We start from the raw sequence: 72,089 nt of genomic DNA on the forward strand, positions 1-72,089 counted from the left end.
GAACTTCATATTTATAGGCGTTTTGAGAAGATGACCGTTGGGAGCATTTAATGCTTTGCGTATTCCGTACAGCATTGCATTTAATGTTTCACTCTTTTGTCAACTACCTCGAGCCTTGCGTTTGCTGTGACTACTGACGTTGCAGTTAATAGCTTCTAACGTTCCTTTTGTCAGTCAGCGTAGCTTGCCATCTAGTACTTGATTCTGATTTGTTCTTTGTAAATACTACGTTGAATATCATCAGAGTACAAACAGTTTGGTGCAGAGCATCTTCTGATCTTCTGATCTTGATATGCTTCTGAGCGTGATTCCATGACTTCAGTGCTTCTGCTTCTGAACTCAAGTTCTTCTGATGCTTCTAATAGACCATGTTCTGATTCTGCTTGACCATCTTCTGATGTCTTGCCAGACCATGTGCTGAAGTTGCATACTGAACCTTCTGAGTCAAAGCTTCTTAGCGCTGATTTGTGCATACTCTTTATATATTTCCTGAAAAGGAAATTGCATAGGATTAGAGTACCACATTATCTTGAGCAAAATTCATATACATTGTTATCATCAAAACTAAGATTATTGATCAGAACAATTCTTGTTCTAACAATCTCCCCCTTTTTGATGATGACAAAAACATATATAAATGATATTAATTTGCAATCAGAATAACAGACGGCAAAAGACAATTACACGGTTATAGCATAAGCATATAAACATAATGTGAATGTGTCTCCCCCTGAGATTAACAATCTCCCCCTGAAATTAATACTAGAAGAATTTTATAAATAAAAGACTTCCCTGAGTATTTCAGTAGAGACAATCACATATGCTTGAACTTCAGAACATTCACTGCTTCTGATTTCTGCTTCCATAGGACAGCTTCAGAACATTGAATTTCTATAGATCCTCAGAACATTCACAGCTTCTGATTCCTGCTTCCATCGGACAGCTTCAGAACTTGAATTTCTTTGATCCTCGGAACATTCACAGCTTCTGATTCTTGCTTCCATCGGACAGCTTCAGAACTTGAATTTCTTTGATCCTCGGAACATTCACAGCTTCTGATTCTTGCTTCCAGCGGACAGCTTCAGAACTTGAATTTCTTTGATCCTCGGAACATTCACAACTTCTGATTCTTGCTTCCAGCGGACAGCTTCAGAGCTTGAATTTCTTCTTAAATTAATCCATGCTAGATTGTATCAGAACATTGTTGAATGTACTTGAGCATCATCAGAGCATCTTCTACATTCTGAAATGTTACAGAACAAACTCCACAACAAAATTTGTAGCATGAATAAATCATAACTTATCACACACATATATATATATATATATATATATATATATATATATATATATATATATATATATATATATATATATATATATATATATATATATATATATATATATATATTTCAGAACATACACAATGCATCAGATTATATATGATAAGATATAGGATTATCAGAACATGTTAAGGACATAAAATAAGTTAATGCATATTCTATCAGAATATCATCACACTTCTTTCTTCCTGCTTCTGATTCTGAAGCTTCATAGCACTCAGCTTGCTTCAGTTTCCATGAGCATATTCTTTTTACAGAATTTGCGATTCCTCATGATTTTGCTTCTAATGTTGAGCTTTCAATCCTGCAAAACAACTTAGAAACATATGAAGCTTGCAGCTTCTGTTAGTAATGTGGGGGCTTTCTTCCCAGCAACTGCTAATATAAATCAAATCATTTATCACTATTTCTCCCCCTTTTTGTCATAACATCAAAAAGAATGTAAAAGATTCAGATGTAACCACAGGACAAATGGAAAGAGAACCAAATAGTCATTGATAAAATAAGCAGAAGTACAAGAGTTATGCAGAAAAAGCTTTTCATTGATTAAACCAACAGAATTACAAAAGATGTATGTTGAATACACAAGTGCAATAAGCAAAGAAAACTACAAGGACGCAAGGACTACAACCCTAGCCTAGTCATAAGCCTGTCCAGACTATAACCTCCACTGTAGGAGAGATGCATGAATTCAAGGAGGAAGTGAGAGACAGTTCACAGAAAGAGAGCTAATGTCGCAAACGGGGCTTTCTCTTAACATAGAAGTCAAGAACATGATCCTTAACTTCATCCAGTATCTCAAGAAAGTCTTCTTCCTTTGGATAAATGTTGATAACAGCATCACAGAAGAGATCTGACTTGAGACTTCTTGGAATCTTGAGAGATCTGTCTTGAAATCAAAGTCAGCGATCCCCGATATTTGGGGAAGGAAACGTTTTAGGGAAGGGAAACATTTGACAAGATATAAAACGAAAAAGAAAGTAAAGGAAATGATGAATGGATTTTAATGTTACGTGACAAGAGGAGAGAGAAACTATGACAAATGAAGTGATAGAACAGTTACCTAGGAAAGGCGCCTCCTCAACTGTACGCATGCTTGTCCAAATAGGGTAGACACGTGTTACCATCTGGAAAGCTAGATACAGCTGTATTTACTTTAAAAGATATTCTGAATCAACTTTAGACAATGAAACGTTAGTAATAAACGTGTCACTACTTCTAATTGATTTAAGATCAGAACTTCTTATAAAACATTAATCCAATCTCATTTCAGAAGATAGCCATACATAAGATTTTCTCATCTTCTCATTCTGGGCATAAATCCATACTGATATACTTTAGAATGAACTTAAACCTATCTTCAGCCAGGGGTTTTGTAAAGATATCAGCCCACTGATGGTCTGTATCCACAAAGTTTAAAGATAAAACACCCTTCTGAACATAGTCCCTTATGAAATGATGTTTAATCTCAATGTGTTTAGCTTTTGAATGTAAGATAGGATTCTTAGATAAACATATAGCAGAAGTATTATCACAGAAGACAGGAATGTTATTCTCAAATATTTGATAATCTTCTAACTGACTTTTCATCCAGAGCATTTGTGTGCTACAACCAGCAGCAGCAACATATTCTGCTTCTGTTGTTGAAAGAGCAATGGTTGCTTGCTTCTTGCTGTACCAGGAGATTAGGTGACTTCCAAGAAATTGACAACTTCCAGAAGTACTCTTCCTTTCAATTCTATCTCCAGCATAGTCAGCATCACAGAATCCTACTAAGTTGTATTCTTCAGATAATCTGTAGACTAAACCAACATTAGTAGTACCTTTCAAATACCTTAGAATTCTCTTAACAGTAGTTAAGTGAGATTCTCTAGGATCTGATTGGAATATAGCACACAAACAAACACTGAACAGAATGTCAGGTCTAGAAGCAGTTAAATATAGAAGAGATCCAATCATACCTCTGTACAACTTCTGATCTACCTTCTTACTTACCTCATCCTTACCTAGTATGCATGTTGGATGCATAGGAGTTTTGGCTTCTTTGCAGTCAGAAAGATTAAACTTCTTCAGAAGTTCTTTCACATACTTGGTTTGATGAACATACGTTCCTTCTGATGTTTGATTGATTTGAATCCCAAGGAAATACTTGAGTTCACCCATCATGCTCATCTCAAACTCAGCCTGCATAGACTCAGCAAACTCCTTTCCAAGTGTAGCATTAGATGTTCCAAAGATAATATCATCAACATATATTTGACAAATTAAAATATCCTTTTTAAATGTTTTACAGAAGAGAGTAGTGTCCACTTTTCCTCTAGTGAAACCATTTTCCAGAAGGAAAGAACTCAAACGTTCATACCAAGCTCTAGGAGCTTGTTTCAATCCGTATAATGATTTCTTTAATTTAAAAACATGATTTGGAGACATGGAGTCTTCAAAACCAAGAGGTTGATGGACATAAACTTCTTCATCTATGTAACCATTTAAGAAGGCACTCTTAACATCCATCTGATAAAGAGTGATGTTGTGTTGAGTGGCAAAAGAAATTAATAGACGAATAGATTCTAACCTGGCCACTGGTGCAAAGGTTTCTGTATAGTCAATCCCTTCTTGCTGACTATAACCCTGAGCCACCAGTCTGGCTTTGTTTCTTACCACTTCACCTTTCTCACTCAGCTTGTTTCTGAAAACCCATTTTGTTCCTATAATATTGAATCCTTTAGGTCTTGGAACAAGATCCCAAACATCATTCCTTGTAAACTGATTTAACTCTTCTTGCATGGCAATTATCCAGTCTGTATCTTCTAGAGCTTGATCAACAGAAGTTGGCTCGATCAGAGAAACCAGACCTAATTGACACTCAGCATTGTTCTTGAGGAATGCTCTTGTTCTGATAGGATCATCTTTCTTTCCAATAATGACATCTTCTGAGTGAGCAGATGTGAGTCTAGATGATCTTCTGATAGTTGGTTCTTCAGAAATTCTTAGATTTTCCAAGGATGCAGCAACTTGATCTTCTGATTCTTTGCTGCTTTGGTTTTCAGCTTCTGAAACATTTCTTCTTGGTTCTTCAACTTCTGAGATATCAATATCAATATCTGCAAAATTTTCAAACTGCTTTGGCTTTTCAAGACCAAGCTTATCATCAAACCTGATATTGATTGATTCTTCTACAACTAATGTTTCAGTATTGTATACTCTGTAGCCTTTAGAGCGTTCAGAATATCCAAGAAGGAAACACTTTTGTGCCTTAGAATCAAACTTACCAAGATGATCTTTAGTGTTCAGAATAAAACAAACACATCCAAAAGGATGAAAATATGAAATGTTGGGCTTTCTGTTCTTCCACAATTCATAAGGAGTCTTATTTAGAATAGGTCTTATAGAGATTCTATTCTGAATATAACATGCAGTGTTTATTGCTTCTGCCCAGAAGTGCTTAGCCATATTGGTTTCGTTGATCATGGTTCTGGCCATTTCTTGTAGAGTCCTATTCTTTCGTTCTACAACTCCATTTTGTTGTGGAGTTCTAGGACAAGAGAAATCATGGGCAATACCATTTTCTTTGAAGAACTCCTCAAAGAATTTGTTCTCAAATTCACCACCATGATCACTTCTGACCTTTATGATTTTACATTCCTTCTCAGTTTGGGTCTGAGTGCAGAACTCAAAGAACACTGAATGAGACTCATCCTTGTGTTTCAAGAACTTTACCCATGTCCAGCGGCTATAATCATCAACGATGACTAATCCATATTTCTTCCCTTTGACAGATGCTGTTTTGACTGGGCCAAACAGATCAATGTGCAAAAGTTCTAACGGCCTTGAGGAAGAGACAACATTCTTAGACTTGAATGCAGGTTTGGAGAACTTGCCCTTCTGACATGCTTCACAAAGAGCATCTGATTTGTATTTCAGATTAGGGAGTCCTCTGACAAGATTTAGTTTGTTAATCTGAGAAATCTTTCTCAAACTAGCATGACCTAATCTTCTGTGCCAGACCCATTGCTCTTCAGAAACAGACATAAGACAAGTCACCTTCTAATTCTTAAGATCCTGAAGATCTGTCTTATAAATGTTGTTCTTTCTCTTGCCTGTAAATAGGATTGAGCCATCCTTCTGACTTACAGCCTTGCAAGACTTTTGATTAAAGATTATGTCATAACCATTGTCACTTAATTGACTTATGGACAATAAGTTATGAGCTAATCCATCTACTAGAAGAACATTAGAAATAAAAGGAGAGTTACCAGACTTTATAGTTCCTGAGCCAATAATTTTGCCCTTCTGATCTCCTCCAAACTTCACTTCTCCAGCAGATTTAAGCACCAGGTCTTGGAACATAGACCTTCTTCCTGTCATGTGTCGCGAGCATCCAGAGTCCAGGTACCATGACATGTTGTGCTTTTCCTTCTTTGCAGCCAAGGATATCTGCAATAGGAATAATCTTTTCCTTAGGTACCCACATCTTCTTGGGTCCTTTCTTGTTAGTTTTCCTCAAGTTCTGATTGAACTTGGGTTTAGCATTATATGAAATAAGAGGAACAGAATGATAGTTTATGTTCTGAGTTCCATGATATTTCTTAGGTTTTGTCACATGCTTCTTGGTGTGTGTTATGTGAAAGCTTTGAGCATGTGATGTGTGCCTAATATCATGGGAGTGGCCAAAATTAAATTGGTTATATAGAGGCTTGTATGATATTTTCATATCATCCACAGATTCAAGCTTGTATGGGATTTCACCCTCATAACCAATGCCAGCTCTTTTGTTTCCTGACGCAACATATATCATAGAAGCAAGTTGACTTCTACCAATACTTCTAGATAAAAACTTTCTGAAACTTAAGTCATATTCTTTCAGAATATTGTTCAGACTTGGAGTAGATTTTTCAGAGACAGAAGGAGATCCAGTATTTTTGGATAAATTTAAAACTTTTTCCTTCAGTTCAGAATTCTCCACTTCAAGCTTCTTAGTTTCAAATTCAAATAGTTTTTTCAGCTTCTTGTATTTGATACTAATCTGAGACTTGAGTTCCAGAAGTTCTGTTAGACTGGAAACTAACTCTTCTCTAGATAGTTCAGAAAATACCTCTTCAGAATCTGATTCTGATGTAGATTCTGATCCGTCATCCATTGTGGCCATTAGTGCCAGATTTGCCTGCTCATCTTCAGAGTCTGATTCTGATTCTGAATCATCCCATGTTGCCATAAGACCTTTTTTCTTATGAAATTTCTTCTTGGGATTTTCCTTCTGAAGTTTTGGGCACTCACTTTTGAAGTGTCCTGGCTCATTGCATTCATAGCACACGAACTTTTTCTTGTCATTTCTTCTGCCTCCAGAAGATTCTCCTCTTTCAGGCTTCTTTGAGCTTTTGAAGCTCCTGAACCTCCTTTGCTTGCTTTTCCAGAGTTGATTGACTCTTCTGGAAATCATGGACAGTTCATCTTCTTCTTCTTCTTCTGATTCTGATTCTTCAGAATCTTCTTCTTCAGCCTGAAAAGCGTTAGTGCATTTTTTAAAATTAGATTTTATGCAATAGACTTTCCTTTCTTCTGAGGTTCATTTGCGTCAAGTTCAATCTCATGACTCCTCAGGGCACTGATCAGCTCTTCCAAAGAAACTTCATTCAGATTCTTCGCAATCTTGAATGCAGTCACCATTGGGCCCCATCTTCTGGGCAAGCTTCTGATGATCTTATTTACATGATCAGCCTTGGTGTAGCCTTTATCCAAAACTCTCAATCCAGCAGTTAGAGTTTGAAATCTTGAGAACATCTTCTCAATATCTTCATCATCCTCCATCTTGAAGGCTTCATATTTCTGGATTAGAGCAAGAGCTTTAGTCTCCTTGGCTTGAGCATTTCCCTCATGGGTCATTTTCAATGACTCATATATATCATGGGCAGTTTCCCTGTTAGATATCTTCTCATACTCAGCATGAGAGATAGCATTCAGCAAAACAGTCCTACATTTATGATGATTCTTGAAAAGCTTCTTCTGATCATCATCCATTTCTTGCCTTGTAAGCTTTACGCCACTGGCTTTCACTGGATGTTTGTAACCATCCATCAGAAGATCCCATAATTCACCATCTAGACCAAGAAAGTAACTTTCCAGTTTATCTTTCCAGTATTCAAAGTTTTCACCATCAAATACTGGTGGTCTAGTATAACCATTGTTACCATTATATTGCTCAGCAGAGCCAGATGTAGATGCAGATGTATTTGTTGGAATTTCACCAGCCATCTTTTACTGAAGCGTTTTTCTCTTCCTGAATCTTTTCTAAACACGGTTAAGTGCCTGCACCTTAGAACCGGCGCTCTGATGCCAATTGAAGGATAGAAAAACACTTAGAAAGGGGGGGTTTGAATAAGTGTAGTTTCAAAAACTCGTAAGATAAAAATAATATGCACAAGTATTTTTATCCTGGTTCGTTGTTAACTAAACTACTCCAGTCCATCCTATACAAGGTGATTTACCTCAACTGAGGATTTAATCCACTAATCACACGAGATTACAATGGTTTTCCACTTAGACAACTTCTAAGTCTTCTAGAGTCTTCTGATCACAACTTGATCACTCTAGGAACAACTGCTTAGAGACCTTCTAAGACTTCTCTAGAGTATACTGATCACAACCCGATCACTCTAGTCCTTTACAATTTAATGTAAACAAATTCTAAGAGTATTACAATTGCTTCTTAAAAGCGATAATCACAAACTGTGATATTTCTCTTACAAATTTAAGCTTAGACTCACTAAAGTATTACAACAATAATGTAGTGAGGTTGAAGATGAAGTTTGATAGCTTTTGAAGTGAACAGCAAGATAGTATCAGAGAAAGTTCAGAATTCGTTCAAAGTGCGTCCAAAATTCATAACCTTGCTTCTCATCAGAACTTCATATTTATAGGCGTTTTGAGAAGATGACCGTTGGGAGCATTTAATGCTTTGCGTATTCCGTACAGCATTGCATTTAATGTTTCACTCTTTTGTCAACTACCTCGAGCCTTGCGTTTGCTGTGACTACTGACGTTGCAGTTAATAGCTTCTAACGTTCCTTTTGTCAGCCAGCGTAGCTTGCCATCTAGTACTTGATTCTGATTTGTTCTTTGTAAATACTACGTTGAATATCATCAGAGTACAAACAGCTTGGTGCAGAGCATCTTCTGATCTTCTGATCTTGATATGCTTCTGAGCGTGATTCCATGACTTCAGTGCTTCTGCTTCTGAACTCAAGTTCTTCTGATGCTTCTAATAGACCATGTTCTGATTCTGCTTGACCATCTTCTGATGTCTTGCCAGACCATGTGCTGAAGTTGCATACTGAACCTTCTGAGTCAAAGCTTCTTAGCGCTGATTTGTGCATACTCTTTATATATTTCCTGAAAAGGAAATTGCATAGGATTAGAGTACCACATTATCTTGAGCAAAATTCATATACATTGTTATCATCAAAACTAAGATTATTGATCAGAACAATTCTTGTTCTAACAACCCCATATAAACTTGAACCGGTTGATGAGATGAAAATCACATACAAACCTCTGTATGATCAATTCAAGTTTGGACATTCTCATGATATAAAGCTCACATCTAACTCTAAGAGTTTTCATTTGACACACACCAAGAAGTATGCTGCAGACACTAAAAAATATCATGCTATTAAGAATAGGGAATATCATGATGTACTCTTGTTAATCTTCATGCTAACCCTCAGTTCAATCAGAAGTTGAGGAGAACTAACCCAAGAGGACCCAAGAAATTGTGGGTACCTAAGGAAGAGATTGTTCCTGTTGCAGATATCCTTGGCAGCCAAAAAGACAAAGGAAAACATGTCATGGTACGTGGACTCTGGGTGCTCGCGACACATGACAGGAAAAAGGTCTATGTTCCAAGACCTGGAGCTTAAATCTGCTGGAGAAGTCAAGTTTGGAGGGAACGAAAAAGGCAAAATCATTGGTTCTGGAACCATTTGTATTCGTAACTCTCCCTCTATAACTAATGTACTTTTAGTATATGGATTAGCTCATAACTTATTGTCCATAAGTCAATTAAGTGACAATGGTTCACTACAAAAAAGATGCTCTGCAGCGACGTGGATACCACGTCGCAACATGCAACATCACGTCACAACAAAAAAATAGCGACGTGGGCAAACACGTTGCAAGAGCACGAGTGGCAACTATGTAGCGACGTGGAGACCACGTCAAAAAATAGCAACGTGACTCCAACGTCGCAATAAATATACATGGGAAACAGCTCCCTGCACTACACACAGAGCAGGTGTGGCAGGTGTGGAAAAGTGTGATGTTGACCAAAGTAGCGACGTGGTTTCCACTTCGCTACATTAAATGCTTTTTTTTAAAAAAAATTTAATCACGCAGGATGTATTGGGTTTTATATAATTAATTAATTAATTTATATAATAAAATTTATATATAATAAAATTTATATAATAAAATTTATATATAATAAAATTTATATATAATAAAATTTATATAATAAAATCTATAAAATAAAATTTATATAATAAAATCTATAAAATATAATTTATATAATAAAATTTATATAATAAAATTTTATAAAATAAATTCATATAATAGACTTTATATAATAAATTCAATTAAATAAAACTAAAAATTTAAAACTAATATTTTAATGAATTAAAATGTAGAATAAGTTACATAAATATAAATTAAAAACAAATAAAATACAAAATGTTTTTAAGAGGCATCATCATCCGGAAAATAATTATCCGGATTAAAATCATCACCCACTCTGTCATCCTCTGGCTCTTGAGGAGGAACATAACTGTAATTTCCACCTCCTTGCATAAATCGTCTCATCTGCTCCTCTATCTCAGCTTGCTTCTTCAGAATGCCCTCTATCTGCCGCACATGCTGCTCCTCCATATCAGATTGCTTCTTTCGCATCATCTCCATTTGGGCCTCATTTCTGCGTCTCGCCAATTGCCTTATTAATTCAGCTTGTTCTTGTGTCAGATTTGGTTGACGCGATCCACCCTCTCCATCCTGAACTCTTTGAAACAGATTGCAGTCACCACGTCTATAGCTGGACGCCAAATTTCCACCCCCAAAAAAGCAACCATTAGGCCCTTTTTCTTTAATAACCTCACACCAAATATAGTGATCAACATCCGCGTTAAGCGGCTCCCCCTTTGCTGGCATGAATTGAGGATTATTTTCCAGAAAAATGGCAAGCAGTCTGTCATATTCTTCCTGCACACATATTCAATAAAAAAAATTTAAGTTAAATATTTACATGCATATTTAATTATACTAAATAAATAGGTACATACTATAAATTAAAATATATTTAAAAGTTGCCACGTGATTTTCACGCCTCAACTTATGATTTGCCACGTGATTTTCACGTGGCAATTTATCAATTGCCACATGAAATTCACGTCACAATTTTTTTATTAATTTAAAAAAATTAAACAACGTAAATTTCACTTACAAGATACATCCTCGTGCGCTCGTCAACAAAACCTCCCGATCTCCTTGTCCGGGTCCTCGAAATCAGCTCAGGCATCAATGGTCTTCTCCCCAACTCCTTAGCCTAAATAATATAATTAAAAATAATTAGTAAAATATAATATGAATAAAGATGTAACTTAAAAATTTTAAAATTTTTACCAATCGTCGGGCATGCTCCGCGGTGCTAATACTTCCAACTGTATTGACACAACCGCCATTTTCAGATGCCCTCATCTTCTTAAAAGTTTCTGATTTAGCCCGGAATTCTGGAGTCCTCCAATATATTACAAGCTCCTGAAAAACCTCCTCGCCTATCCAGCTAGGATGGATGCCGTGAAGCTCATAATTCTCCCTTACTCGCCGCAGCATATCAGACATTCTTTTAGAGCATCTAGTATTGAAAACTTTTTGAACCATTTTTTCACTCAACGGATCCCACACGCATTTCTCCTGCAATGTTGTATGACATTAAAATAAAATGTTAAGTAATTATAATGAGAATTTCATTTAAATAACCATAACTAAAAAAATAAATTAAATGCACAACTTAAATAAATAACAATACCTTAAACATTCTAAACCATTCATCTTTATTTTTGACATCCTCATAGCTCTTAAAAGCTGATTTATACATTTGCTGAATTATATAGTTAACAATCCTAGCGGCAGTCCGACTCGCCGCAAAACTGAAACAAAAAATGAAAATGTTAGATATAAATTTATATAAAAAATGAAAATGTATACATACTATAAAAGTTTTTAAATAGGAAACTTACTTGCTTCCTTCGGGCTGAATCCAAAATCTTCCGTCAACGACATGAATCTCATCGGGATCATCCCTTCCACGAAGATCAGTTCCATCTATCTCATTAACTGCCTCATCAACCTCACATGCTGGTACATGTGTGGGATGTGGGGTGTGCGAGCCTCCAGCCTGTGTGGGGCGTGGACTAGGAGATCGTCCAGCCTGTGTCGGACGTGGACGGGGAGATCGTCCAACCTGTGTGGGGCGTGGACTAGGAGATCGTCCAGCCTGTGTCGGACGTGTACTACTGGATCCTCCCGTCTGCTGGAAGGATGAAGTCATCTGGATGGGATATGAAAAACCGGATCCTCCAGTCTGCTGGAAGGATGAAAGCATGCCAGTATGGACGAATGGAAAGCTGGGCGAGGGCACACCAGTAGGTGTGAATGGAAAGCTAGGTCCTCCCGCCTGCTGGAAGGACGAGGGCGCACCAGTATGCTGGAAGGATGGCAGTACCGCTGAGTACTGGAAAGATGCAGGTACCCCAGACGGGAATGTGTGGGAGAAGAGTAATGGGGTAAAAGCCTGAGTACTGGCTAGAGACATAGGATCAACATGACTCTGAGGGCGGGGACACACGGCCGAGTGAGGCGCGTCACATACTACTATCCTCGGATGTTGGGACTTCTTACCACTATCTTTACTCTTAGGTGGCATTTTACCTATTTTATTATTCATCAACAAAGATAATAAATTCATTAAGATCAATATATATTCATTAACAAATAAATAGATACTCATCAACACATAAATAAATATTCATTAACACATAAATAGATATTCATTAACACATAAATAGATATTTAATAGATATTACATTCAATGTTTAGTTATTCTTCATCTTCGCTATCCACATCATTCTCTTCATCATTCTCTTCATCATTCTCTTCGTCATTCTCTTCATTATTGTCATCGGAAGCAAACTCTTCATCATTCTCTTCATTATTGTCATCGGATTCAAACTCTTCATCATTCTCTTCATCCACATTATTTTCAACCAACAATATAGATGCATCAACTTGATGTCCCTCAACAGTTGTATCAGACAAACTTGTAATGTCTCCAGCTGCAACCACTTCATTAATTTAATCAACATCATCAACTTGATAGGCAACATCTTTTACTTGATCGCCATTTTCAATATGACTTTGCGGTTTTGTTTTTATTACAACACACCATCCTCTTTTACGTGTTACAAATGAAGGATAAGGTACATAATAAACTTGCCTAACAATATTTGACATTATGAAAGGGTCATACTCTTTGTATTTCCGGTTCATTTGAATCTCAACAGTACCGTATGACTTGTCTATTTTTGTGCCTCTACTTGGATCATACCATTCACAATAAAACAAGACAACTTTATTTTCTGAATCCAAGTAATGGTATACCAACTCGTAGATATGTTTAATAACTCCATAAAAATCGTCTTCACCACCATCTATAACTCCTTTTACAAATACACCACTGTTTATGGTTTTTTTTCCCTTCGGTCCATGCCTCAGTGTGAAACTTATATCCATTCACGAAGTATGTGTGCCAATCATTTGCGCTTTGGATAGTGTGAAGGCAAGCTTCTACAACACTATGTTTTGATGAAGACAACTATCATAAGTATACATCAATAAAGGATGAGCAAAAAGATCAAATTAGTTATGGATCAAGATTGTAACTTTCATGGAGCTTAGCAAAAAGATTGATTGATCTTCATGTCATAATGGTACAAGCTAATTCATTTTACATTGATATTCCTCAGTGCTCAAAAATCATATAAACTTTCATAAATATGCATTTCCAAACTTATATATGCATGGCATAAGTTTCCATATACCAAAAACATGCATTTTCACCTTTTATGCTGAGGTAACCGGTTACCTTGGTTTCAGTAACCGGTTACTGAAACTTTTCCCACTGTTTTTTGTATGGGTAACCGATTACCCTTGTTTCAGTAATCGGTTACTGTGTTGAAAATTTCAAAAAATATGATCGTTGGAGTGGGTAACCGATTACCCTGCTTTTGGTAACCGATTACCTGCTGAAACATTGCCTTGTTTCACTTTGCTTTATGTTCAAACGTGAATATCTTTTCAAACCTTAAACATTGCATTGTTTGGTCATTTTATACTCTTTCTAAAGGGTGTAAATACCTATATAAATACCATAAACTTAAAATTTAAATCACACCTCTTTCATTACAATTTACCAACATTTTTGATCATATATTTTCATATATACAAGTGTTTCATACTTGAACTTTCATTGAAACTTTTTCTACACATTGTTAGAAAAGTTTCTCATTCATACATAAACACTTGAGCACTATTATATCATTGTAAATTGTCTTGCTTGAAAGAGAAGATCAATCTTATAGATTGATATATGTTCATCAACTTTCTACTCAAAATATATTTTGTTATTTTTTGACTTGCTATCCAAGATTGTTGGAAGTAAGGGTTGTTGATTAGTGAGAGGATTGTTCTCATAATCAAGTTGGTAAATCCAAGAGGATTGTTCTTGGTAGTTGTAACCTTGTTGTCCATATTTTTGGAAACAAGAGGTATCCTTAGGGAGGGTGTTCTCTTAAGGACTTATTGAAATCCAAGAGGATTGTTCTTGGTGGTTTTGTTAGAAGATTGTAGGAGGAGTCTTGGTATAGGCTTGTACAAAGATCTAACAATAGTAAAATCTCTTTCGTGTTTGAAAGGGGACTGGAGTACTCTCGGATTGTGAGGGGAACCAGTATATATATCGTTGTGTTCTTTACTTTTCCGTATTTTACCGCTTTCATCACTATTATCAAGAAAAGAAAAGAACTATTCAAAAACCTTCAAACACTTAACCAAAAATAAGTACAAGCATTCTCATAAAACCTCATAAATTTTCAAAGTCCTAATTCATCCCCCCTCTTAGGCGCACTCTTAAACTTACAATATGCATCAGAGCAAGTTATAGGTAACTTGTTCCTAAAGATCCAGATGGCTTCCGCAAATGCAAATCCGATTATCAAATATGGTGGTAGTTTCAACAAACCTCCATTGTTTTGTGAAGAATACTTTGACTTCTGGAAAATTCGGATGAAGGCTCACTTAGAAGCACAAGGAATAGAAATATGGGAAGCAGTCCAGAATGGTCCCTTTGTTCCTACAATTGTTGTCAACGGTGTTGAATCAACAAAGCCTAAAGATTCATGGAATGACGATGATAAGAAAAAGGTCATGTATGATAAAAAGGCAATCAATTTTCTTCAAGGTGCATTTAGCATAAAAGATTTTTTTCGCATTTCGGCATGCACAACGACAAAGGAAATATGGGATACGTTGGTGGAAACTTATGAAGGAACCATCAAAGATAAAAGATTAAGATCACAAGTGGACTTCAAGAATAAAAAGGCCTATGTTGCATGGGAAGACTTTGATACAAGTTCATCATCCAATTCGGATAGTGACGAAAGCGCAAATCTAGTATTCATAGCATCACATCATTCCGATGATGAAGACAATGAGGTTAGTAATGAATCTTATCTTTATGATATTGATGCACAAGGTGCAATAGATGAATTATTAAAAGAGTGCAAAAGTCTCTATAAAACTATTTCATCTCAAAAGAAAATAATATCATCTTTAGAAGAAAAGTTTAAAATAACTGAAGAAGAACATAAGGATGAAAAAGAGAAAATTATTAATGTTCAAAAGGAGGATGTGTCATGCAAGAATTGTGAATCACTTTCTTTCCAAATTGTTCAATTAAAGAGATTCCTTGAAAGGTATGAAAAAGGACAAATTGGGTTGGAAGGTGTCCTTAGGCAACAAAGATTCCCTAATGATAAAAGTGGTCTTGGATATGCAAAGTCTAAACCAAGTACTAGTAAAACTATCTTTGTGAAGGCAAGCGAACAATTCAACAAATTGGATAAAGCACAAAAGGTTCATCATCATCCTAAAAGGTTTCCTAAAAAGAAACCATATGTTCCTAGATATAGAAGTAATTTTGTTCCTACTTGTTTTTATTGTGGTATTGTTGGTCATACACCTAATGCTTGCTATGTTAGAAACTTTAGTGTGGCAAGTGGTCATTATGTGTGGGTTAAGAAAGGAACTAACTATGATGGACCCAAAGCACATTGGGTACCAAATCAAACTTAATTTGTTTTGTAGGTTTGCTTGAGGACCACTTAAAATCTATGTTGTTTTTTGACAAGTGGTGGTTCTAAGCATTTGATGGAAGACTTAAACTAACTTTCAAATCTAGTTATAAAGTCCAAGGGTGATTTCACATATGGAGAATACCTTAAAGGAAGAATTCTTGGCATTGTCAAAGTTGAAGCACTAATTTTCATATCAATTGAAGATGTACTTTATGTTGAAAGACTAAAGCAAAATCTTCTAAGCAAAAGTCAATTTTGTGACAAAAGCTTCAAAATAATATTCACCAAAGATGAATGTTTGATGAAGTCACTCATGAGGTAAAACTCATAGGTAAAGAATTAATTGTGTTCATATTTTATTTTCAATAATTTATCTTTTTCCCATCCTTTTTGATAATGACAAAGGGGGAGAAGATATTTGTGTGTATGTGTATGCTTGCTTGTCTCTAACATTTGCAGCCACAAAGAAGTAAAATTCTCTATAAATCAAGGGAGAGCTTTGATCAAGGGGGAGTTATCAAATTTAGGGGGAGCATTCACATAAGAACATTACACTTCATATTTCAAAGGTTGTCATCATCAAAAAGGGGGAGAATGTGAAGGCAAGCTTCTACAACACTATGTTTTGATGAAGACAACTATCATAAGTATACATCAATAAAGGATGAGCAAAAAGATCAAATTAGCTATGGATCAAGATTGTAACTTTCATGGAGCTTAGCAAAAAGATTGATTGATCTTCATGTCATAATGGTACAAGCTAATTCATTTTACATTGATATTCCTCAGTGCTCAAAAATCATATAAACTTTCATAAATATGCATTTCCAAACTTATATATGCATGACATAAGTTTCCATATACCAAAAACATGCATTTTCACCTTTTATGTTGAGGTAACCGGTTACCCTGGTTTCAGTAACCGGTTACTGAAACTTTTCCCACTGTTTTTTGTATGGGTAACCGATTACCCTTGTTTCAGTAATCGGTTACTGTGTTGAAAATTTCAAAAAATATGATCGTTGGAGTGGGTAACCGATTACCCTGCTTTTGGTAACCGATTACCTGCTGAAACATTGCCTTGTTTCACTTTGCTTTATGTTCAAACGTGAATATCTTTTCAAACCTTAAACATTGCATTGTTTGGTCATTTTATACTCTTTCTAAAGGGTGTAAATACCTATATAAATACCATAAACTTAAAATTTAAATCACACCTCTTTCATTACAATTTACCAACATTTTTGATCATATATTTTCATATATACAAGTGTTTCATACTTGAACTTTCATTGAAACTTTTTCTACACATTGTTAGAAAAGTTTCTCATTCATACATAAACACTTGAGCACTATTATATCATTGTAAATTGTCTTGCTTGAAAGAGAAGATCAATCTTATAGATTGATATATGTTCATCAACTTTCTACTCAAAATATATTTTGTTATTTTTTGACTTGCTATCCAAGATTGTTGGAAGTAAGGGTTGTTGATTAGTGAGAGGATTGTTCTCATAATCAAGTTGGTAAATCCAAGAGGATTGTTCTTGGTAGTTGTAACCTTGTTGTCCATATTTTTGGAAACAAGAGGTATCCTTAGGGAGGGTGTTCTCTTAAGGACTTATTGAAATCCAAGAGGATTGTTCTTGGTGGTTTTGTTAGAAGATTGTAGGAGGAGTCTTGGTATAGGCTTGTACAAAGATCTAACAATAGTAACATCTCTTTCGTGTTTGAAAGGGGACTGGAGTACTCTCGGATTGTGAGGGGAACCAGTATATATCGTTGTGTTCTTTACTTTTCCGTATTTTACCGCTTTCATCACTATTATCAAGAAAAGAAAAGAACTATTCAAAAACCTTCAAACACTTAACCAAAAATAAGTACAAGCATTCTCATAAAACCGCATAAATTTTCAAAGTCCTAATTCACCCCCCTCTTAGGCGCACTCTTAAACTTACAGATAGGGCCTTCTGCCAAGTTTCTCAAATGGAGTATTTCTGGAGTTGGTGGAAACACGTTAGACAATCTTTGCTTGAACCATAAGGGAAATTGAGCATGAATGACGCCGGATGTTGACTGTACAGCGGTACTATGAAAATAGGCATTGTTAAATTCCCTACAAAATATACACCATAAGTTTAATAAGTTTGGTATACAGACATTGTCAACAAAGGTAAAAAAATTTGGGTAAACTTACTCAAGGTATTGTTTAACTTCAACGCAGTTGATCAAGACATGGACATGTGCGGATTGCATTTCTTTCTGGGTCAATCAATGCACACTCTTCTTTCCAGAAGGTCGACTTGGAAGACCGAATACTGATAAGGTGAATTGACTCCTCTGGTTGACATTTACCGGATTCCGTATGGTTCTAGGAGTTAACATCAAGTGATTGAAATAATGACTGCAAAAATGTGATGTTTCTCGATGCAGGTAATGTGCACATATAGAGCATTCAACTCTTGCTTTATTCTTCACTGATCGCTTTGAATCACCCATGAACCTTTCAAACGGATACATCCACCTATATTGAACTGGTCCACCAAGAAAAGCTTCATATGCAAGATACACAGGTAAATGTTCCATGGAATGATTGTAATGTTTTGGTCCAACTTCATGATGTCTTCCACTTTTAAAGCTGACGCACAAATATCTCTAAAAAACTGACTAATTTCAGTTAGTGGATCAAGAACATGTTTGGGTAGCGAGCCAAATGCAATTGGTAACAATTGTTCCATAAAAATGTGACAATCGTGACTTTTCATTCCATGCAACTTCCCAGTGTTAGGGTCAGCACACCTTGATAAATTCGATGAATACCCATCGGGCATTCTCAAATCTTTTAGCCATCGACAAACAGCTTTACCTTCTTGGGAAGTCAGAGTGAAACAAGCCTTGGGTTTTAATAACTTTCCATTCGGTAGAGGCTTCAACTCCAACTCTCTTCTGTTACACCATTTTTCCATGTTGTCTGGCCTTCTCATTATCTTTTGTTTTGCCTTTCACATCCATCACTGTGTTAAATACATTATCAAAAAAATTCTTCTCAATATGCATAACATCTAGATTATGGCGCAACAAGTTATCTTTCCAATACGGGAGGTCCCAAAATATACTTCTTTTTATCCAATTGTGCGTGACTCCGTATCCTTCAATTCGGCATGCTTTGCCAGTATCTGTAAATTTCGGTAGTTCACTAACTTGTTCCCATATAACCCATGGTGGCAATCGAGGTAGAGGCAAATCTTTCACTCGTACATCTTTTTTAAAGTTTGTCATGTTTCTTCTATAGGAGTGATTTCGTGGTAGGAATCTGCGGTGACAGTCAAACCACGAGCTTTTCCCACCTTTATCCAATGTGAACCCTTTGTTGTTTCTCATGCAATGCGGACAACCCATTTTGCCATGCTTACCCCAACCAGACAACATGCCATATGCTGGAAAGTCGTTGATGGTCCACATCAAAGAAGCTCGCATTGTAAAGTTTTCTTTACGTGGTACATCATAAGTCCATTCTCCAATCCACAATCTCTTCAAATCATCAATTAAAGGTTGTAAATACACATCAATTCCTGCTTTTGGACTCGAAGGTACTGGAATGACGCACGTCAAAAACATGTATGGTTTTGTCATGCACATCTCAGGAGGGAGGTTGTAAGGGGTTACAATAACTGGCCAACAAGAATACATACTTCCCGACGCTTGAACATAAGGAGTAAAACCATCTGAGCATAATCCAAGCATGACATTTCTAGGTTCTGCGGTAAAATCAGGATGTATTCGATCAAAATGCTTCCATGCCTCGCCGTCAGATGGATGTCGCATGGTGCCTGGACTTGTTTTATTTGTGTGATGCCATGTCATTTAACTTGCACTGTGCATTAAAGCAAACATTCTTTTTAACCTTGGTATTATCGGAAGATAAAACATGGACTTTACTGCTACACGGTCTTGATTAGTGTTAACGGCTCTACTGGGAATTTTATATCTTGGACTCATACAAAACTTACATTCCTCCAACAACCCATCTTGAGTACCAAACTCATTGTCGTAAAACAACATACAACCATTAATGCAACAATCAATCTTTCTTACTCTTAAGCCCAACTTCGACACCAACTTCTTTGCTTCATAAAATGTTGTAGGCAAGTTGTCTTTCATTGCAGTTGAGTCGAACATCATTTTTATGACGAATTCCAAACACTGATCAGGAACATTCCAATTTGACTTGGCGACCAACAATCTCACACACATTGATAACTTTGAGTCAGATGATCCATCAAACAACGACGTATTCATCTCATTCAACAACTGATAAAATTTCTGCGCTTCCTCATTCGGAAACTCTTCCCCACCAAAATCTTCAGGTTCATCATAGGTCACGTTCACACCAAAAGCATCCTCAACCATGTCACCAATCAGATTAAAGTTTTCCTCATATTCCATAGGCGGCCGACTAATTGAAGCATGAGAGTTGCTAGTCTCTGGTACGTTACTAGGCAGTTCTTCACCGTTAAACGTCAAAACCCAATAATTTGCAATGAAACCCCTTCTATGAAAATGAGATGTTATTTCTTGTGGGTCACTAATTATTGATCTACATTCACATTTAAGACAGGAACACATAACTCCTCCTTCGCTTCGACATAATTCCTGAGCAAACGCCCAACTGATAAATCCTTCAACTCCAACTATAAAATTGGGTTTAAGTCCCATTCTTCCTGGAAATGTTCTATCGTACATCCAACTACGATAATACCGATAATATTTCATACTGCATATTTATACAATCATTGTCATTTTGAGTTAATAATATTAATCAACTTAATATTATTCTTAGACGTATACTAGTTAATATTTACTATTCTTAAAAATATTATTTAATAACAATACTACTAATTTTTTTAACTACACATGTTATATTGAACATATGTTAACCATAAAGTTACTATTTTATTAACTACACATTTTAAACTACACATATTGAAAATATTATTTAATAAAAATACTACTATTAAATATTTACTATTATTAAAAATATGTAATATATATTTATATGTACCATATAAATATATATTACATATTAAAAAGTACTACTCATATAACACCATAGTTCATAAAGATAATAAATATAATTTTTTATTAAATATATAATATATTCTATTTACAAAAAGTAAATTTATAATATTTTATATTTAATTTTTAAATATTAATAATATTTTGTAAACATAACTTCTACATTCATTAAGATTAATATGTATATTATTTTTAATAATAATTTCTATTTTTAAAAACAATAATATATATTACATATAAAACATATTCTATTAGAATTTTTTTAATAAAACTATTTTTATCAAATATATACAAAAATGATGTATTTTTAATTATAGTTTGTTTATATTTCTATTTTTCAAAAAAAATAACTTATTTTATATAAACATAAAAAATTCATAACTTATATGTATAAAAATATTCTCTTTTTAATATTTTATTTTCATAATTCATAATATAAAAATATTATCTTTTTATTATAAACATAAAAAATTTAATTTCTATATATGCAAAAATTATTTTTAAAATATATAAATATAATATATATTCTGTTTTTTTTAAATATAGTATAATATTACTCATTATAATAAATAATATATTTAATAAAAATTAAAAATTAAAACTTTATAATATATATAACTATTATATTAGTTTTGAATATATTAAGTTTGTTTAAGTTATAATAATCTATTTTTTAAAGTGAGAACTTTATAATATATATCCATATTATATTCTTAAAAATGAAAACTTTATAATATATATAACTATTATATTAATATTTATAATAATCTATTTTATATATTGTAAAATATTAAATAAAAAATTCGTTAAATCTATTTCAACAAACATAGATTTCAACAAACATATCAAATAAATCTATTTCAACATACAAAAATAATCTATTTCAACAAACATACAAAAATATCAACAAACATACAAAAATAATCTATTTCAACAAACATACCTAATAAATCTATTAAAAAATATACCTAATAAATCTAATAAAAAACTTATCTCTTTAAAATCTATACAAAAATAACCTAATAAATCTATTTAAAATATACTACAATAGAAAAAAATAACTTACCTCTTCTTCAATCTACTCCTCCTTCTTCAATCTACTACCTTCTTCAATCTACTAAATCTATACAAAAAAAATCAAAAATTAAAAACAAAATATAGAATGAAATTATAAGAAAATAAACAAAATATCAAATGTAACTTTAACTACCTTTGATATAAAAAAAATATTTGCGATTGAATTGATCTTGGGAGAGAAGGGTTGGATTTTAGGAGGGGATTTTGGTAGAGTTGCTTCTGCTGGGTTTCGTTTTACAGAGAAAAGGAAAATGAGTTCGTGAATGGTGGTGGAGGGAAGTGAATTGGGTAGATAAATACACAATGTAGCGACGTGCCAATCACATCGCTATTTGCCACGTGAGATACACGTCGCAACATGGCAACGATAACATTTATTAATGCCTCTGCCTGCAAGCCACTATGTCACTTCAGTGGAACGTTGTAAAAGTTGCGACGTGTTTCTAACGTCACAACCAAATTTTACAAAAATTTGAATATTCCCCCATTTGAACGTTATGGCTTTTAATGAATTAATTTATAGATTTAATGTAGCGACGTGTACCCCACGTCGCAACCTTTTTTCACATTACCCCAGGCCTGACTTCTGATTACTTTATAGCTATAAAGTGATTTAATATTAAAATACACCTTGCGAAGTTAATGTCACGTCGCAACAAGCAATTTGGAGCCACGTGATTTCCACGTCGCTAATATATGTCGCTGGGGAGGAGTTTTCTTGTAGTGGTTATAACATTGTCTTCAATCAAAAGTCCTGCAAAGTTATTAGTCTAAAGGATGGCTCTATCCTATTTATAGGCAAGAGAAAGAACAGAATTTACAAGATTGATCTTCAAGATCTTAAAAATCAGAAGGTTACTTGCCTTATGTCTGTTAGTGAAGAGTAGTGGGTCTGGCACAGAAGATTAGGTCATGCTAGTTTGAGAAAGATTTCTCAGATCAACAAACTTAATCTGGTCAGAGGACTCCCTAATCTGAAATATAAATCAGATGCTCTTTGCGAAGCATGTCAGAAAGGGAAGTTTTCAAAACCTGCATTCAAGTCTAAGAATGTTGTCTCTTCCTCTAGGCCGCTAGAACTTCTGCACATTGATCTGTTTGGCCCAGTCAAAACAGCATCTATTAGAGGGAAGAAATATGGATTAGTCATCGTAGACGACTATAGCAGATGGACGTGGGTAAAGTTCTTGAAACACAAGGATGAGTCTCATACTGTGTTCTTTGACTTCTGCACTCAGATTCAATCTGAGAAGGAATGCAAAATCATAAAGGTCAGAGGTGATCATGGTGGCGAATTTGAGAACGGATTCTATGAGATTTATTTCAAAGAAAATGGTATTGCCCATGATTTCTCTTGCCCTAGAACTCCACAACAAAATGGAGTTGTAGAGCGAAAGAATAGGACTCTACAAGAAGTGGCCAGAACCATGATCAATGAAACAAATATGGCTAAGCATTTCTGGGCAGAAGCAATTAATACTGCATGTTATATTTAGAATAGAATCTCTATAAGACCTATTCTAAATAAGACTCCTTATGAATTGTGGAAGAACAGAAAGCCCAACATTTCTTATTTCCATCCATTTGGATGTGTATGCTATATTCTGAACACTAAAGATCATCTGCATAAGTTTGATTCTAAAGCTCAGAAGTGTTTTCTACTTGGATATTCTGAATGCTCAAAAGGCTACAGAGTATACAATACTGAAACTCTTGTAGTGGAAGAATCAATCAATATCAGGTTTGATGATAAGCTTGGTCTTGAAAAGCCAAAGCAGTTTGAGAATATTTAAGTGTTCGATACGCGACACTAATTTAATATCCAAAATATTAACTCAATTTTTTTCAATTATATTGTAAACTTTTGAAATCGGTAGAAAATGTTATATTATTTTAAATTATTTTATTTTAAGTTCTAGAATAAAAAAATACTTTTGTTAGCTCATGCTTGATTTCCTCATTCATATAACAATATTTTCTATTGTTTTGGTAATGAGTTGTTTAATGTGCTTAGTCAAGGGCTTACTTCATTTAATTTATTGGTTTCACTTAATTTGACTTTGTGTTTGATTCCTATAATTATGTTATAAATGGTACATTCATAAAACTTATTTTGCACGTGTTTGGTCATACTACATTCATTGAATTCTACTATGCTGATTTCATTCCTTAAATTCTCACTCTCCCATATGAATATTCTCCACTTTATCATTGAATTGAGCTATAGTTACATAAAATGGATGTAACTTTTGAAGTGCAAAGGGGAAGAGCATTCTCAATTGAAATAGGTTTCTTCGACACTGTTTTGTTAATGAAAGAAAAAGTTCAAAAGTATCAAGGAATTCCAATCTCCAGACAAACTCTAATTTTCAATGGCCAGATTCTTCAAGACAACGACGACATTTGGAAGTGCGCAATTTTTCAAAACTCGCGCATTCAACTTATGATTATCGCCGCAGATACATGTCATCAGAAACTACCAAGAGATCAAGATACCAAATTTCAGTTCAATGTCAAAACTCCTTCGTCCAAATCTCAAATTCCTATCGAAATTGACAAAAACGATATTGTTTTAAAGCTTAAAGAAACAATTAGCGACATTGATCAAAATACTGTCCCATTGAGCAAAGTCGTGTTGCATTCAATCGGAACCGAATTGCATGATAATCAGTTCTTACGCGATTGTGATGTTTCAAAGAAGAACAAAATTGAGGTGAGTTTTAAGCTAATGGTTTTGCCTAAAAGTGGAACAGAGAAAGTAGTTGTTGAAATGAATGCTTCCAGTAATGTTGGAGAATTATGAAAAGAGCTTCATAAATTGAATCAAAGGCTTCAATTTCATCTTCCACCAGAAGGTTACTTTTTTATTTATAAACAGAATGTTATGGATGATGATAAGTCTTTTCGAAGGCACAATGTTTGTCAAGGCGATACTGTTGAAATCTGCAATGGTAGTGTCACTGGTGGATCATGAAAAATGTTTTGACCTTAACTTTCTTGATCTTATTTTAGCTTAATTAGTGTATTTTAATAATTTATTAATTGATTAATAAATTTTGTTTTCTTTATTGATGTTGTAATGGATATTTGTTAGTGGGAATGATTACATTGTTCTGAAAAATAAATTATACATACATTCATGAACTTTATAACTATTTTTTTATGCTTGTTTTTCTTCTAATTATAATAATGTTTTAGCAAAATAGGGCTAAATATTGAATTAAAAAATTGACGGTCCAATAACAATTGAGGATAACATGACTCATTATATAATTCAACAAATGCAAATGTAAAGGACATGTGAGTTGAAGAAAGAAAATAAAATTTTATAACATGGCACATTAAATAAAGGACATGTGAGTTGGAGAAAAAAAATTTAACAAATGCAAATGTAAAATTTTAAATATAAATGTAAAATATGAAATAATTTACTTAACTGTAAATTGAACAGTAATCATATAAATTTAAGTGTATTTAATAATTTTACGGGAGAAAAAATTTAAAAATAAAAATTTTGTCTCACAAATTAAGATAATGATTGATTAAATTAAAATATATATTATGTTGATAATGACCCGTGAAATAAATAAAAAAGTTATCTAGTGAAAAATAAGTATCAATTTTGTGAAATATTAATTTATTATATTTGAGAAAAGGTCGTGGATTTAAAAACCAAATCAAGTGAAATTGAAAACACAACAATGCAACTTAAAGATCAATTTGACTACACATAATTGCAATCCCTGCATCTACCGGACCGTGAGCTGAAGAAAAATTAGTGAAAACTTGATGATGTTGCTTCAACTAAGTTAATATCCAAAGAACTTGTTCTTTTAATATGAAACAGTTGGGGTATGAATGAATGTCAACATCAGGATATGAATTATTTTTCACAGCAGGGAGCAAAAGCTGATGATGATGATTTTTTCGTAGCAAGAAACAACTACAATAGCTAGGCATTATAATATTACACAATTACAACAAAAGTTTGGTTTTCCTGTACAACAATAGCTAGACTGTATAGTATTAAACAACTACAACAAAAGTTAGGCTACACTGTCTGTACCGGTTAGTAGTTGAGACAGTTAGGCTCTATGTTCAATATGATACAGTTCATGAAATATTCATAATGACAGACATTTATATATAGTGCATCCAAACATATAGTAGAATTAAGTTATGCTTATGCTTGACAAGCATATAATAGAGTTAAGTTATTATGGTTAGAGTTAAAGTGTTTACCTAGTTACAAATAGTGTTGGCAGCAAATGGTTAAAAGCCATGTCGATGCCATATATTAAAAAAAAATTAATTCAAACTTCCAGCATGCATGAATAGCCTTATCAACACATATCTTTTGATATGCAAAAATAAATAACAATAATCTATTAGAGATTTATTTTCTAAACTACACTTGGTGCAGCAAAATAATTTTATTTAATATTATATCCTGTTTTCTCCTTAACAACCCAGAGGTCAACCACTCTAATATGCATCTTCCTGTTTACGGTGATTTCCGGTAAACAACCGCTAGTCCTCCAAACTATAAATATACTTTGGTTACTTGCAGGATCGACTAGATTGATCCTAGGACATAGTCAAATAGTTGTCTCTCGAGATAATTTGGTTCATGTTTGCTGGTCTTTTGCTTCGAAACTTGGTTATAGTATGAACATGTAAATAACTTGCGAAATAAACTAACAAAGAATGTACACAACTGAAACATAAACTGGTTATAAATGTAAGTAAAAACTTTGACGAAAAGATAAAGGAATGTAACTTTCAGAAACGTAAAGTACAGAAATGTAAAGTGCAATAATGTAAAGACTTATCGAAAAGAAAACTAGAATTGAAGGAAAAATTGGGCGAAAAGTAAAAGAAACTTAAAGACACTTTGATTCTGTAAATAGAGATACAAACATATTAAAAGTGTGGTGTCATACGTACATTTCTCAGCGAACTCTTTCTCTTAACACTTGATACTTGAGTAATTTGTGAGTGATTTGTACAAAATGAACACCCTGGATCCTGATACTAAGACCCTTATTTATACTAATTCGACCCTAACGGTCCTACGCTAACGAAATGCCACGTTGCTCATATGCATGCGTTTCGAACCCCTGGGGCGCCATCTGTGCTTGTTCGGTTATACAGAATATTTCGAAATTCAAATCCTCCCGCCTGAATCCTCTTTCGATACGTGGCAACGTGATCTTTAACGAGAATGCAACGAAATACTCTAAGCTTCAGTACTCTTGTATTTCGAAAAACGCTTAAGTATCAAAGACAATCTATCTCGATTCAGCTTCAATTTCAATCATCTTTATCATAAATAACATCCTCGGAAATGGCTTTTAAAAAACCATTTATTCTCATGAATGGCCAGCGAAAACCATTTTATTCTTCGAACTCTAATTCTTCAAGAAACATATCCTTCAATCGAAATCTCCAGCTAACACTTCCTCACTTGGAGCCCTTTGACCAAGTTTTGAATGAGAATGAGATCCTTTGACATTGTTGTTTTTCTTAACTGAATAATGTGACAAAACAACATCAAACATGATAACACAACTTTGCAAAACAAAAACAAAATAATATAAAATAATTTAAAAATAGGACAATAACATTTATTCAGAAGCTAGGGTTTGGTATTACCTTTAGGAACAAAAGCTAATATATTAAGAATAATATTTCAACATGAAAATCCATGAAAATACTCCATTGGGTAAAAAAAATACCATAAAACAAATAGGATAAAACAGGGATATACAGAAATCTATTTGTGAAAGATTCATAAAGAAAAATGGTAAAAAACGAAAAGCACATCAACAACAAATGTGTTTCGGAAAAAAGAAAATAACCAATGAATCAAAACAGTTCAAACTAACTTGAATAACAACCACAACTACAAATGTGTTTCGAAAAAAAACAACCAATGAATCAAAATGGAAATTTTTTCTAATGATGAAACATAATAATGCTTGTGTATTTGTTAAATAGCACAAAGATTGACAAAAATGTTTGTTTAAACACTTCTTACAATCCTTCCATAGTGATGTGGTGAGTGGTAAACAAAGAAACATCCATAGAGGAAGAGTGATGTAGAAGACCATACCTGTTTCTGTAGCTAGAGCTGAGAGCAGTGGAAGAGGAGAGAGGGAGAGAGAGCTTCGGTTGAAGTGTGAGCAGTGGAAGAAAAGAGAGGGAGAGAGCTTAGGTTGGAGTATGTTGGTATGGGAGAGAAAGAGAAGAATGGTAGAAACAAAGGGTGTTATGGAGGGAAAGTAGACTAAATCAAGTTGGACCAATGTGAATGCAACACTTGTTGAAAAAGGTGAAAATTTTGTGTTGTATTTAGTTGATTACGAAAATGCCATTTTTCATTTGTAAATACAACTTGTGCAAGGGACAAATCGGTCAGTTTGATCAATGAATTAGTAAATGTTAGATAGTATAAGCCTAAGATGATATAAAAGAAAAATGTTAAAAGGTTATGTTAAAAATTGTATATTTAATTTTGTTTTGGGTCGGCCAAAAGTCCAAATGGCTAAGACCTACTTCAGTTTAAATTCACTTCACTTGACCTAAGATATAAAAATCACTTCATCAACTGCATCTAAATCTGATTTGCGAAAGAAACAAATTCCTTAAAAATTTAAAAAAGTTTTATCAATACACAATTATACTTTTAGATTTTTAAATGTGACCTCAAAGCAAAATCCAATATATAAATATGAAATTAATTGATATATTAAAAAAGTTAAATACCTTTTTCATTGTCAATCAATCACGATTAAATTATTCAAAATCTTTAACTTTTATAATATTTTCTTTGGTCTTATTTATAAAAAAATATTTTAGATACATTGAATAATTAATATATTTGAATAATATATATATATATATATATATATATATATATATATATATATATATATATATATATATATATATATATATATATATATATATATATATATCAAGTTCATTGTATATTCAACGAATTTAATATATATTTTTAAATAAGACTAGAAAGAGGAGTTACTAGCTTCAAAGTCATTTCTAAAATTAATTATAATATATCAACAATGAGATTAATTGATATGCACAGTCCAATCAATCACGATTAAATTATTCAAAATCTTTAACTTTTATAATATTTTCTTTGGTCTTATTTATAAAAAAATATTTTATATACATTGAATAATTAATATATTTGAATAATATATATATCAAGTTCATTGTATATTCAATGAATTTAATATAGATTTTTAAATAAAATTAGAAAGAGGAGTTACTAGCTTCAAAGTCATTTCTAAAATTAATTATAATATATCAACAATGAAATTAATTGATATGCAAAGTCAGAGAAAAAAATTTACACGGTCAATATATAAAAATCATTTATATGTGATACTTTTGAAGCCGTTAAAATAAAAGTCAAACTCTTATAAAAATTTAACGATTATTATTAAAATAATTTTACATTGTCGATATATAAATTAAATTCATCAAAAATATATAGAATTTAGTTAAATTTTTATATGTGTTTGTTTTTTCTTCAATTACATTTAAAATATTATATATGAGTAGTTGTGATGTATCAATGATGTAAAACTTTTTATTACAAATAATCTCAAATATGTATTTCTGTTGACCAAATATAACAATTAAACAATAAAAATATCTAACAATAAATTTAAAAAAAATTTAATACAGTAGGAGAGTATTAAGTAATGCAAGTGTGTTAATTAGATTAGCACATCCATGGATGAGAAAATAAAATAAAATAAAAATAATGATCATATATGTTGCATTTTCACTTTAATTCGTTCTTGTCCCGTATAAAACGAACCAGACACAAAACTCGATAACATTAATTTACGTGACTCAATCATTCTCTAGTGTTTTCTCTTTCTCTTTCTCTTCTTCGCCCAACAGATTACCGACCCAGAACCCTCCAATCATGGTCGAAACCAGACGCGGCTCTTCTTCCTCCAAGCGCCCGCTTTCTTCTCCTTCTCCTTCCAACGCCAAACGATCCAAGGTATCAATCAATCTCTTCTTTACTCTTATCCCAATTCTCTTGATTATCGATTACATATAGGTTTTTGAAATTCGGTTACGAAATTCGATCGATTCTTTTGTGATTGTAGGTTTCGGAGGATGCTTCATCTAATCCTTTGCCCTCGATTCCCGTCAAAGAATCTGCAACTGGTAACGAATCTGGTGAACCTGAGATACAACGCTCTGATCTACCTGAAACGGCGTCGTTGAAGATTCTTGATGATGATAACAAGAAACCTCCTTCTGTGCCAATTGAAACTGATCCCGTGGTGTCCCCTCAGTGTCCAGGTCTTAAAGACTTAATCTTTTTCAATTTTTTTTTGTTGCCTTTATCTATGCATGCATAGGTTGTTTTTGAATTTGAGATTTATGGATTTTTGTTGTTGTTGTAATCTCAGGTGAAACGGGGGAGAAAGCAAAGGCGGTGCAGCCGCTGGTTTCTTGTCGGAAGAAACGTACGGTGGCGAAACCGATTCCTAAGGCTGCTCCGTGGGGGAAGCTTATATCTCAATCTTCTCAGGTTTAGTTCCGCTTTTAGTTGAGTGTTAGTGTGGTTTTTGTTTGTTTTAGAGTTTAAGGTTTCACATTTGCGGAAGAGAGAATCCGGAGTCCAATTTGATCCTTGGATTTTGATAACAGATGGGTTTGATGGATGTATATGTTTTACCTGGTCAACAAGTTACAATCATTCATACGTGCTACTTTAAAAGTTGTTATGATTGAAGTTGAACAGTTTTTAACATACGGGAGTGATTGATTGCGGTGTAAAACCTTGTGCACTGATAGTGAATACAAATTATATCCTATATGCATCTGCATGTTGCGTTGTTAGAGTGTGTATGTAGGGTAATTACAACATGATGTTAGCCTTTAATACACTTCACTACATTGTCTGATATAGCTGATATACAGGGATATGTAATGTAGCTAAGTATTGGTCTTCTTTTATTATGGAGTTAAGTTTTGTAACTTGGACAAATTTGAATTTCTTATTGTGTATTTCCAACAAGAGAAGATATTGCTTTATGCTATATCACATAAAGTAGTAATTACTATCATATTATAGGGTGTATCGTCAACTATGTTGAAGGTCAAAGGAGATTTGTTGTTGCTTGGTGAAATCAATTTTTTTTTTGTAAATAAATTGATAGTAGACATGAATAGTATTCAGTTCACATATCCAGATATCCTTCTTAGAGTTTCTTATTTGTCAAGTTAGCTTTAGATGGGGAAAACAGCGAGCTGAATTATACTTCTGTCTTCTTATTAGCTTTAGATGGAATTAATCTTTTTGTTATTCTTGCTTGTCCAGAATCCTCACTTGTCCATTAGTGATCCAATCTTCACAGTTGGTCAAGGTCGTCAGAGTAATTTGACGCTTAAAGATCCTACAATTGGTAATGTTTTGTGCAAATTGAGCCACATAGAGGTACAAATTCCACTTTTATTCATCTTTGAAACTTAAAACAATAACGAACCATCTGCTTTACAGTTTTATAATGAATCAAGATACACAAGTCATTTCCTAAACAACAAATAAATATTTTAGATGTGTGGTGGAATTATGATTGAAAATACCAAACATTCGTTTGGTATGGTAGGTGATAAACTGTAGAATTTTTTTGTTAAGCTTCTCCATTTTTTAGCATAACTGACCACAGTTGTCATTTGAATTATGTGCAGCAGCAACATGGAGGTTCATCAGTTGCCCTACTGGAAATCACAGGGGGCAAAGGTGTTGTTCAAGTCAATGGTAAGACTTACCGAAGGAATGCCCGGCTGATTTTAAATGGAGGTGATGAGGTGATATTTGGTTCTTCGGGAAAACAGGCTTATGTATCCTTTACATAAGAGTTTATCATTTCTCTTGTTTAGTTCTTTCTTCCTGCTTTGTCTGCATGCATCTGTCGTCTGTTTTAAAAAGAAACCGCTTATTCTTGTGTTTGATGTATTGACATTATGCATTGTTGTATCTTTTCATTCTTAAATTTCTTTTATTGATATTTTACGGGTTCTTTAACATGGAATTCAGATCTTTCAACAGCTAAAAAGTAATAATGTTTCTACTGCTGGTATACCTCCTGTGAGTATTTTAGAAGCCCATAATGCTTCAATGAATGGGATGCAAGTTGAAGCTAGATCTGGAGACCCTTCGGATGTTGCAGGAGCATCAATATTGGCCTCTCTATCTAATATTCACAAAGATTTATCTCTCGTTTCTCCTCCAGCTAAAACATGCAAGAAACAGAATTCTGATATCTCATCACTACCTTCTGGCCATGGGGATAATGTTCCGGACAATGAAAAGAAAGATACCACCAAAAATAATGAATCGACTGGAGTTATTTCTTCTGGCAAAGCTGTTCCTGCATCCTCTACCACTGTTAATGAAAATCCTAGCCTTGACACCATGGATGTCGATGCCAATGCGGATACAAGTGTTGGGAAGATGTCTGCTACTAATTACGAATTGAGACCGTTATTGTGCATGCTTGCCGGCGGCTCAGGAACTGAATTTGATTTAAGTGGCATTCACAGGATATTAGAAGATCGAAAGGAATTAGGAGAACTCCTTAAAGGTGCTGATACAACAACAATATTGGCATCTACCAGGAGACAAGCATTTAAGGACAGTCTTGAACAGAGAATTCTCAATGCTGAGGATATTGATGTCTCTTTTGAGGCATTCCCGTATTATTTAAGGTGCAAAAACTTGCTTCTTGTCATTGACTTATCTTTTATTCGATTTCCTAATACTGCCCCCGGTCCTATTTATCATAAACAATTAGGTTATTCTTTTAATCCTAAAAATGACAAAAATAATGCACTTTTTTCAAGTGGGTACTTAAAAAAGAAGTTGCTTGTATGCACCTATTTTATTGTGAGCTATATTTTACTAGAAATCCATCTTTCCTATGCAAGTAGGTTTCATTTAATGAGGATTATGGGAATTTTTGAAAAAAGAAGTTAGGATTAACTCCTTGGGATTTGCTTCCTTGGTCTTTTTTTCCCATATAAGTAGAGCCGTAGCAAATAACTATATGCTACCTTAATTTATAGTACCTCTAGCACAGTCAAAGTTAGATGCACTCTACTTAGTTACAATACAACTACCTTTGTATTCCCTGTTGCTCTATTGCTTAGTTTAATGGCATGTAGTTAGTAATTATTAGTTATTGCTTTGGAATAGATAACAAATAACTTATGGCTACTTGTCTGTGATGTACTGCATATTACAGTGATACAACAAAGAATGTGTTGATTGCTTCTACATATATTCATTTGAAGTGCAATGGCTTTGGAAAATATGCTTCAGATCTCCCGTCGGTGTCCCCACGGATATTGTTATCTGGTCCTTCAGGTAATTCCATTGTTCTCGTTTATGCTTCTATTTCTCCCTTCTATAACGTAGAAGTGATAGAGCTCCATATGATTCTTGTGTAGGTTCGGAAATATATCAGGAGACTTTGTCCAAGGCACTTGCTAAGCATTTTGGTGCCAGGCTACTGATTGTGGATTCACTTTCGCTGCCTGGAGTATGTTTCTAAGATAAACTTCATTTAATAAAAGTTTTGTAAGATTGTATCTTTCTAGTTAAAATTTTTTGACTCTTCACTTGATTATCTTTTTGGTGTCACATGCTTTCTGATGTTGACATGGTTTCTTGCAAAATCATTATTATTATACACTCATAATTGTTGTTAACGTGGGTAATTTGTTTTCAGGGAGCACCATCGAAGGAAGCTGAGTCTGCAAAAGAAAGCTCAAAGCCTGAAAAGCCTTCTGTTTTGTCTAAGAGAAGTAGCCAGGCTCCTACATTACATCATAGGAAACCCACTTCTAGTGTTGATGCGGAAATTATAGGTGGATCTACATTAAGTTCACAGGCTATGCTGAAGCAAGAGGTTTCTACTGCATCATCAAAAGGCATTGCTCTTAAAAAAGGTATGTTGTTGTGTCCCAATAGTTTGACAGCTATGTGTGTATTTACTTTCTATCGTCTTGTTCTAATATTGATGCCGAATGACATTTTGAAGGCTTTAATTATATGATATATAACTTGCAGGTGATCGGGTAAAATTTGTCGGTAACTTTCCACCCACTGTCTCGTCACTGCAAAATTTTTCTTCAAGGTAATTTGTGGTATTGAAGAATTATACTACAATATTTATATGGTTTATAATTAGTAAAGGCTGATATGATCTTATGGGGTTTTTCTAGTCTTGATAAAAAGGTTATGCGTGAAAGTTTTTCAATTATGGCTTAAAGTATTGTGAATCTTCTATAAAAATAATGAATTTTAGTGGCTGAATCTTTCTTTATCATCTTTTAGAGGCTTTTTTTTGGTGTTAATCCTTCGGTTCCCAGGGAAAGGGGCTCTGGTAATCCGGAGTTTGGCCGGGACGTAAGGAAAGTTTGAAGCTAAATTGTTCCACACAGGAGGTTGGGTTTGTTTGGTCCGTCCAGGCGTTTCTCTTTTCACTTTTAATTAAGAAAACTGCCACACTATTTGTACCAGAACAGACGTTTCTCTTTTCACTTTTAATTAAAAAACTACCACACTATTTGTACAAGAAAAAGAGTTAGCACGAAGCAAAAGAATATGGTGGTAATTTTTTAAATATAAATAGTGATTAGTGAAAAGAAAATAAAAACTGGATACTATTTTTTCATAACAAACAAAGCCCATAACCCATTCTCTGATTTGCTTTGGATTAGAATTCCGTTTGTGGCTTATTTGGTGCATTGCTCATCCCTGTTTCAGTTTGTTATGCAGAGAGACAGACTAGACAACTTTGATGTTATTTATTTCTTTTTCATTGCAACATTTTTGAACTTTATTATTTGGTGGATATTTTATCAGCCCAGCTCTTGTTCTTTTCCTTTGTTTTTTCTTATGAAACATTTTCTACCATATCCTTTAGTTTAACCTTCTGTCCTTCTGCGATAACTTACGATTTCATATATTTTCAATAGTGGTAGAGGACCAAGTTATGGTTTCCGGGGCAAGGTTGTACTTGCTTTTGAAGACAACGAGTCTTCAAAAATTGGGGTCAGATTTGATAAATCAATTCCAGATGGCAATGACCTTGGAGGTCATATCGAAGATGATCATGGCTTCTTTTGTTCTGGTATTCTCTTTTTTCATTGAACTTTTGTATCCTTAGTTGCATATTAGCATATTGTGTGCTATAATTTTGGCTTGTTTAATTCGTTGATGGCTTATACTGCAGCAAGCCACTTACAAAGGATAGAGAGTTCAGGAGGGGACGACGACAAAGTTGCAATTAATGAAATCTTTGAGGTTGTTCCAGTTCTAAACATGTCCAATTTTGTCTCTACTCGTGAAGCAATATATTTAACACTCTTATCTGCTGTTGTGTACACAGGTTGCCGCTAATCAGTGTAAAACTGGTGCACTTGTTTTGTTCATTAAAGATATTGAGAAGGCAATGGTTGGGAACAATGATGTTTTGAAAAGTAAATTTGAAACCCTACCACAAAATATTGTGGTAATTGGCTCAAATACTCAGCTGGACAGTCGTAAAGAGAAGGTACCATTTATTACTGCATTAAAATGCATGCATTTGGTAGTTGTGATCATGATTATATGAAAGATTGTATTTGTGTATCTGATAACTGTCTCTTTATGCTTCCAGACCCATCCTGGGGGACTTCTGTTTACAAAGTTTGGGAGCAATCAGACAGCTCTACTTGATCTTGCTTTTCCGGTATTATAATCGTGTAGCCATTTCCACTTCTCTTCATGCCTTCATGTCTGTGTTATTTTTCACTTTTTTTTAATGTTTTTAAGACAAACTTCTGAATATTTGTAAATCTAAATTTCATTATTATATTTACATTGTAGCTTGATTGTTCTGGTTCCTTCAGGAACTAACTATTTATCTACTTCAATTTGGACTTTTTCTTTAGGATAACTTTAGTAAACTACATGATAGGAGCAAAGAAAGCTCCAAAGTAACGAAGCAACTCAACCGCCTTTTCCCAAACAAAGTGACAATACAGTTGCCTCAGGTATAAATTATAATGTTAGATTAATTTAACTCTGGTTTAATGTTTTTAATTATAATTCATATAAATGTGTTATACTTTCAAACTTGTCAGGATGAGGCTTTACTTTCGGATTGGAAGCAGCAGTTAGATCGTGATATTGAAACTATGAAAGCACATTCCAATGTTGTCATGCTTCGTTCGGTGAGTCTCTTTTGTTCCTTCTTCACTTCTATTTTTTTACGGTATTTATTCCTTTTTCACTTGTACTATTCAATGCTCCCTGTTGCTAAACTTATTTTTTATGTGTTTTCATTATCTGTGTTTGTTCTTGAATGATATAAGCTTGTGCTAGTGCGTGCCTTTGGATTATGTAGCATCTCATGCATTTGCTTTGTGAAAATTTCTCCATTGGGACTATCAACCCTTAATGTCTTTTTACACGTTTATTGGAGCTTTTTTTGTTGTCCCATCCTAGCCATCCATATTCGTTGTTTGCTTGGTGTGCACTGATATTCATTTTCGGAACAGTTTGTACTCTGTAGAGCTTCGCATGTCGTGTCTCCAGTTCTTGTTTATTCTATATTAAAATTTATTTTTGCTTTGCTATTTGCCAATCTCTTATGAGAAATTTCTAATGGTTCAGGTTCTCAAAAGAATTGGATGGGATTGTTCTGACCTTGACACTATTTGCATCAAAGATCAAACCCTGACTACTGAAAGTTAGTTTCTTTTAGCAATTATGTCAATGCATAAAATATTGAGATTTGTTGCAATAGTATTGACAATATGTTAACTATTTTTACTAGATGTGGAGAAGATCATTGGCTGGGCTATAAGTTATCATTTTATGAATTCATTTGAAACTTCTACCAAAGAAGTAAAGCGTGTGATATCTGCAGAAAGGTTTTTCTCATCATTTGTGGATATTTTCATAACATTAATCTTAATAGATTGAGCAAAAAATAAATCAACTTTCTAACTTTCCATTTTTATTTTTAACATTGTCTTACATTTCATTTGTGCAGCATTAAGTATGGGCTGGACATTCTTCAGGGTGTCCAAAATGAGAACAAGAGCGTAAAGAAGTCACTGAAGGTAATTCATGCCATTTTCCACCTTAATTTGTGGAGTGTGCATTTTGCGATACTTCCATTTGATTTCTTTACAGTAATGATTTGAATCATAGAATAATACATGTATTTGTTGAATTGTTACTCTAGGACGTGGTTACTGAGAATGAATTTGAGAAAAAGTTGCTTGGTGATGTTATTCCGCCAACTGAACTTGGAGTCACATTTGAAGATATTGGAGCTTTAGAAAATGTGAAGGACACTTTGAAGGAATTGGTCATGCTTCCTCTTAAAAGGCCTGAACTGTTTTGTAAAGGACAGCTAACTAAGGTGGAAATATTTCTTGATACTCTTAATGACTTGTGAAAACAATATTTAGTAGATGATGTAATCATGCAATGTAGCACTAGCACTTATTGTTTAATTTATTTGAATATAGCCTTGCAAGGGAATATTGCTTTTCGGCCCCCCTGGCACGGGAAAAACAATGCTCGCAAAGGCTGTAGCAACTGAAGCTGGAGCGAATTTCATAAACATTTCAATGTCCAGTATTACTTCCAAGGTATCAGCGTTGCAAATTGAAATTTCTTTATGCTGTCAGTTTCCATGTATATTTTAGCCTCATGATAAATATCTTTCGGTTGCAGTGGTTTGGTGAAGGAGAAAAATATGTCAAAGCAGTCTTCTCCCTAGCCAGCAAAATTGCTCCAAGTGTTATATTTGTTGATGAGGTTGGTATAACATGTCATATTTATATCTTTTTTAAGTTTCTTTTTCTTTGCTTTTAAGTATTTTTATTATAATTCCTTTATATTTTGAACATGAATATTCACTTCAGTCCTTCAGTCTACTTTCCACCATTTGAAGGTTGTTTTATTGTTATGTAACTAGTGATTATTGACATGACACATGACTTGTCAGCATGATATGAAAATACGTAATTTTAAGGAGGCTCAGTGTTTTAGATGATCTTCACTTGACTTGAGTTACCCTTACCTGTCTACTTTCTTCATTGTGCCTTTCAAAAGGGTAGTTCCTCATACAAATCTACAATATATCTTGTTGGAGAAATTGATTGTAACTTTGTGATCTTCAATCACAACTTTGATTGTTGCTGGTGTTAAATAACAAATGTGCATTGCCAAGGCTTATGATTTTGGAATTTGTTTTCTCAAACACTAACCAATTCAGCTGTTTTCTGCATATTTACATTTTACTCTACATTCCAAATTCATTAGTGGTCTTGGGCCTTCCAAATAGAGCACTGATGGACCATTTTATAAACATAACTTTTTTCACCTTATCGTGTCTTACCAATTCCCTTAACTATGAAAACAAAATAGATTGTGTTTTACTTGAGGGTCCAGAGTTTTCAAGCCATTTCATTTAGAGAAGAAATTAAAGATGCTACTTTCGGTGTTGGTTTGGTTTGAGAGGTTATGCATGCCAATCAAATGAGGGGAAGCAAAGTAGTGGGTATAAGATAACATGAAAGATGTGCAGAAGGCATTTGTGACATGCAGTGTGATGGGTGCAATATAAATTTTTTTTGAATTTTTGGTTTAGCATTTGCTTCAAAGGCATTTCTTTAAATTAAATGAATTTTCAATTTTGATGCCTAGAAGTCTAGAACAAGATTCATTGGCTGAAATGAAGGTGTGAATGTATCTAAATATTGTTGTTTTTCTGATAGCTACTGGCTAGTGGCTTCTATAGATTTTCTTATCAGTTTTATGTGTTTGATTTATTTGGTGGAATCTGTGGCAGGTTGATAGTATGTTAGGCAGACGTGAAAACCCTGGTGAGCATGAGGCTATGCGTAAAATGAAGAATGAGTTTATGGTAAATTGGGATGGTCTGCGTACAAAAGAAAAAGAGCGTATACTTGTTCTTGCTGCTACAAATAGGCCTTTTGATCTTGATGAGGCTGTTATTAGGAGGCTTCCACGGAGGTAAACATATTATATTTGATGGAAACTTTTTTTATTTCATGTTTTACAAGTGAGGCCTATTCTAATTCAGCCTTTTATAAAAAAAAAAAAAAATTGTAGATTGATGGTTGATTTGCCTGAAGCTCCAAATAGAGGAAAAATTCTGAGTGTCATTTTAGCGAAAGAAGATTTGGCACCCGATGTTGATTTGGAAGCAATAGCAAATATGACTGACGGATACTCTGGAAGTGACCTAAAGGTGGTTGTTTTATATATCTTTAAAGACTTTAATTTGGTTGGTTGCTAGAGGAGTGAATATGATTCAACGTAAAATATTTTCACTGTGATTGCAGAATCTGTGTGTCACGGCAGCTCACTGCCCAATAAGGGAGATCTTGGAAAAGGAAAAGAAGGTCGGTTACATGTGTGTGTGTGTATGTGTGCGTGCGCGTACGTGTATTAGTGTGTATTGATAGAATGTCTCATATAAAATTTGTTCAGTTCAGTGCTAAATAGGTTTTTGTTCGTGGTAATATGCCTACATAACAGTTCAAGGCTTGGTCTAAGCTTTTCCTCACATTGAAATGAAATGTCTTTCAGGAAAAAAGCTTAGCATTGTCAGAGAACAAACCTGAACCTGAATTGTGTAGCAGTGCCGACATTCGTCCCTTAAAGATGGAGGATTTTAGATATGCACATGAGCAGGTATATTAATTTCATTTTTCCACCTTTTTTTTTTGCTTTTGAATGTGTTGTGTTATGAGTAGAAGATACAACTTTTGGCTTTGGAGGAAAGTAAATGTAAATCCCTTTGTGAGTGTTTTTTGAGCCCTAAGGTTTTCTGATAGGAGCCTCATGCACTGTTTTACATTTTTCATCCCCATTTTGGTAGACATAATGGTATTAATGGAAGATGGTTGCGAGCCAAAACTTGACATAGAAATATGACAGAGGGTGTTGCAGCCTATGGCTGAAGATGCTTGGGATAATACAATATTTCTACTAAAGAAGATTTGGCGACGATATTGTCTCAACTTTGTCTGAGTTTCAATTTGGGGTTGGTGTTTTGGCCAAAATAATGCATTGTTCTTTGTCTTCTGTGTACAAAACTTAAAACTAAACCTAGTAAGAATGTAAACCAGAAAGTGTCTCATACACTTTCCTCCTTTTGTTTAAAACACGATAAGGTTGCATGCGAGGAAGTCTTTGTGGATTGGCTCTACGTGTGGGATACAAAATCGTACTCTTGTTTGGGGATTTGCCTCATATGTCTCGGAATTAGCTAATTGAACTTTAAACATTATGATACGTGTGTTACATAGGCAAGATATATAAGCTAATGGAAGTTTTATGTCATGAGTATTGATATGATGTTTCATTATGCAGGTGTGTGCAAGTGTGTCATCGGAGTCAACGAATATGAATGAGCTACAACAATGGAATGATCTTTATGGAGAAGGTGGATCTCGAAAAACGAGATCTTTAAGTTACTTCATGTAAAGGTTTCTGTAGAGCATTTCTTGCTTAGGCTATTATTTTTATATGACCTCAGAATGTGTAACAGGGCCAGCCAGCAGTTGATATGGAAATTCCATATTTGGCTCTTTCTGTATTGTATTATAAGATTTTCCATTTTTCTTTCTCCAACCCTCACCTTCCATATTTTTCCATACTTAGAAGAGTTTGATAATTTCACTGGGAATAAAAGCTTATTTTAGGCCCCCAGATGATCCAATATTTCATCCCTGATTCTGAATGTAAATACCTAGTTCTTTTTTACAATAAAAATAAAATTATTTCTGTTTCTGCTTATTTCATGAATTGTATGACATTTTATTTGTGATTTGTACAGTCTCTTTCTCTCTTTGCTCACAAAACATATGTTTGCTTGTCTGTATCTGCTTGAATTTTTGTTTGGAATGTAGATCTTAGTGATGATTCCGACTCAACTCTCGAGAGAATTACATGAGAGAATTAGAGTTTTCATAAGGAAGAGTTGAGAAAGATGGTTGATTCAGTCATTAGATTTTTGGTCATAAATATGGGCGTGAGTCATTACAAACTGCAGAGTAATTTAGAAATTAGAAATTGCCTTAGTTCATAAAACAAAATGAAAATACAATGTTGTAAATAACCATGTAAATACTAGAACAATTTATTCCCCTTGAAATACGTCCTTGTTCTCGTGATAAACAAAAGCACGGTCCTCTAAGAAAATCTTACTCTTGACATAAACATTTTCTAAAACATCAACATTAGCAGCAAATTACGAGTATCATAGGAGGAAAAGCGTTCTACCTGATCATAATTTTACTAATAAGAACAGTCTCTATCAACCCTCTTTCTCTTGGTGTAATGGTTTTACGATTAAATTTAAGAATAATGCTAAACGTTATGAGAGGTTTATGGTACCAATTTAGATGAATAATTTATTCCTTATATTTTTTCCATGTGCCAAAGACTTCTATTTGGTTGTTGTGCATCATCTCTCTTTCAATAACATAGTGTGAAATCCCAATTTCGAGCTTTGAATGTCTTACGGCTTGCAAACAACTCTTGTCTTTGGCAGGTTTCCACGAGGATTTTCTTGAGCATAATGGCTTATGATAGCAATGTTGTTTCCTTGTCCATCATATAAGCTTTCATTTCATCCGAACATCATTCAAATCTTTTAACTTCCTTTGCAAGTTCATCGTCATTTTGTGATGACATGTTATTTTCAAGCTTCAAATTCAAGTTTTCAATTTTATCTGCTCCATCAGCTCGTATATCACTTTTCATGTTCTGTTATCTATATATGGTGAAGAAAGCTATGAACACCAGCACCAGTTAATTAGAATTGTGAGTTTTGTTACTGTAATTACAACAGAGGTGCAAGCTTGGAAATTTGTGTTGATGAATAAGATAAGACAACTAAAAACGTTGATGAATATGCATGAGAATGGTTTAAAAATTACAGAAAATGGGTACATTTAAGTTTGGTTCAAAGTTATGTTATCGCTTCGGAGTTTACCGTAGTTAGAGATGTTCAAAGCTTGTGCAGTGATTGTTTGGAGATAGTTCTGATTCTAGAAATAAAATTGGATCATGATTGGGAAGGTGTAAGTTTATAAACATGGATTGTAGCTAATCAGTTGAGATAGTTGAGTTTGAAGATGATGATGAAGGCAAGGAAGCAAATAGAGAGAATGAGTAACTGTTGTTGTTTCTCTTCGAGTGAAGAATAAATTTGTTTAGGATGACTTACTACTCCCTTCGTTCCTTTTTAAGTGTCATTTTAACAAAAAAAAATTTCAACCAAGATACTGGATTGTTAGGGTTACTTTTTCTATCATACCCTTATTTATTTTTCTCTTTCCAAAGAAATTCATTTATACACTCTCTTTTTCCAATAACTAATTAAAAAGGCAAATTCTTTGATACCCATGAATTTAAATTGGGTATCGGACTATCGGTACCTTTAGTGTAAATTGTCATAAAATTTTAATTAATTTTAAATTAATTTAAAATAAATAAGTGATGTGGCATGAAATTATATAATTTGATTGGTTGAAGGTACCGTTACCCAACTAAACTCAAGGGTACCGGAGTGTTCACCAATTAAAAAATGTGAGGTGGAGTTATTGAGAAAATAAGGGTATGATTGACAAATTATAACATTAAATTATAAAACGACACTTAAATAGGAACAAAAAATTCTTCTAAAACGACACTTAAAAACTTTTCTTATAAATGCCAGTAAAAGCCCTCTTATAAATGTACTGAAACTTTTCTTATTCCACGGGTATAAAAGTCTTTTGTCAAAATAACACAATAATATTGATTTGGCATTTATTGCTGCTGATGTGGCAGTCTCTTATTTTTTGTTGGTTTTTTATTTTTCCTAATTGGTTTATTTATTTCTTTAAATTTACACGTTAAAATATGTAATACCTATGGTTATACCCTACATCATTGAATGGATAAGTTTTATTACTTTGAAAACATCAATTCCTCCACTTCCCAAAAAATCAATTCTTTGCGCCCTTTCATTTTTCTATACGTTTCTAAGTTTTGATTCTCACTTTCTCTTTTACACATTTATCGAAAATGTATAGCCATGGAACATGAAAAGCCACTACTCAATAACAATAAACACACCTTCCCATATCTCTTTGATCCATTTTACGAAGTGCATCGTTACAAAAGAGAGAAATACCTCTTCATTTCAATACCACAAAGCATCTGCCTCTCCAACCTTCAATTTTTACTAACAACAAATTTGCAGAAGAAAATAAATGCAGCATCCATCACCAATGGGTACAACAAAACCATGGAGAAAAACAAAAACAGAAGCAGCGAGAACACAAAAAATAGAAGGGAAAAAGCAGTGCTGCCGGAAATCAGATCTGACACGTCCACTCGTGCGAACATCGCTCCGCCTTCGCAAACCCGTTGGCAACTACAACGCGACAACCACCGTAGACGCACAAAGCTTCATCCGACATTCTTGCTTTGTTAATAAACTGTGAGTTCATTGACTTAAAAATGGAGTCACTTTCTACTGGTAATACTATGATGGTAGCCAGGGACTCATCAAACTAGGTTTGTTTCTAACTATATAATTAATTTTATATTTTATTTCAAACTATAAGCTACTGGACTTAATTTTCTATTTAGTTTTTCATTTTGAATCATTCTAATCCTAATTACTATTCTGTGTTAGGTTTTGCTGCAATTAGATATGTTTCACAATGGACTTTCTAGGATGTTCGAGTGCAACACTGTAAAGTGTTATGTTTGGGTTACTCTCAAACTATGTGTGTGTGCTGATGATGTATTGTTTGTTAGATTGTGAAAGTTTTGGATTTATAGGTTCTGAAACTTACTTTTTGTTTGTATGTTTGTTGTTTTTGATTTTGTGTTTTTTTCTCTTTTCAGCATCCTTGAAATCTAAATTTGGTTGGATAAACCAACTCTTGGCATTGCTCTCATGAATTTGAGGTATAAAGATGAATGTGCAGTTGAATCAAGGGGTAAAGGTAGGGAGTTCTGAAACTTATTTATTTGTATTATATATAGCCAGTGTCACCAAGTAGCATTTTAGCGCAACAAAATTATATTCAAATTGCCAAAATTCAGCAATATGAATTTTATGGCAAAGATTTGTCAAATATAGGTTATATAGTGTTTGATCAAGTTGTATAGTGTTTTTGAAAATAATTTCATTTATTTATATTGCTATTTTATGCAGTCAACGATCCTGATTTTGATACCGAGAGTTAGCCAAGTTGATGTTGCAAGATCTTCTCCGAGTTGTTTGAATCTTGAAGAATGGGCTCATATGCCTCATGCTGCCGATATGTATGTTCTTGGGTAAGTTTTTGATTTTGTAAACTAAATGTGATAATGGTCATAATATGAAATGATTTACATTATACTTCCCTCATGTTTCAAGAAATTGTACCTTTCAATGCTAGAAATGTTTTAGGAACAGAATAAAATGGTTCGGCTAGAAAATGGCTAGCTCTTTTTCGGAAGACGCTAAATAGTTTCCCAGAACAATTGGTGAATGCTACACTAATTTAGTGATCCCTGATCCTATTGTTGAGTTAGATCCTTGCTTAAACTGTTGTTGCAAAGAATCTCTCAAACATGTTGCATTATGTGTCTCTCCAGTCAAAGGTATACTAAGAACATTAACATTCTTGTGACCTTGATAGAATTTAGGTAATGATCCTTGATATAGTTTTGTATCTGTGTACCAAGCACTTATATGAATTCCACCACGATAATTGATTCGGATCTTTTTGTTTGGATTTCTTGCAGTGATTGATAAGTTGAATGTGGTTGATAAGCTATTGTTGCTTGAGAGATTGAACAGCGTGATATGCAGTTCGTTGACAGAGTATTTTGGATAGAAGGTGAGGAAGAGGATTCTGATTACGATGGCGATGGCGATCCTGATGATTAGAATCAATAGGAGGCTGCATAGCCAACAGAAGAATCAGCATCAACAACTTCTTCTTTTCTTTGGTGATTTTAGATAATGGTTCATAGGAATACTAGGTTGTTGTGCAGGAAGGGGTTGACATTTTCATTGAATCAATATTATTTTCAGCCTGGCTGCATTATGTTTGTCTATTATTTATTTGTTTCAAAACATCCTCTCAAAGCTTTATTAAAACTACGGTGTAATTGTTTTCAATCAAAATTTGATCGTTCCGCCCATGATATTGATATATAAATATAAATAATTTTAGCGTTTGATAATTCATTACAATATATTACACATTTTTTTAAACATGAAATATTTGTTAGTCGGACTTAATATCACATATTTAACTCACAGTTTTTTTTAAAAATTTCAATATAAAGAAAAGTTTTATCATACATGCATCACATAATTCAAAATTTAAAACGAGAAACTTTTTAATGATTTTAACATTAAAAACAAAAAATTGAAAACAATTTATTGTCAATCAATACATCTGATTTGATTATAGGTCAACTTTTATTATCAATCAATACTTTTGAAAATAATTAAATTCATTAATTATAGTCAATTTTTATTTATAGGTTTTCAATTTTTATTTATATGTTTGAAAACTATTTATTTAAAATCTGTAATTAAAAGTTTTACACTATTTTTTTAAATTTTATTGTTGATCCAATTTGAAGTAAGTGATAATAAATAAAATAAATTATTTTTGATTGATGTAATTGAAATTTTATTTATATCATTTTACAAATTTGCTTATAAAATCAAATTAATAATAACCAAATTGTCATTTTGATTAGTAATTTTTAAATTTCTTAATAATCTAACTAAATAAAATATATTTAAAAAAAAATTCTCTGATTCAATTTTTTAAATCTAATCAATTATTATAAATTTAATTTTCTTATTAAACCAATAATATTTTTTTATGTACTTATAATATGTTTTATTTTGAAATCTTTATTAATAAATAAAACAAATAATTTTAATTTTCATATTATATGTTTTTTATTTAAATATATTTATAAATAGGAAATTCAATCTTTTTAACTTTTCATTCAAAAGGTAAACTTTTTTAAATCTAAAATTCAATTAAATGATAGTTATAATATTGAATGAAATTATTATTATTGAAAAGTTTTATCTTACATGCATCACATAATTCAAAATTTAAAACGAGAAACTTTTTAATGATTTTAACATTAAAAACAAAAAATTGAAAACAATTTATTGTCAATCAATACTTCTGATTTGATTATAGGTCAACTTTTATTATCAATCAATACTTTTGAAAATAATTAAATTAATTCATTATAGTCAATTTTTATTTATAGGTTTGAAAACTATTTATTTAGAATCTGTCATTAAAAGTTTTACACTATTTTTTAAAATTATATGGTTGATAAAATTTAAAGTAAGTGATAATAAATAAAATAAATTATTTGTGATTGATGTAATTGAAATTTTATTTATATCATTTTAAAAATTTGCTTATAAAATCAAATTAATAATAACCAAATTGTCATTTTGATTTAATACCAATGTTTTTTTAATTTATTTATAATCTAACTAAATCAAATATATTTTAAAAAAATTCTATGATTCAATTTATTAAATCTAATCAATTATTATAAATTTTAATTTTCTTATTAAACCAATTATATTTTTTATGTACTTATAATATGTTTTATTTTGAAATGTTTATTAATAAATAAAACAAATAATTTTAATTTTTATATTATATGTTTTTTAATTAAATATATTTATAAATAGGAAACTCAATCTTTTAAGCTTTTCATGCAAAAGGTAATTTTTTTTTAAATCTTAAAATCAATTAAATGATAATTATAATATTGAATGAAATTATTATTATTGAAAAGTTTTATCATACATGCATCACATAATTCAAAATTTAAAAAGAGAAACTTTTTAATGATTTTAACATTAAAAACAAAAAATTGAAAACAATTTATTGTCAATCAATACTTCTGATTTGATTATAGGTCAACTTTTATTATCAATCAATACTTTTGAAAATAATTAAATTAATTCATTATAGTCAATTTTTATTTATAGGTTTGAAAACTATTTATTTAGAATCTGTCATTAAAAGTTTTACACTATTTTTTAAAATTATATGGTTGATAAAATTTAAAGTAAGTGATAATAAATAAAATAAATTATTTGTGATTGATGTAATTGAAATTTTATTTATATCATTTTACAAATTATTGTCATTTTGATTTAATACCAATGTTTTTTAAATTTCTTAATAATCTAACTAAATAAAATATATTTAAAAAAATATTATATGATTCAATTTATTAAATCTAATCAATTATTATAAATTTTAATTTTCTTATTAAACCAATTATATTTTTTTATGTTCTTATAATATGTTTTATTTTGAAATGTTTGTTAATAAATAAAACAAATAATTTTAATTTTCATATTATATGTTTTTTATTCAAATATATTTATAAATAGGAAACTCAATTATTTTAGTTTTAGCTTTTCATTCAAAAGTTAAAATTATTTAAATCTTAAATTCAATTAAATGATAATTATAATATTGAATTAAATTATTATTATTGAAATGAAAACTAAATAATTTCTCATAATTATTAATTTAAAATATATTTATAATAAAATTAAAAGTTCGGTATATTAGTAGATTTATACCTAAATTTTTGAATTTTATAAGAAATTAATAAATATGTATTAAATTGTATAAATAAATAAATGTCAAATTGTTATAAAATATTTTAATTGATTTTAGTTATTCTTATATTTGATTTTTTATTTACTAACTTATATGTACACTAATTAATAAATATTAAATTATTTTAATTTTATTTACCTACTTATAATTATTCGATATTCTTAAAACAAAAAGATTTTTGTTTTTTCTCTTTCCTATATAAAATTTAATACTCTATTTAATATTATTTATAGTACATAAGTTTTAAATTTCTATTTTTTATAATTTTACATAATTCAAGATCTAATTACTCTATTAAAATATTTATATTTTTATTATTTGTTTCATTTTAAATATTTTAAGTATACATTAAACGTAGAAACTTTTAATATTTTACGGAGATGTCATATATTTTAGATTTGAAAAAAAATGAGCTAATATCTGAAATAAGGTTAATAAATTGTATTCTCTAACTATGTTTAATTTCTTAAGCATTTGACGGGAGTTGTCATACATTTTACATTTGTAAAAATGAGCTAATATCTTAAATAGGTTTAATAAATTTTTAAAATTAAAACTTTTGGATTCAACCGGGGTTTCTTAACTCATCTGAATTGACGGGTAGATGTGAACGTATGTATGAGATACCAGTTATTGACGAATCATTTTAATGTCTATCTTTTAACTATTTCTTTTGTTACTGTTTTATAAATTTGAAGTTATAAAAATAATTGACGGGTAGATGTGAATGTATCTCTCAGATAACAGTTATTGACTAATCATTTTAATGTCTATCTTTTAACTATTTCTTTTGTTATTGTTTTATAAAATTGAAGTTATAAAAATAATTGTATGATTTATTATAAATATGAATCAATGCTTAAAAATTGATACATATTATTAGTATATAATTGAAATTAAGTGAATATTTATGAAATGCAAAATAAGTTATATTATCTTTCATATTCCAAACACATGAATTAAATTTTGATAAATGATTATAAGTTATAAACATATTAATGTTATCTAACTTAAAATATGATGTCATATTTAATATTTAAGTCATTGATACGTGTAATATGAATCCATATATTTATTGTTTTTACTTAAAAGAGCTAAAAAAATTGATGTATTATTAGCTATTTCATTGTTTGTTATTATATTTTTGGGATGCATTTTGATTAAATATATATGGTTGATTTATATAAAAGAACTTTACAAGTGATATTTGGATACATGTAATGTGAAACCTCGACCAGACCCGTGCGATAGCACGGGTTTCCTACTAGTTTTACTAATAAGAACAGTCTCTATCAACCCTCTTTCTCTTGGTGTAATGGTTTTACGATTAAATTTAAGAATAATGCTAAACGTTATGAGAGGTTTATGGTACCAATTTAGATGAATAATTTATTCCTTATATTTTTTCCATGTGCCAAAGACTTCTATTTGGTTGTTGTGCATCATCTCTCTTTCAATAACATAGTGTGAAATCCCAATTTCGAGCTTTGAATGTTCTTACGGCTTGCAAACAACTCTTGTCTTTGGCAGGTTTCCACGAGGATTTTCTTGAGCATAATGGCTTATGATAGCAATGTTGTTTCCTTGTCCATCATATAAGCTTTCATTTCATCCGAACATCATTCAAATCTTTTAACTTCCTTTGCAAGTTCATCGTCATTTTGTGATGACATGTTATTTTCAAGCTTCAAATTCAAGTTTTCAATTTTATCTGCTCCATCAGCTCGTATATCACTTTTCATGTTCTGTTATCTATATATGGTGAAGAAAGCTATGAACACCAGCACCAGTTAATTAGAATTGTGAGTTTTGTTACTGTAATTACAACAGAGGTGCAAGCTTGGAAATTTGTGTTGATGAATAAGATAAGACAACTAAAAACGTTGATGAATATGCATGAGAATGGTTTAAAAATTACAGAAAATGGGTACATTTAAGTTTGGTTCAAAGTTATGTTATCGCTTCGGAGTTTACCGTAGTTAGAGATGTTCAAAGCTTGTGCAGTGATTGTTTGGAGATAGTTCTGATTCTAGAAATAAAATTGGATCATGATTGGGAAGGTGTAAGTTTATAAACATGGATTGTAGCTAATCAGTTGAGATAGTTGAGTTTGAAGATGATGATGAAGGCAAGGAAGCAAATAGAGAGAATGAGTAACTGTTGTTGTTTCTCTTCGAGTGAAGAATAAATTTGTTTAGGATGACTTACTACTCCCTTCGTTCCTTTTTAAGTGTCATTTTAACAAAAAAAAATTTCAACCAAGATACTGGATTGTTAGGGTTACTTTTTCTATCATACCCTTATTTATTTTTCTCTTTCCAAAGAAATTCATTTATACACTCTCTTTTTCCAATAACTAATTAAAAAGGCAAATTCTTTGATACCCATGAATTTAAATTGGGTATCGGACTATCGGTACCTTTAGTGTAAATTGTCATAAAATTTTAATTAATTTTAAATTAATTTAAAATAAATAAGTGATGTGGCATGAAATTATATAATTTGATTGGTTGAAGGTACCGTTACCCAACTAAACTCAAGGGTACCGGAGTGTTCACCAATTAAAAAATGTGAGGTGGAGTTATTGAGAAAATAAGGGTATGATTGACAAATTATAACATTAAATTATAAAACGACACTTAAATAGGAACAAAAAATTCTTCTAAAACGACACTTAAAAACTTTTCTTATAAATGCCAGTAAAAGCCCTCTTATAAATGTACTGAAACTTTTCTTATTCCACGGGTATAAAAGTCTTTTGTCAAAATAACACAATAATATTGATTTGGCATTTATTGCTGCTGATGTGGCAGTCTCTTATTTTTTGTTGGTTTTTTATTTTTCCTAATTGGTTTATTTATTTCTTTAAATTTACACGTTAAAATATGTAATACCTATGGTTATACCCTACATCATTGAATGGATAAGTTTTATTACTTTGAAAACATCAATTCCTCCACTTCCCAAAAAATCAATTCTTTGCGCCCTTTCATTTTTCTATACGTTTCTAAGTTTTGATTCTCACTTTCTCTTTTACACATTTATCGAAAATGTATAGCCATGGAACATGAAAAGCCACTACTCAATAACAATAAACACACCTTCCCATATCTCTTTGATCCATTTTACGAAGTGCATCGTTACAAAAGAGAGAAATACCTCTTCATTTCAATACCACAAAGCATCTGCCTCTCCAACCTTCAATTTTTACTAACAACAAATTTGCAGAAGAAAATAAATGCAGCATCCATCACCAATGGGTACAACAAAACCATGGAGAAAAACAAAAACAGAAGCAGCGAGAACACAAAAAATAGAAGGGAAAAAGCAGTGCTGCCGGAAATCAGATCTGACACGTCCACTCGTGCGAACATCGCTCCGCCTTCGCAAACCCGTTGGCAACTACAACGCGACAACCACCGTAGACGCACAAAGCTTCATCCGACATTCTTGCTTTGTTAATAAACTGTGAGTTCATTGACTTAAAAATGGAGTCACTTTCTACTGGTAATACTATGATGGTAGCCAGGGACTCATCAAACTAGGTTTGTTTCTAACTATATAATTAATTTTATATTTTATTTCAAACTATAAGCTACTGGACTTAATTTTCTATTTAGTTTTTCATTTTGAATCATTCTAATCCTAATTACTATTCTGTGTTAGGTTTTGCTGCAATTAGATATGTTTCACAATGGACTTTCTAGGATGTTCGAGTGCAACACTGTAAAGTGTTATGTTTGGGTTACTCTCAAACTATGTGTGTGTGCTGATGATGTATTGTTTGTTAGATTGTGAAAGTTTTGGATTTATAGGTTCTGAAACTTACTTTTTGTTTGTATGTTTGTTGTTTTTGATTTTGTGTTTTTTTCTCTTTTCAGCATCCTTGAAATCTAAATTTGGTTGGATAAACCAACTCTTGGCATTGCTCTCATGAATTTGAGGTATAAAGATGAATGTGCAGTTGAATCAAGGGGTAAAGGTAGGGAGTTCTGAAACTTATTTATTTGTATTATATATAGCCAGTGTCACCAAGTAGCATTTTAGCGCAACAAAATTATATTCAAATTGCCAAAATTCAGCAATATGAATTTTATGGCAAAGATTTGTCAAATATAGGTTATATAGTGTTTGATCAAGTTGTATAGTGTTTTTGAAAATAATTTCATTTATTTATATTGCTATTTTATGCAGTCAACGATCCTGATTTTGATACCGAGAGTTAGCCAAGTTGATGTTGCAAGATCTTCTCCGAGTTGTTTGAATCTTGAAGAATGGGCTCATATGCCTCATGCTGCCGATATGTATGTTCTTGGGTAAGTTTTTGATTTTGTAAACTAAATGTGATAATGGTCATAATATGAAATGATTTACATTATACTTCCCTCATGTTTCAAGAAATTGTACCTTTCAATGCTAGAAATGTTTTAGGAACAGAATAAAATGGTTCGGCTAGAAAATGGCTAGCTCTTTTTCGGAAGACGCTAAATAGTTTCCCAGAACAATTGGTGAATGCTACACTAATTTAGTGATCCCTGATCCTATTGTTGAGTTAGATCCTTGCTTAAACTGTTGTTGCAAAGAATCTCTCAAACATGTTGCATTATGTGTCTCTCCAGTCAAAGGTATACTAAGAACATTAACATTCTTGTGACCTTGATAGAATTTAGGTAATGATCCTTGATATAGTTTTGTATCTGTGTACCAAGCACTTATATGAATTCCACCACGATAATTGATTCGGATCTTTTTGTTTGGATTTCTTGCAGTGATTGATAAGTTGAATGTGGTTGATAAGCTATTGTTGCTTGAGAGATTGAACAGCGTGATATGCAGTTCGTTGACAGAGTATTTTGGATAGAAGGTGAGGAAGAGGATTCTGATTACGATGGCGATGGCGATCCTGATGATTAGAATCAATAGGAGGCTGCATAGCCAACAGAAGAATCAGCATCAACAACTTCTTCTTTTCTTTGGTGATTTTAGATAATGGTTCATAGGAATACTAGGTTGTTGTGCAGGAAGGGGTTGACATTTTCATTGAATCAATATTATTTTCAGCCTGGCTGCATTATGTTTGTCTATTATTTATTTGTTTCAAAACATCCTCTCAAAGCTTTATTAAAACTACGGTGTAATTGTTTTCAATCAAAATTTGATCGTTCCGCCCATGATATTGATATATAAATATAAATAATTTTAGCGTTTGATAATTCATTACAATATATTACACATTTTTTTAAACATGAAATATTTGTTAGTCGGACTTAATATCACATATTTAACTCACAGTTTTTTTTAAAAATTTCAATATAAAGAAAAGTTTTATCATACATGCATCACATAATTCAAAATTTAAAACGAGAAACTTTTTAATGATTTTAACATTAAAAACAAAAAATTGAAAACAATTTATTGTCAATCAATACATCTGATTTGATTATAGGTCAACTTTTATTATCAATCAATACTTTTGAAAATAATTAAATTCATTAATTATAGTCAATTTTTATTTATAGGTTTTCAATTTTTATTTATATGTTTGAAAACTATTTATTTAAAATCTGTAATTAAAAGTTTTACACTATTTTTTTAAATTTTATTGTTGATCCAATTTGAAGTAAGTGATAATAAATAAAATAAATTATTTTTGATTGATGTAATTGAAATTTTATTTATATCATTTTACAAATTTGCTTATAAAATCAAATTAATAATAACCAAATTGTCATTTTGATTAGTAATTTTTAAATTTCTTAATAATCTAACTAAATAAAATATATTTAAAAAAAAATTCTCTGATTCAATTTTTTAAATCTAATCAATTATTATAAATTTAATTTTCTTATTAAACCAATAATATTTTTTTATGTACTTATAATATGTTTTATTTTGAAATCTTTATTAATAAATAAAACAAATAATTTTAATTTTCATATTATATGTTTTTTATTTAAATATATTTATAAATAGGAAATTCAATCTTTTTAACTTTTCATTCAAAAGGTAAACTTTTTTAAATCTAAAATTCAATTAAATGATAGTTATAATATTGAATGAAATTATTATTATTGAAAAGTTTTATCTTACATGCATCACATAATTCAAAATTTAAAACGAGAAACTTTTTAATGATTTTAACATTAAAAACAAAAAATTGAAAACAATTTATTGTCAATCAATACTTCTGATTTGATTATAGGTCAACTTTTATTATCAATCAATACTTTTGAAAATAATTAAATTAATTCATTATAGTCAATTTTTATTTATAGGTTTGAAAACTATTTATTTAGAATCTGTCATTAAAAGTTTTACACTATTTTTTAAAATTATATGGTTGATAAAATTTAAAGTAAGTGATAATAAATAAAATAAATTATTTGTGATTGATGTAATTGAAATTTTATTTATATCATTTTAAAAATTTGCTTATAAAATCAAATTAATAATAACCAAATTGTCATTTTGATTTAATACCAATGTTTTTTTAATTTATTTATAATCTAACTAAATCAAATATATTTTAAAAAAATTCTATGATTCAATTTATTAAATCTAATCAATTATTATAAATTTTAATTTTCTTATTAAACCAATTATATTTTTTATGTACTTATAATATGTTTTATTTTGAAATGTTTATTAATAAATAAAACAAATAATTTTAATTTTTATATTATATGTTTTTTAATTAAATATATTTATAAATAGGAAACTCAATCTTTTAAGCTTTTCATGCAAAAGGTAATTTTTTTTTAAATCTTAAAATCAATTAAATGATAATTATAATATTGAATGAAATTATTATTATTGAAAAGTTTTATCATACATGCATCACATAATTCAAAATTTAAAAAGAGAAACTTTTTAATGATTTTAACATTAAAAACAAAAAATTGAAAACAATTTATTGTCAATCAATACTTCTGATTTGATTATAGGTCAACTTTTATTATCAATCAATACTTTTGAAAATAATTAAATTAATTCATTATAGTCAATTTTTATTTATAGGTTTGAAAACTATTTATTTAGAATCTGTCATTAAAAGTTTTACACTATTTTTTAAAATTATATGGTTGATAAAATTTAAAGTAAGTGATAATAAATAAAATAAATTATTTGTGATTGATGTAATTGAAATTTTATTTATATCATTTTACAAATTATTGTCATTTTGATTTAATACCAATGTTTTTTAAATTTCTTAATAATCTAACTAAATAAAATATATTTAAAAAAATATTATATGATTCAATTTATTAAATCTAATCAATTATTATAAATTTTAATTTTCTTATTAAACCAATTATATTTTTTTATGTTCTTATAATATGTTTTATTTTGAAATGTTTGTTAATAAATAAAACAAATAATTTTAATTTTCATATTATATGTTTTTTATTCAAATATATTTATAAATAGGAAACTCAATTATTTTAGTTTTAGCTTTTCATTCAAAAGTTAAAATTATTTAAATCTTAAATTCAATTAAATGATAATTATAATATTGAATTAAATTATTATTATTGAAATGAAAACTAAATAATTTCTCATAATTATTAATTTAAAATATATTTATAATAAAATTAAAAGTTCGGTATATTAGTAGATTTATACCTAAATTTTTGAATTTTATAAGAAATTAATAAATATGTATTAAATTGTATAAATAAATAAATGTCAAATTGTTATAAAATATTTTAATTGATTTTAGTTATTCTTATATTTGATTTTTTATTTACTAACTTATATGTACACTAATTAATAAATATTAAATTATTTTAATTTTATTTACCTACTTATAATTATTCGATATTCTTAAAACAAAAAGATTTTTGTTTTTTCTCTTTCCTATATAAAATTTAATACTCTATTTAATATTATTTATAGTACATAAGTTTTAAATTTCTATTTTTTATAATTTTACATAATTCAAGATCTAATTACTCTATTAAAATATTTATATTTTTATTATTTGTTTCATTTTAAATATTTTAAGTATACATTAAACGTAGAAACTTTTAATATTTTACGGAGATGTCATATATTTTAGATTTGAAAAAAAATGAGCTAATATCTGAAATAAGGTTAATAAATTGTATTCTCTAACTATGTTTAATTTCTTAAGCATTTGACGGGAGTTGTCATACATTTTACATTTGTAAAAATGAGCTAATATCTTAAATAGGTTTAATAAATTTTTAAAATTAAAACTTTTGGATTCAACCGGGGTTTCTTAACTCATCTGAATTGACGGGTAGATGTGAACGTATGTATGAGATACCAGTTATTGACGAATCATTTTAATGTCTATCTTTTAACTATTTCTTTTGTTACTGTTTTATAAATTTGAAGTTATAAAAATAATTGACGGGTAGATGTGAATGTATCTCTCAGATAACAGTTATTGACTAATCATTTTAATGTCTATCTTTTAACTATTTCTTTTGTTATTGTTTTATAAAATTGAAGTTATAAAAATAATTGTATGATTTATTATAAATATGAATCAATGCTTAAAAATTGATACATATTATTAGTATATAATTGAAATTAAGTGAATATTTATGAAATGCAAAATAAGTTATATTATCTTTCATATTCCAAACACATGAATTAAATTTTGATAAATGATTATAAGTTATAAACATATTAATGTTATCTAACTTAAAATATGATGTCATATTTAATATTTAAGTCATTGATACGTGTAATATGAATCCATATATTTATTGTTTTTACTTAAAAGAGCTAAAAAAAATTGATGTATTATTAGCTATTTCATTGTTTGTTATTATATTTTTGGGATGCATTTTGATTAAATATATATGGTTGATTTATATAAAAGAACTTTACAAGTGATATTTGGATACATGTAATGTGAAACCTCGACCAGACCCGTGCGATAGCACGGGTTTCCTACTAGTTTTACTAATAAGAACAGTCTCTATCAACCCTCTTTCTCTTGGTGTAATGGTTTTACGATTAAATTTAAGAATAATGCTAAACGTTATGAGAGGTTTATGGTACCAATTTAGATGAATAATTTATTCCTTATATTTTTTCCATGTGCCAAAGACTTCTATTTGGTTGTTGTGCATCATCTCTCTTTCAATAACATAGTGTGAAATCCCAATTTCGAGCTTTGAATGTTCTTACGGCTTGCAAACAACTCTTGTCTTTGGCAGGTTTCCACGAGGATTTTCTTGAGCATAATGGCTTATGATAGCAATGTTGTTTCCTTGTCCATCATATAAGCTTTCATTTCATCCGAACATCATTCAAATCTTTTAACTTCCTTTGCAAGTTCATCGTCATTTTGTGATGACATGTTATTTTCAAGCTTCAAATTCAAGTTTTCAATTTTATCTGCTCCATCAGCTCGTATATCACTTTTCATGTTCTGTTATCTATATATGGTGAAGAAAGCTATGAACACCAGCACCAGTTAATTAGAATTGTGAGTTTTGTTACTGTAATTACAACAGAGGTGCAAGCTTGGAAATTTGTGTTGATGAATAAGATAAGACAACTAAAAACGTTGATGAATATGCATGAGAATGGTTTAAAAATTACAGAAAATGGGTACATTTAAGTTTGGTTCAAAGTTATGTTATCGCTTCGGAGTTTACCGTAGTTAGAGATGTTCAAAGCTTGTGCAGTGATTGTTTGGAGATAGTTCTGATTCTAGAAATAAAATTGGATCATGATTGGGAAGGTGTAAGTTTATAAACATGGATTGTAGCTAATCAGTTGAGATAGTTGAGTTTGAAGATGATGATGAAGGCAAGGAAGCAAATAGAGAGAATGAGTAACTGTTGTTGTTTCTCTTCGAGTGAAGAATAAATTTGTTTAGGATGACTTACTACTCCCTTCGTTCCTTTTTAAGTGTCATTTTAACAAAAAAAAATTTCAACCAAGATACTGGATTGTTAGGGTTACTTTTTCTATCATACCCTTATTTATTTTTCTCTTTCCAAAGAAATTCATTTATACACTCTCTTTTTCCAATAACTAATTAAAAAGGCAAATTCTTTGATACCCATGAATTTAAATTGGGTATCGGACTATCGGTACCTTTAGTGTAAATTGTCATAAAATTTTAATTAATTTTAAATTAATTTAAAATAAATAAGTGATGTGGCATGAAATTATATAATTTGATTGGTTGAAGGTACCGTTACCCAACTAAACTCAAGGGTACCGGAGTGTTCACCAATTAAAAAATGTGAGGTGGAGTTATTGAGAAAATAAGGGTATGATTGACAAATTATAACATTAAATTATAAAACGACACTTAAATAGGAACAAAAAATTCTTCTAAAACGACACTTAAAAAGGAACGGAGGAAGTATTATATATAAATTGATGTTCACAGTGAATAGTGAATTTGTTCACTTTTAATTTATTAAGGAGTTTTGGGAAGTGCTTAAGGGAGATTTCATTACATTTGTTTCAGAATTCCATTCAAACAGAAGATTGGTTAAGGGATCCAATAGTTCATTTATCACCTTGATTCCTAAAGTGGAGAATCCAGTGAAATTGAAAGAGTTTCGGCCGATATCGTTAATCGAATGCATGTATAAAGTGTTAGCTAAGCTCCTTGCAAATAGGTTGAAGAAAGTAGTGGGTAATTTCAGAATCCCAATTTGCGTTTTTGGAGGGGCGTCAAATAGGAGATGGTATTCTTATAGCAAATGAGTTGGTAGATGACGCCAAGAGGAGGAAACGAGAGGTTGTCCTGTTCAAAGTAGACTTTGAAAAAGCATATGATTCAGTGGATTGAATATTTTTTGATTATATGATGGAGAGGATAGGGTTCGAGATAAAGTGGAGAAATTGGTTTAACGAATGCCTACGAACTTCATCTATTTCAGTGCTACTGAACGGAAGCCCTACTAAAGAGTTTTACATGGGGAGAGGATTGAGACATTTTGTACCCGTTCTTATTTCTGCTAACGGCTGGAGGATTAAATCTAATGATGAATAAAAGCATGCAAAGAAATCTTTTTGAAGGGTATGAGTTCGGTAATGGTGAGGTGAAAGTGTCTCATATCCAATATGCAAACGACACTATCATAGTGGGTAAGAGAAGCTGGAGTAATATTTGGACAATTAAAGCAATCCTTCATTTGTTGGAACTAGTGTCGGGGCTGAAAGTAAATTGTTATAAGAGTTTTTTAATCGAAGTGAATATTCAACAAGAATGACTGGAGGAGGCAGCTTCAGTATTAAACTATAAGGTGAGAGGAGTTTCGATCAAGTATCCTGGGATTAATGTTGGAAGAAATCATCGTAGGGAGGGAGTTTGGCAACCAGTGATAGAAATAGTGAGACGCAGATTGACCTCTTGGAACAATTCTCATCTCTCAATTAGAGGTCGTATTATTCTCTTAAAGTCAGTCTTGTCCGTGTTACATATCTACTATCTTTCTTCTTTCAATGCTCCGTCTGGTATAATTTCAAAATTGGAATATTTATTTAAGTACTTTCTGTGGGGTGGAGGAGTAGAGAAAAGGAAATTGAATTGTGTTTAGTAAAACAGTGTGTGTAGGGAAAAGGAAGAAGGAAGTTAGAGAATAAAAAATTTAAAAGCGTTTAACTTAGATTTGGTAGATAAGTGGAAGTGGAGGTATCTATTAGAAAAGGACACGTTATGGGCTAGAGTGCTAGAATGTAAGTATGGGGGAAGAGGATCCGTAGGAGAGAAGAGTGATAAATTTAGTTCAATATGGTGGAGGAATTTACAGTCCCTGGATAAGGTGGAAGGTAGATTTGGGAGTGGATGGTTCAAAAGTACTCCCTCCGTCCCAAAATAAATGTCACATTTGGAAAAAAATTGTCTCAAAATACTTGTCACTTTACATTACCAATGCAATTTTATATTTAATCTTCCAATTGTACCCTCTAATAAATAGTCTTAATTTATTGTTTTCTCACTTAATATTAATGTTATTTAGAATTCACGTATAGTTAATCAGGATAATTTGGTAAAATCTTCATTCTCTCTCTTTCATGTATTACTGTTTCTTAATATGTGTGAAGTGGGTCATTGCGACAAGTAATTTGGGACGGAGGGAGTAATTTAGTTAGAGATTTTGGTGACATAAAGGATAATTTACGATGGGAGGACCCCTAGTTGGTATGAGGGAGTTTAAAGAAGAAATATCTCGAACTGTATAGTAAGGCTTTGGATAAAAATGCCAAAGTGGGAAAGCTGATTAAGTCAGAAAATGGCTGGGGTTTAGTCTAGAGTGGAAGATGGGAACATAACCTAGATAAGGAAGATGTAAGGAATGAGGAGGAAATTAAGGTAAGGATTCTAAGGTTTTTTTGAAGGAGAGTTTCAAGGATAAGTGGAATCTTTATTTCAAGGCTGCGTCTCCGTCTGGTATAAGTTCAAAACTGAAATCTTTATTTAAGAACTTTCTATGGGGTGGGGAAGTAGAGAAAAGGAAATTGAATCGGGTTCAGCGAAATATGGTTTGTAGTGAGAAGGAAGAATGAGGTTAGGGAATAAAAAACTTGAAAGTGTTTAACTTAGATTTGGTATGTAAGTAGAAGTGGAGGTTTTTATTAGAAAAGAGCACGTTATGGGCTAGAGTGCTAGAATGTAAGTATGGGGGAAGAGGATCCGTAAGAGAGAAGAGCGATAAATTCAGTTCACTATGGTGGAGGGAGTTACAGTCCCTGGATAAGGAGGAAGGCAGATTTGTGAGTGGATGATTCAAAAGTAATTTAGTTAGAGAAGTTGGCGACAAAGAGAATACTTTACCGTGGGCGGACCTTTGGATGGAAGTGGGAGTTTAAAGAAGAAATGTCTTGAACTATATAGTAAGGCTTTGGATAAAAATGCCAGAGTGGAAGAGATGATTAGGTCAGAAAATGGGGGGGTTAGTCTGGATTGGAAGATGGGAACATAACCTAGATGAGAAAGATGTAAAGAATGAGGAGGAAATTAAGGTAAGGATTTAAAGGTTTTCTTTGAAGGAGAGTTTCAAGGATAAGTGGAGTTGGGTTAGGAATGGTTATTGGTTAAAGAAGCATATGCAGTGATCATAGAAGGGGTATATAATTCTAGAATAAAAGATAGGGAATTGGCGGCAGTGTGGAGCAGTTTAGTTCCTCTTAAAGTTTCGGTTTTGGTGTGGAGGATGTGGCTTAACAGAATTTTGTCTAGAGATAATTTGGTTAAAAAATTCACCTTTGTTGACTTTCAAAATTCATGCCCATTCGGTTGCGGTAGAGAGGAAAGTGTCGTTCACATTTTCTTCGAATTCCCGTTAGCTTTAGCTGCATGGAGCGAGGTCCTAAGATGGCTTAATCTTACATTCGTTTCTCATATTTCTGTAGTGCATAATTTTGTTCAATTTGCATGGCTTAGCAATAGAGGTCGAGTTTTAAAAGAGAGATTCACCGTCATCTGGTTCGCGTGCATTTGGATCATTTGGAAGAGGAGAAATAAGAAGATTTTGGGAAAACTAGTTGGAATAAAAAACAACTGCATTGAAGATATACGGGTGTTATCTTAGAGATGGCTAAAGGAAAATATTAGGGGATTCAATTACAGCTTAAATCAGTGGATTTCAAACCCAAAAGAATGCCTAGGTTAGAGATGCGAATAGTCATAAGTAGAATCGACCTAACTAAAGGAGAATGAATGCATAATTTCTGGAATTTTGTTCGCATATTATTGACTGGATTAGGTGCTCGACCCTCGGCGCCTTATAAAGGGGATTGGGTCTTTCGTATAGCAAGGACTGGAGCATGGAAATACTGAGTTGAAAGTGGTATCGGTACTGTTTTATGTTAGGGAGCTGGACTGGTGTTTTGCAAGTACTCAGGAAGTGTGAAGGTGTTAATTCTGGTGTCGAAGATATTCGCGCTGAGTGAGCTCATCTAGGCTGCATCACATAGCAAATCTTGTCTAGTGTATTTGGCGCTCTCTCGCAATCCATCTCAGTGCCCCCAAAACAAATCATTTGATAGCTCTAATGATTCTTTCCTGCACTATAACTTTTGCGTCATGGTACGATCCTGCTTCTTTAAAATGTCGTGGAACTAGAGGGTTTTATCTTATCTGTGTTAGCAATGGTTGGCGTAATTGGACAAAGAATAGCGTGTGCAAATCAGAAATTGTTTTTGCCGATGTCAGAGCGATTTTGGGTGTTATATCTTAAGAACTACAGTGTTGCATATACTTTGGTCGAACAAATAGGCTTTGGTACGGGTGCTACAACAATATATTCTAGGCTGGTTGTTAATATATAGTTGCAGGGTATGGTGTTTGAAAATTTGGTCGGGTGAAATTACTATGTTGTTGTTTGTTTTTTGTTTGTTTATGAATTTTTAGAGTGATGGAGTTTGGTGTTAACTGAGGGGGAGGACTAGTCTTTTTCCATTTTTCTTTGATGTAATTTGTTGTGGTGTATGTACATACAAGTTTGTTTCACAGGCATTACTTATGCCTAGTTTTCTCTAATCTATTAGTTAGTCTTTTTAAAAAAAAATAATGTACAAATTTTTTAGAATTGCATTGCATCATAGTTGGCAAGGGTGTGTTCGATTCTCATTGGTTGCAAATCTATATAATTATTTTAATAATTATAATTAATCTAACACGTGATACTATTTATTAATTTTAATTAATTAATTAATTCTAAAAAATATTTTGAATTAATTAATTTGATTAAAATTAAAATTTTATTTTGACTTTTTAAACATAATTATTTATAATATTATTAAAAATATTAAAAAATATTGATTAATAATTTTTTTAAATTCTTTATACCACATATGCATAACTAAAAAGCAATAAAAAAATTAAGTTGAGGGACAAAAAGGGAAAAAAAATTAAATATACATGTTTAAAAAAAATACAAAAAAAACCAATTTTTCAGAAAATTTACCAAAATGTGTAGGTTTGGAAGCAGACCCTGGGGTATGCACCAAACCAAATGACGCAATGGTGCAAAGGTGGAGTGAATGCGCCAAATAGAATGACGTAAATGAAGAGCCCACACTAGGTTAGCCATTTCAAATGGCGCCTATGTGGGTTTTGTATTTTTTTTGTCACAACGAAGGATTACCGAGACAACAATATAGGGTTCTGCTTTATTATCATTGGTGCAACTGTGGAAAGTTCCAAGCATTTCGTATGCCTTGCTCACATGTTATAGCATCATGTGCATATGCGCACCGAGATGCATTGTCATTACTTTCTCCAATTTATAAGACTGACACCTTGCTCGAGGTATATCATGTCGCATTCCCAGTGGTAGTGAAGGAGTATTACTTGCCAGAGTATAATGGGGAGGTTGTTTGGCATAATGACACATGGGACGAAATAAAAAGGGTCGCCCCAACAATACTCGCATTCGAACCGAAATGTACGTGCATGACAAAATGGAAAGAAAATGTAGCACTTATCGTCAACTAGACCATAATAAAAAGAAATGTCCTACTCGTGGAACAACCTCGTCGCATGTTTAATCAAGTTTGTAATAACATATTTTTCTGATAATGTATCGACTTTGTATATCGACTTTGTAACATATTTTTAGTTAATGAACTATACTTTATTAAGCGGCGAAATCGACAACACAAATATTAATTAGGGTTAATAACAATTTTACGAAATCGGCTTATCGCCCAATTTTACGAAAATCGAAGACCGAAATCGAAAAATTTGCGCGAAATGAAACAAAATGGGGTATTTTTTTTTTTAAAAAAAAAACCTAACACATAGGAGCCATTTCATATGGTGCCTATGTGTCAAGAACAATACGTTTGCACCATTTGATATGGCTTGCCCTATTTAATTCTTCATTTGCGCCATTCCATTTGGCGCATTAACTCCACCTTTGCACCATTGCGCCATTTAGTTTGGCGCATACCCTAGGGTCTGCTGCCAAACCTAAACACTTTGGTAAATTTTCTGAAAAATGGGTTTTTTTTTTGTATATTTTTTTTAAACATGTATATTTAAATTTTTTTTCACAAAAACGCTGAAATTTTGTAGAGATTTAATAGGTTAAAAATATTAAATGGAGGGATTAAAAGTGCATTTAAATTTAAAATTAAATAAAAAACAAAAAAAATATTTTTTAAAAAATAGTTAAATATAATATTGTTATAAAATTTAATAATACCAATAATAAATATTTTAAATTCGACACTATCAGCTTTACTAATTAATTAAAATTATTTTTTAAGAAAAACACAAATTATCTTTAATTACATATATTTATTCCGTATAACAAATATAAAAACACTTTTGTTAACACCTCTTTAATTACATTGAATATTTCTAATACTTATTTTGGCCCCCTAAATTTTTTAATTGTTTGATTTTGGTTCCCTAAGTTTTATAATTGCTTAATTTTGGCCCCCTAAGTTTCAGTTGCTTGATTTTGCCCCCTCAAATTTGCCACCTTTTATATTTGATAGTCCCCTAATGACATGTAGACTAAATTTTTCTTCTTTTTTTTTTATTGTTTTTTTCGTTTTTTCTTTTTTTAAATTTTCTTCTGTACAATTCTATTTTTCTTCTCTTTTTAATAGTTAAACTTTGAATGTAATATTTTGAAAATCTTAAATATTTCATTCAACTTAGAATATACGGACAAGCATGCAATATTTCTTATAAAAAATTGAAATTCAATATGACTAATATGATTGCTAAACTTTGGGACATTATGCTTAACTATGAGGGAGTTATTGGCCAAAGAATTTGTTATTTTAATTAGGTAGTGGTCTATTTTATTTTGTCAAAATAATTTGCCATTATGCATAAATTGAATGAAATATTTAAAAAAATTTAAATATTACATTCAAAGTCTAACTATTAAAAAGAGAAGAAAAATAAAATTGTAGAGAAGAATTTTTTTTAAAAAAAAAGAAAGATAAAAAGCAACAAAAAAAGGAGAAATTTAGTCCACATGTCATTAAGGGACTATCAAATGCAAAAAAGGAACAAACTTGAAGGACAAAATCAAGCAATGGAACTTGGGGGGGCCAAAATCAAGCAATTATAAAACTTGGGAGACCAAAATCAAACAATTGAAACATGAAGGACCAAAATAAAGCAATTAAAAATTTTGAGAGGCCAAAACTGCATTTAAGTCATACTTATAAATAACAAACTTATTGTTAACTTTAAAAAATACGATTAAAGTTGGACAAAAGATTAATAGAATAAAACCAAAATAATTTCTTTAAATACCTTTTAATTAAATAAAAAAACTAAAAATTACCTCAATATAATTGTTACATAAAAAATAATTATAAATAAATAAATTTTAAAAAAATTACATTTTATGATAAGAGAAAAATATTGATTAAAAAATTTTAAATACTCATATATCGCGCGAGTTTCCATCTAGCTATTGAGAAATCTTATATTTTAGATCATTTATATTAAGTATACATAACTGTCATTTAATTAAATCATACATTGCTATAATTCAATTAAAATATTATATATTAATTTAATTAAAATTCATAATCTAACATTATTGTTGACAAATTATAAACTATAATACAAATATTATCAAAATACAAGTAAGTGTGAACTATTTGATATATTTGAACCTCCGATTCATTCTCTGCATCGTGTAATGCAAGCAAGGAATTTTATGCCTCGGTTAGCATGACATCTATATTGGCCCACCCAATAGTGTCTTCCAAAAACTTTCTTCTCTCTATATTTGTTCGCCTAATAGTCATAATACGTTGATATGCAAGTAACACATCAACGACATGATCAATCCTAGTCTACTCCTCCTCTAATACCTCTTGATAAGCTGACCTATGTGGCTCTATTGGTATTTGGTGTCATGTAAGGATGTGACACATTAGAAAAATCATTGGGTGCGGTCAAATGCACAACTACATGGCTGAGGAGCTGACACACTTCATGTTTACTCTAGTACCAGATGATTATAGAAATCATCAAACATCGTATCAACTTCTCTACAAATAACATTGAGAGAAACAATCATGGTGGAGTCTCTTAGAATACCCAGTTGAAATACAAACTAGCGCATCACCCGCTTAGGAAAAATGTGAATAAATTAGGTGCGACCCACAACCCTACCATTCAGGGTAAAAGGTTGTGTCATCCAAGGGATTGGTCTGACAGTGATCTTCGTACGGTGAATAGTGTATATCATCTACTCTGATGCAATAAAAAAATACTCAAAATGGCTTGATCGCATAATTCCCTCTGAGCGGGACAAAGGAACACGCACGCGATAAAGCCTCATTGTATTAATCCTTATATGACCAGTCAGAGATGCATGGAAAGTGAGAGACGGTCCATGCCTAAAAAAGATTCAAATAAAATATTATAACGATGTAACACAAGTGTTAAGAAATATTAGTAATAGTAAACATGAAAATATATTACCGTAAACAGTGTGTCGCTTGTTGTCATTTGTATAGTCTTCCAAAGACAAGCTTCACCTAATTTCAAGTACATGTAAATAAAAAAGTGGCTAGTTGTACTCACGAATCCGCTTTAATTTAATGAAGTATATAAGGTAAATAACATAAACATAGTAAGCACTTTTGTCCACAAATATGGATGTGTTAACCGAATACATATGGTATGACCTCAATGCACATGCTCCATGATGCAAAATCTGTGCATCATCAACATCGACCTTCATTGTAGCATCTAGGTGGTATTTATAGAGCTCTTCCAGAAATTCAAATATAGCCTGACACCATTTGGTGTCATCCGTTTCCTTTTGGGCATCACTTGGGTCAGCTCTCAAGTATTGTACCATCACGTCTAGTTCATCATATCTAGAGATTTGGAGTGGTTTAATAGTATGCCTATGATCGGAAGATGTAGCAGGGATGACACATCATCAAGTGTGATGGACATCTCACCAAACCAGAGTTGAAAAAGTTGTCATATCTGAGTGCCATATCTCCACAAAGCATATAATATACCATTGTTAATAAGATTATAACCAGTCATGCATAAATCTTGTAGCCCAGATTTATGCATGACATCATGAAACTATTACTCTTTAGGATGTTGTAGATTCACAATCTTATTGCAACGGTTGATGCATTTTAAAGTCTCAGGATACTTTAATAAAATACATCATCGTCAAAAAGTTCAAGTATTATAACACATGTGTTTAAAAGAATAAATACAAATTTATTTTGCCTCTCATCCCATACGTTCCTAGCAACATGGTTTGAATACAAATAAAGTACTGAAGTTTCATAAGGGCCTCCTTCAAAAACCTTAGGGATGGCAACATCAACAGCAGGATGATCAAAATCGACTTCATGGGTTTATGGGGCAACAACAGGTGACATGTGCCACCATGAAGACAATTTCGGAGAAACTTAAACTCGGGAAGATGACACTTCGGCATCAAATAAACTAGAATCAACTGGTGGCCGCAAGGGTCTAGCTCTCTCCCTGCCAATAAATGTATGCTTGGACACTCTATCATACCTAAATCTATCTTGATTGTCATCCATTTTTCCTATGATTAAATCATAAAAAATCCTAACCATAATCAAAGAATTCAAACCCACATGGGAGACATGCAAAATCAAACAAACTTAAGAGATGCAAAAATATATGGAAGTGCACTTTTGTAACTCAGGAAACTCAAATACAAAAAAAAAACAGGAAGTGCACTTCCATAACACATAAAACTAAACATCACCAATAAAAATTCCAACATGCCATATTGCCCACATGTTACCGGTATTGTCTTGAAATAACACATTTCCAAAAAGCAACATGAGGTAACACCTTGTTTTCATAAGAACTCTCTCTTCAGAAGAATTTTCGTCCAAATGAAATTTACTATAATATAACTTTAGGGCCTTTAGGTTCACACCCTGCCCCTAGAACCTACCTCACCTTCTATTAGATCGATGCCCAATGCTTGCTCGCAAAGGACAATTGCTTGTTGTACAGGCCCATTAACGGCCTTACCTGCTATTGGAAGGCCCAACAACATGTACACATCTTCCAGGGTTATTGTGCATTCCCCGGTTGGAAGATGGAAGGTGTGAGTCTCTGGCCTCCAACGTTCTAACAAGGACAGCACAAATTTAAGATCAATGCTTGTGTTTGTGATCCTGCTGATGGGTCCGAATCTAACTCTGTGTAACATTGGTTTTATAAATTCATCAGGAGCAACATTAGAGTGGCTACGTGTTCGAAATCGGGCAACATCCTGGAAAAATTAACACAACATAAATATGCAGTTATAATAAAATGGAATGCTACGAAAAAAAACTTACATAATAAAACTAAACATCACAATAAAAATCATGAAAAGCAGATACCCAACATGCCATATGCTCTAAACATAAAAAAATTCCAATGCATGCCTCAGTAAACTATGTATTATGACTGTAACTACAATCTATTTAAATAATGATTGCATCACCTATAAAAAAAGGAAGTGAAAAAATTTACCAAATGTGAGAAGTGGACGCTTTTGGATTGAATGAAGGGAAATAGAGATTGAGAAAGCTCTTGGATTAAATGCAATGGAGTAAAAGTTAATAGAAAGGTTGAAAAATTATGGAAATGGGGATTTCCCACAAAATCTCTTTTCATTGTTTAGAGTAACTTCTGATGGAAATAAGAAAGAGGAAAGGTCTGGCACGATAATATATCTCAAAATGCGTACTAAGATATACTTCCATAGTTTTTTACGAAAGTATACATACAAACTCACACTTCCATTAGTACAGAGATACACTTCCTTAATAATTTATGGCAAAATGAGGGTGGCTCATTTACAAAGTGGTGTGGTGTGGACTTTGGGTGTATTCGGAAGTACATCACCATATTTGAGAGGCACTTATGGTTTTTTATGGATGTGTGTGAGTATCACTAAAGGTGCATTGAGGTATATCCTAATATGTAAAAACTATTATGTAAATAGATTTATGATCATTTCTCACATTTCCTTGGATTGATCAAGAAAAACTTGGAAATTGCTCTGACATTAAAATAGGCTTTTTAAAACTTTTATTTGAGGACAAAAAAAGTTCTAAGTTGGGGAGAGTTGATAGGTGCCAAAATATGGTACATGAACACATGGAGTTAGTGGACTTATTAACTTGTTTCACAAGTTAATAGCATAAAAACTTAAACTTTGATGTAAATACCAGTTGTATTAGGATGACAATTGATTGTTGCATTTCTTACACAAGTTTAACTCATTTTGTAGGTAATTGTTCAAGGCAAGAGTTTGGTCAGCAAAACAAAGAAGAAAAGTTGAAACAATCACGCTAAGCGAGCTCCATGCACCACCAAGCGAGCAAAACAACAAAAATCCATAGAGTTGCACTCCTAGCATGCTTGAAGCGAGCAAAGAAAGGAAATTCCAAAGAGTTGCGCTCCAAGCATGCTTCCAGCGAGCACCAAGCAAAAATATTATCAAATTCTTCGAAAACCCAGGCGCGCTAAGCGAGCTTGTAGTAAGGTTGTATCGAGAGCCGCTTAGCCAGACTTTATATGGCCAAGCGGGGTAAGGTGGTTTAGGATGACGTGTCAAATTACTTCATGGTGAAGAAAGGTGGTCTCGTTGAGTGAGACAAGGCATGGCTGAGCTAGAGTGTAATTCTAAGACCATTATAAATACCATTCAAAATGAGAAATTAAGGATGATTTCCCATTTTTTGAGATAGAGATACAATATTGGTAATAGATAAATTCATAACTTGAGGAATTAGAAGGTGGATATGCAACGATCTTTGAGGAATCAAGATTGATGCTCATCCATCTCTATTCTTCTCACTTGTACCAAGATACAATGACATTGAGTATCTAATTTCTCACTTGTTGGGATTAGATGTAATTTACCATACTCGTATGTATCTCTTCTGATCATTGTTATATGAACTAGTTATGAATCAATGTTGATGCTTTGAATTGTTATTGAGAGATACTCTTTGAATCCTGACTTAAGAGAATAATTTGTTAAAAGCAAAATTCTATTTTGGATTTAATATTCACTACTTGTATCGATTCTTAATGCTACCGTACTGATTAATAAGCTGAGAGATTGTTGATTAAATAATACAGTAGAACCTACGTCATTGTTTAGACATAAACGATGTCGGTGAGCAATACGTGATAATAGCGATAAAAGCTAGGATTCAAATAACCGATCTGTAGAATAAATTCAAAGTAGGTTAATGAAATCTAATCCTAACAAGTTTATCTATCAGTTATTTTTCTTAATATTTATCGGTTTACATTCCTTTAATTTCTTCAATCAAATATCTTATAAACCCTTCACTTAAAACCATATTAATTGTTGAACGATAGTCATGTTACACTAGTCCCTATGGATACAATAATAATAATACTCATTGTTATGGACTGGGCCTTTGGTTGGCCGATCATCGGGCAGGGTCTAGCCCAACACCACAAGGCCCAACGTGGTGACCCAAATTGTCATAGTCGTTGGGGACCTTCTCCCCCGCTTGCCCATTCTAAAGCACGTGGCCAACTACCCTCCGTAATAATCGCTTCTCAATGTGCAAAGATCTCGGGACAATTGACCTAGGACGAAGATCACACTCTAATCTTGCGCTACTTACCTAGGATCCTGGAAGTCTTATGTTTTAGGCCTGAGAATCCAACCCAAAATAGAATATTTTGGCCCAGCGTTGGGGGAACTTAAATACACTCTTTCATAAGAGAATCAGGTATTCTATTCAATTTTGATTTTCTTCTCAGTGCTTGCTCTCTTCACTTTGGCATCAGAGTGTCTTGCAGGTACACCCCATTCTCTCATGGACCGACCATAAAATCAAGTGTTGCATGCCACTGAAGATCCTTCTGATCCTGGTAAGATCACTTACTTTTCATTCTACACATCAAAATGGCATAGTTGACGGGGAATGACATTTAGATATTACAAGTATAGCGGCAGTTTTTATCATTTTAAGCCATTTTGCATTTATTAATATTGTGTGTGTGTGTATAAAGGCAATACTTTGTTTTGGTGTAGCCTATTTTTCTACCATTTTTACCCCTACAACATTGTGTAAGTTACATAATAACTTCTATGTTGTATTTTTTAAAATAAATCATCTCCCTTTTATTAACTTCCACATGTTGTATTTTTTAAAATTAAATTTAAATAAAAAATATCGCTTATATTTTCATGGATGCATAAAAAAAGCGGACAGACGGGCACATAACGCTAATATGTACATACCCATCTTGTTGCTCACTTATGTTGGTTAGGCTAGTGATTTCTGTTTATGCAAGGTAAAACACTAAAAGATCAATTGCTTTTTGATCCTAAGATCGAAAGAACAACCCAAAGAAACAATAACAAAAATAGAAAGTGAGAGCAACTAGCAAAGAAAAGGAATCAACAAGAGGGAACTTCTACTTCGATTTCTTCAACATCTCCTAAACCAGAAGTTATGGATGAACATGAAGACAATAACAAAAACATGAAAAACAATAATGTCGTCAACAACAACAATGCCAATGTTGAAATTGGTGGAATGCCTTGTCACAACAGCCCAAGATGGTTGGCCTATGTTGTCAGACCTTCTATCAATACCAGACAGACAGGGATAAAGATTGAATTACTTCAAATCATCAATGCAAATAATTTTTCCAAACTTGATCAAGAAGATCCATATACTCATCTTACCAAGTTCTATGAGCTTGTTGATACACTCGGAGCATCTGAAGTAAAAGAAGAACTGGTTCAGATTATGACCAACTGGATTTAACTTGAGGAGAAGCTTCACAACACGTTCTTCCTGCATAATAAATTCATTGATGCCAAGACCGCTATTATCGTCTTTTCCCAATGATCAATCAAAAGACTTTGTGAAGCATGGGAGTGTTACATGTATATGTTGCAAAAATTTGCCAACTATGGTTTTGATGATCTTATTCAAATTCATATTTTCCGCAATGGACTTCAACCACAACAAAAAATTCTATTAGATGCAACTGCAAATGGTTCGTTATTATCTAAAAGTGCAAGGATGCAATATAATAGAGGTTTTTCACAAAAGAAAGTTAGAATCATTGAATTGGGAACAAACAATGCAATCATGGTGCAAAATAAGTTGCTTACTTAGATCATGGAAGAACTATCCAAGCAATTATCAAAACTTTCACAATAGCTCAGGAAATGCAAGAGGCACCGAGCAAACCCCAACAAGTTACTTTTTGTGAACTTTGCATTGGTGACCATCCAACTGGTTTTTGTCCTCCATCCAATGAAGAAGTAAATTATATGGAAATCAACAGATGCAAGGAGAATATTAAGGAAACCAGGGTTATTGGCGAGGAAGTAATGCAAACTATGGCCAG

General features: G+C 32.0%; 1 protein-coding gene, 2 long non-coding RNA genes and 2 pseudogenes across 4 annotated transcripts; 4 read left to right on the plus strand and 1 right to left on the minus strand.

Annotated features, from left to right (window-relative positions):
* Positions 1-2,672: 2,672 nt before the first annotated feature.
* On the minus strand, positions 2,673-12,198 carry LOC131652237 (uncharacterized; annotated as a pseudogene).
* Positions 12,199-24,185: 11,987 nt separating this feature from the next.
* Positions 24,186-24,923, plus strand: LOC131614963 (ubiquitin domain-containing protein 7SL RNA1-like; annotated as a pseudogene).
* Positions 24,924-29,787: 4,864 nt separating this feature from the next.
* LOC131643919 (uncharacterized) lies at positions 29,788-40,844 on the plus strand. 2 transcript variants are annotated; one of them, XM_058914284.1, is made up of 27 exons: positions 29,788-29,996; positions 30,106-30,304; positions 30,415-30,536; positions 31,329-31,445; positions 31,700-31,852; positions 32,049-32,719; positions 33,256-33,377; positions 33,461-33,552; positions 33,742-33,961; positions 34,083-34,149; positions 34,994-35,148; positions 35,251-35,321; positions 35,407-35,571; positions 35,677-35,748; positions 35,951-36,052; positions 36,143-36,232; positions 36,675-36,750; positions 36,838-36,934; positions 37,057-37,126; positions 37,252-37,431; positions 37,541-37,663; positions 37,749-37,832; positions 38,869-39,053; positions 39,153-39,291; positions 39,386-39,445; positions 39,633-39,737; positions 40,419-40,844. In XM_058914284.1, exons 1-27 carry the CDS (start codon positions 29,916-29,918, stop codon positions 40,530-40,532), a joined length of 3,732 nt encoding a protein of 1,243 aa, XP_058770267.1. In that variant the 5' UTR covers positions 29,788-29,915; the 3' UTR covers positions 40,533-40,844. The 2 variants fall into 2 exon arrangements, with proteins under 2 accessions (XP_058770267.1, XP_058770268.1); XM_058914285.1 differs by having other exon boundaries at positions 31,703-31,852.
* A 2,203-nt stretch (positions 40,845-43,047) lies between these two features.
* On the plus strand, positions 43,048-45,090 carry LOC131614969 (uncharacterized). Its single transcript, XR_009287676.1, has 3 exons — positions 43,048-44,053; positions 44,266-44,387; positions 44,841-45,090. It is a non-coding gene; the product is annotated as an uncharacterized LOC131614969 (long non-coding RNA).
* Positions 45,091-50,710: 5,620 nt separating this feature from the next.
* On the plus strand, positions 50,711-52,750 carry LOC131614975 (uncharacterized). Its single transcript, XR_009287677.1, has 3 exons — positions 50,711-51,716; positions 51,929-52,050; positions 52,504-52,750. It is a non-coding gene; the product is annotated as an uncharacterized LOC131614975 (long non-coding RNA).
* Positions 52,751-72,089: the final 19,339 nt, after the last annotated feature.

Source organism: Vicia villosa, linkage group LG1 (genome assembly GCF_029867415.1).
Source record: "Vicia villosa cultivar HV-30 ecotype Madison, WI linkage group LG1, Vvil1.0, whole genome shotgun sequence".
Classification (NCBI taxonomy): domain Eukaryota; kingdom Viridiplantae; phylum Streptophyta; class Magnoliopsida; order Fabales; family Fabaceae; genus Vicia; species Vicia villosa.

Bases quoted from the DNA above. Each gene is read 5' to 3' on its own strand.
- LOC131643919 (XM_058914284.1), top strand. From the start codon at position 29,916: ATGGTCGAAACCAGACGCGGCTCTTCTTCCTCCAAGCGCCCGCTTTCT. The intron at 32,720-33,255 runs GTGCAAAAACTT...TGCATATTACAG, and splicing joins GCATTCCCGTATTATTTAAG to TGATACAACAAAGAATGTGT. The intron at 35,749-35,950 runs GTATTATAATCG...CTTTTTCTTTAG, and splicing joins TACTTGATCTTGCTTTTCCG to GATAACTTTAGTAAACTACA.